Genomic DNA, 71,676 nt, shown 5'->3' on the forward strand with positions numbered 1-71,676 from the left:
ACATTCTTTTTGTGACGAGAAAACATCCCTTCAACTTGAACAGTGTTTTACTGTATATCAGAAGTGTTATTTTAACATCAGAGTAAACCTCGGGATTCAGGTTATCCTACATTAGGGTTATTTAACAACACAAACTCAATAATCAAATGTAAAAATAAAACTCTGCTTAGTTTTCACTGTATGAATTAAATATATAAACTGATTCTTATTAAAGCTAAAAAAGTTATGCATATTGCGATATATACATTTGCGATATTTTGATATATTGTGCAGCCCTGCATGTTGTGTTTGGAAATTGCTCTCTGAAACACTTCTCCTCCATGATGTCAAGCCAACGCGAAATCACCTTGCTTACAATGGACTGAGAAACACCAAACCTTTCAGCAAGATCACCCTGTGTACTATGGCACTGGCTCAACGCATTGTGTTCCCATTTCAGATGTAGGAGGCTTCAGGTTGAGTTGAGATACTGGAGCGTAGTTGTGGTCAGAGACAGATGGATCCTCCCATTGTGTGTCTGCATCACAGGTCTGGGGCATGTGGCTGATCCTCACAGTTGTCCACTGCAACACTGACGCTCGATGATCTATGGAAATAATATAACCATAAACATTTTTACATTAATACGTAAAATAGATAATGAGAATTAATTTATGATGGCACTCATACTTAGAACAGTGTGAAAAAGAGAGATGCATTAAAAAAGAGACAGTATACACACAATTTCCTAACTCTACGTAGGTCAATATCAATATCTGAGTGAGAGATGTAGCTAACCTTAGCTGGTCTCCTTACAGGAATAATGTGAGCTATTGTAAGACTGTAATGTACCATACTATATTGTACTATCGTGAATATTCATTCATTCATTCTTTATTTCAGACCCTTAGGTCCATATCACAAAGTAAACGAAATTTAATAAATATGACATATAGGTGGCCAATGGTAATCATGCAAGATTCGTTGTATTTTGTGAACGGCTCGGATCTTAAATGTATTCATAGAACGGACTTCATCTAACGTTAGGCTAACAAGCACATAGATAGGTAAGTTAGGTAACAACAGTTAGGTAACGTTAAGTTAGCTTACCTGAATCTGACAACCTGTTCAGCACCCGCCGGGACTTCTTTACCAGAACATCGTAGCCGAGCCTTTACTCGGGGTAAGGATCCGTTCATCAGTCTACTCCCCGTCCATAAAATGGTACGAACACACATAAGAGCGCTTGGGTGGGCACTTCAAGTTTAGCGCCTTCCGCCATTGCCTCAGGTGCTCCTCCTCGTCGACACCCAGGTGGTGGTGGGTGTAAATCGTAAAGTACACCACAACACCCCGATCGCTTGACTTTGTGTTCGTAACAACGTTGGTTAAATTGTTCTATCCTCTTAATCCAATTGTTATGGCAGCCCCTAACTGAGCATATAATACTTGACATCTTTTACCGTTACAACTATAGTATTACGTCTAGAAAGCTAGAAACTAGCGTAGGTCCTTTCAGCCGGAAGTTGAAGTCCCTCTCAGCCGGAAGTAAGATGACAAAAGGAACGTAATGGCGTCACCCTTGTTGTCGTGGAAAATAAGGTGTATAGTCTGATGCGGGACACACTGTCTTTCACAGACAGGGCATATACAAGTTTCTCCTGATTGTCTGAAGGCAGCAGGAACAAGCATGGCACACACACTCGTACACACACATGGCACACACAAACTCACACACACACACTCACACACACTCATGGCACTCACACACTCGCACACACACACTCGCACACACACACACACACACGCATGGCCTGCTTTCTCTGATGTCGTTTAGTCAGGTGACGTTCGCTTCTCCTGTCTTTGTAACTCTGGACTTCGGAGTGTGTGATTCGCTGCACTAGTTTCCAGGGATGTGGGCTTCATCACACACTTCTTAAAGCCTTTTAGTCGGTCTTTCAGCCTCTTTTTCTGGCCTCCTGCAAATCGGGAGGCAAGATGTAATTGCCCGAACATTATCTCACGTGGAAGCGACTTGGCGGCATTCTCACAACATGTTACATGACCAAGCCATCTCGATTTGCCTGATAAACAGCAATCTGTGTGTGTAGATGTAAATCAGTATTGCTGAATGCTCTTTTCCTCCGTCTCCCGGATGAAGATGCAGCCTGACTGATCCTGTGTTGAATATCTACAATCACCAGATCAATAACTGCCAGGATATCTGAAGTGTGTCACGGTGGCGAGTGGGGAATCATGAAGAGTAAATCCTGGAGGTTTCTGTAGGGGACCCAATGACCACTGGCAGAGGACTTCTGTTTTCTGGATATTCACATCTAAGCCCGTCCTGCTTTACGCCCTAACAGCCGCTTTGTAACACAAGGTGAGAAGATGTTAAACAAGACAGGTGCAAGAACACAACCCTGCCTTACTCCACTACCGACTGCAAAGTGTGCCGATTCTAGTCCACCCAATGTTACTTTGGCGTCATCCCATCATGAAACTGTAGAAAGACTGTGGTAAACTTTACAGAGCATCCAAAATGCAAACGCACTTTCCATAAGAGGTCACGCAACATTTCTCCTGCAACTCTCTCCACTGTTCTCAGACCTGCTCTGAGTCCACTGTGGGATTCTGCAGGAGATCTTCAGGCATTGACAGGTCGATGGAGCATGACCTTTACCTGCAGCTGAATGAAGTGAGATCCCCCTACTGTTTTCACGGATGGACCTATCACCCTTGTTTTTATATAGTGTGACAAAATTTCCCCTTCCATCATTGGGGAATATCTTCTCGCTGCAACACTAGAGTGATGAACTGACGGATTGCCCTTGTGCCGAGGAACCCTCCTTCCTTCAGGGGCTCAGCAGGAATACAGTCCGGTCCAGGACACACACACACACACACACACACACACACACACACACGTGTAAAACACTTATTTTTTCCCCTTCCATTACTTTTGTATTAGTACAGCAGAGACGCTCACAAAATCAGTTCAATTCACGTTTATTTATCACTTTATTTAATACAGATTCCTTCAAAGTAGCTTAGCAGTAATACATTATAAATACTAATAAATACCCATTAGGCACTTTATTTCCCCTTTTCATAATTTTCTTAATTTTTATTTAAAATAAACTCCTCTCCGAGCTGAAGTGCGATGAGAAAATAGAGAAAACAAAAGCCAACATCACCCGTCTTCTGTTATCAGACAGGTTTCTCCGTCAGTTTGACCAATCAGACACCAGTGGGCGGAGTCACTGTAAATACACACCGGTGGGCGGAGTCACTGTGAATACACACTGGGGGACGGAGTCACTGTGAACACACACCGGTGGGTGGAGTCACTGTAAACACACACCGGTGGACGGAGTCACTGTAAACACACACCGGTGGGCGGAGTCACTGTGAACACACACCGGTGGGTGGAGTCACTGTGAACACACACCGGTGGGCGGAGTCACTGTGAACACACACCGGTGGGCGGAGTCACTGTAAACACACACCGGTGGGCGGAGTCACTGTGAACACACACCGGTGGGCGGAGTCACTATGAACACACACCGGTGGGCGGAGTCACTGTAAACACACACCGGTGGGCGGAGTTACTGTGAACATTTACATTTAGTCATTTTGTGACTACATTTTGTGAACACACAGTCACTGTAAACACACACCGGTGGGCGGAGTCACTGTGAACACACACCGGTGGGTGGAGTCACTGTAAACACACACTGGTGGACGGATTCACTAGGCTTGTTCGACTTCATGCAGCTCTGCGCAGACCGATCGGCGGCTGACTTGAAGCAGTGCATGCCGGTTAGAAATTTTGTCCGACTTGATGCAGCGCCGACGCCACGTGACTGTGACGTGTGCCATCAAAGCACCGCGAGAGCAATTCGAGAGTAGCCGGAGAACTCAGCCAGTGCAGCTTCTCAAGAGCGGCTGCACGAGCTCTGATGACGACACAGCTGTTCCACGATTGGCCGGATTCACCGCATGACTACGATCACGTGTGTTTCGTGTTTATTCGAACACCTTTAGTTCCTCTAAAGCTCACAAATCAGTTTTTTATAACAGTAAACACTCTTTTCATGTAGTTGCGATGTTATACTGTGTCGTGTTTATCAAATTAAAACTGATTAAAAAACGTAGACTCCACTTCATTGATAGTAGCTTATGTTGATCTTTATTCTTGTTCAAACAGACGCTGTATGAAGCAGCACATAAAGTACTGAATGAAAATGTCTCTGAAACATCTGTGTATTATTTGGCAAATATTGCATTTATTTCACTTCAGCTGTGGTAAAGTATGCAAACACCACGCGAGAGGTCACTACGGGAACCAGAAAGTGTCCGACTTCACGTCTCCATTTGCAGCTCCTCCCGCCTTGCACGCGGCTACTCTCGCCGATCGGTCACATCCGGCCGCAGCCGATGTCGAACACACCTACTGTAAACACACACCGGTGGGTGGAGTCACTGTGAACACACACCAGTGGGCGGAGTCACTGTAAACACAAAGCGGTGGGCGGAGTCACTGTAAACACACACCGGTGGGCGGAGTCACTGTAAACACACCACAGTGGGCGAAGTCACTGTAAACACACACCGGTGGGTGGAGTCACTGTGAACACACACCAGTGGGCGGAGTCACTGTAAACACACACCAGTGGGCGGAGTCACTGTAAACACACAGCGGTGGGCGGAGTCACTGTAAACACACACCGGTGGGTGGAGTCACTGTGAACACACACCAGTGGGCGGAGTCACTGTAAACACACAGCGGTGGGCGGAGTCACTGTAAACACACCACAGTGGGCGAAGTCACTGTAAACACACACCGGTGGGTGGAGTCACTGTAAACACACCCAGTGGGCGGAGTCACTGTAAGCTTCTGAGATGGCCAATCATTGTGTTATGTTTTAGGGTGAACGCTATATGAAATCTATACAGACTTGTCATTTATTAATCATTTAAACACCCGACATTCATTACACCCAAACATGCGCTTTTTAAAAAAATAATTATATCGGCTTTGTCACTTTACTTTTAATTTGTTTTTGTTTGTCATGAAAATAACCAATTCTGCCGAACTGTCGTTAGTTTTGGCAGTTATAAAATGAGTACTGATGTTGTGCATGTTTTCATTTATCTTTACTGATTATTAAACACTATACAACATACAACACCAGTGCTGTGCGAGGAAGAGAAAGTGCTGGTTGATATCAATGAGGTTTATAATAGTTTAAGAAACGATCAATCTGCATTCAGTCATCCCAGTGGTGCAGAACATAAATCAAATGTACTTTTTATTTTATACAAAACATATATTTTACAAAATATTTTTTACTCTGAAAATGCTATGAAATCAAAGCCATATGTCTATTCAAGTTTCGTTCGAAATTTGAAGTTGATGTCACAAAAATTCCTATGAGATTTTGTTTTGGCGCTTTACCAAAAATATCCACCGGGTGTCACACACATTCCACTGATGTTATTATGGGTTCTCCTGTCACAAATTTATACATTTCTGTCACAATATCACTTCTTTCAGAAGAACAATTACCAAATATGGAACCCAGAGTCTCAGACCTTTCCATCGATATGCATTTTGTCAAGATTAGGAAAGGTTTTGATTATAAAATAATGCAGTGAGTTTTGTAATATGAAACATGACTCCGCCCACTCGAGGAGCCGCTAAAAGGCATTTAAAGTACCGTTTCACGATATAAAATTTCAGAATCGTTTTCTCAAAATGAATACTGAGGGTTTTAACTTTTGAATGATACCTAATTTATGATTATTAATAAAATATGTGATAGGAAAAAGTGCAATATAAAAAAGAGCACTAAGCGGCACGCTAAGGGTTAAATAGATAGAGCCAGAATTGTGTTGTAAATAAACATACTGGGAAAGTTGAATTATGCAATACCAAAGTTGGACAAATGTGGAGATCCAGTGTCGACAGAACCGAGTTATTAATGACATGAGCAGAGAAAAGTTATCAACAATCCCTGTGAAACTGGAATCCACAAGGGTTTGATGTAAGACAAAGTCATGCAATCGGTTACGAGATAAAGCATTTACTGAACCGCTTTTAAAGAACCCGTTAAAGAAAAATCAAAATTTTTAAATATGCAGTTTTGTTTTTATTAGACCCCATTTGTTCTGCAGTGAGTGTCAGAAAGATCGTGTAACACAGCCAGGCTTCATGTTATCCATGCATGTACATTTGTGGGTCCACAGACATATCAAACAAATTCTATGTTTATCCCAAACATGTCTTGGATGTTTTCCCAGTATAAGCAATGCTCGCTCAGGGATCTGAAGCCGGCGCCTGGAAAACTGCAAAGGGTTAAATATAGATCCACACATTCCAGAAGAATATCTCAGCATACATGATGAGAGAAGCACAGGACATCTCTCACAGCAGATCCTCGTGTGTGTTTACCGGAGGGATTGTTGTGACTCCTTCACACACTTTATAATCTCCTCACGAGTTCTCAGCTGGTCAGAACATCATCATATGTTCACACATAGAACGAGCAAGATTAGCTCAGCAGTGTTTTGTATGTTTGGTAAGTTCTGTTATAAAATATATACGCCATAAAACACATTTCTTTTGTTTTGTATCTCCGTGTTAAATCTTTCCCCGCCATTGACAGAATGTTTCATCTTGTCGTGTTTCCTCTGTTATACGGTAGGGGGCGCTGTTACACATCTTCTGAAAGAGAACAGAATCTCCTGATCAAAACACGCGTGGAGAAGACGCAGAAAAGAGGAATCTCATATGTAAGCAGATGCATGTGTAAAATGACCCGATAATCAACATTAAACAGCATATAAATCAACATTACTGAATGAAATGTCGACCCATGAAGGGTTAACGACTGTAAACCTGTTGATGGATTTGATCTACTCCGAATACTAATATGATCCAGATTTAATCTTTCTCAGCTTTTTACACAATTTTTATTTTTTTTATGAAACTTACCCACATTCAAGAGTTGATTAAACAAGGATGCATGAACATATTTTTTTGTTTTGTTTGTTTGTCTAAAAAATCTAAATAATGGGTTACAGTTTATGAAAATAAATACATTTTCTTGAGTATAATGAAGTTATAGTTCTTTATGTAGAGATAAATACAGAATTTGATTATTTTTGACAGTCATATTTCAGTAAGAGTCATCATGGATCAAACAGAAGTTATATAGGGGAGAGTGGGGTGATTTGTGCCAGGGGGGGGAAGTAGTTCCACCCTTGTTTCTGGAAAACCATATAAGAAATTGGTCATGTGACCACATCATTTTGAAAAGCAATCACTTTTACTCGTCCTCCAAAGAAGAGAGACACATGGCATGAGAGTTGAGCATATTTTAGTGCAAAAAACTGTTTTTTCCCTTTCAAAGTAAAATTTCTATGATTAAGGTTTTTTGATTGTAGTGTCTGAACAATTATAGACAAGTTTGAAAACATTTCACACATGTTTTAGTGCTTTAGTAGGCTACACAATGAGTCTATACAGTTAGCATGATGTTAGCTCTTAACTGCTGGATCATGCTAGTTTTTCAAACTTGTGGGTCCGGGGTGATTTGTGCCAAAGGGCTTGGGTTAAGTTGTGCCAGATCCAGACCACCTAGACCTACATACTCACAGGGTATAATCTTGAGAAGTAAGGAGATGGGCATGCCTCATCATTGTTTGACTTGGGCCTGCCTGCTATTTGTTTAATTTAGCTAACACTGATTTCAGTTTTGAGTTTGCACTATGTTATTAAAGAGAAGTTTTATTCCGTTTTTAAGTGGCCTATGTCACAATAGGATGTTTAGAAATTAGCCTAGTCACTTTATTCTTATATGTTACATAATTGACAAACAGCACTGTCAACAGGCATCTATTGCCAAAGCCTTTTTGCCTGAAATTATTCACAAATATCATATATTGTGTTGCTATGGTGCTCTAAATGGTTGCTAGGGCGTAGCTTGATAGCTTCACAATGATCCTGAGAGACTGATTGGTCGTCTGAGTAAAATGAGCCCGCCCCCTTGTCTCTATGACACTGTGATCCACAGTTATGTTCAATACAAAATCCCTATGCAATTGACCATAGTAGGAAAAACGCATGCTATGGTATTCCAGGGTGACAATATCTAAATAAACCTTAAATGAGTAATTTTGTATTGAATTTATCTTGCTTTCATATAGCATTATGGTTCATAACATTAACATTTTCTGTTTTACTTCAGAAATCACTGGCACAATTTACCCCCATTGTATTCCCCCAAAGGCACAACTTCCCCCGCACCAGGGGCAAGTTGTGCCATGAGACCACTTTTTTTCCAAGAGCTATATTTCTGAAACAATTTATTTCAGATCCAAAGTTATTGTTCTCAGGGATGCACCACATCCTGAAATATATGTACATCCTTAAGTTGAAGGCATTACTGTCATGGCCTCACTTTAAAGTCACTTTGAGTAAAAACTGGCACAACTCACCCCACTCTCCCCTAAGTGTTTAACTTTACACTAATATTGTGAACTTAATAACATTTGTTTATTCACCTCATCTGTTTGTTACAGTTAGAGTAAAGAATATTGAATAATATTTGAAAGGCCATTTAGCAGCTGAATTTTCAAACTTACCGTGTTATTTCTTGTCTTGATAAGATATTGTTATAGATCAGTGAGGTCTTTACTCTTACACAAGTTAAGGTGTGTTCGGGTGATGTGCTTAAACTAGCGTGTTCATCTCTCTCTCTCTCACACACACACACACACACACACACACACACACACACACACACACACACACACCAGCCCTGGTTGCTGAGATTACAAGCGAGAAAAGATTAAGCAAATGAAGTCTGAAGCAGTGGCCCAGAATAACTCTCGTCTCCATCAGGGCTTTTCTGTTCGGCGTATGACAGCGCTTGTGCGAGGCAAAATGTTCACGTTAACTCGCTCAAAATGAGGAACACAGTGAGTATTTTACAACCTCTACGACTGTACATGTAATGTTGCGTATTTTAGACTCGTGAAGTGTTTTCTGGAGCTGTTTTGTCGTCACCGGGTTAATCTTCCACGGGTAAATCTGCATTCAGAGTATTAAGGGACATTAGTTTAGAAATGTTTTGCTTTCTAAACGTTGAAAAAAAAAAGAGGCCGATACCGTTTACTTGTAGTAGTTTAATGAGAGAATGTTCATAGATTCAATCCTTCCGAGTATCAAAATTTATATTGGATTTTTTCCCCCAATGAATATATCTTAATATAGTTTACCTTTTAAAGAATGCCTTTTACACATAAATTAAACAGAAGTTTTGTGTTAGATTGTTGTTTCCTGTTTATAATATAGTGATAATAATGATGTAGTGGTATTAAGTAGATAAACGGGCTGATTATTTGAGCGTGTCTCTGACTGGCCAGTTCTAGTGATGGTTTAATCCAGACCTGTTGAACAGTAAACAACACCTGCCATTAAAGGTGATGTACATTCTCTGATCTGCTGTACGGATCCACAAAAACAGGCTTGAACAACTCAAGTTACAGCTTTATGGTGATTCAAAGAAAATGCAATCACAAAGCTTATTTGTAATGTGGTTGAAAACATAATCCAATATTATCTCCAGTAATGTCCAATATTATAAAAAATCTGCTGAAAATATATGTTGTGTTTGGAAGCTGTAGCAATTAAAGACATAAAATACACTTCCAACTAAGGATCACTGGAAAAACGAACCTCTACCTACATTTTACGCAAAACACACAAAAAAAAAAACACTACCAATACATGCAAATCATTGCAGTTTCCATCTGAAATTAACAACAGAGACAGTAAAACAGCAAGCACTGAATTGTAAGGGCAGATTATTGATTAACTCTTTCCCCGTCATTGACGGATATTTCTGTATTTTCACTGTTATACGGCAGGGGGCGCTATTACACATCTTCTGGAAGAGAACTGAATCTCCTGATCAAAACACATGTGAAGAATATGCAGAAACATGCGATATCACATGTAAGCAGATGCATATGAAAAATAACGCAATCATCAGTTTTAAACGACATATAAATCAAAACCGCGTAATTTTACCGTATGAAATGTCGACCCAGGAAGGGTTAACGACTGTGCAAGCGTTAAGGGTGTTGATGGACTCGATCTCCTCCATCTGTGTTTTGATCATCGTTCTGAATCTGATCTGGATGTAGTCTTTGCCAAAAATGCTTTTTCTCAGCTTTTTGCTGAATGTTGCTTTTTTTTAATGAAACTTGCCCACATTCAAGTGTTGATAAAAAAAGAATGCATGAATGCAGAGGATCTGTTCTTTCTTTTGATATATAATAACAGTATTTTTATAATAACAAAATATTCTGGCCATGAAACCTTTGTGAAAATGATCAAAAACGCTGACGGTGGCTGGCAACTTTTTTTTTTTTAAACGCTGGTGGGAAAAGAGTTAAAAACGCTGATGAGGAAAGAGTTGATAAAGACTTCTTTTCATGTGGTTCCTTGCAAAATACTGCAAAATACATGATTTGTAAACTAATACATTTTGAGGTTTACATCACATAATCAGTTCTATTTGTTTGTCTTTTCTGGCGTAGTAAACTTGCAGCAGTGCAGTCGTGATGTGAAGCGCTCGGGTACGAGTGATGGTACTAAAATGGCATGTTGCTTCAGAAAATGGGTTTTTATCCCACGTTTGTTTTTGTTAACACTATCGGGTTTAGTGTAAGTGGTGCGTTATTTTCAAATTCCATAAAGCATTAAAGGGTTAGTTCACCCAAAAATGAAAATTCTGTCAGTAATTACTCACCCTCATGTTGTTCCAACCATGTAAGTCTTTCGTTCATCTTCGGATCACAAATTAAGATATTTTTTGATGAAATCTGACAGCTTTCTCACTCCTCCATAGGCTTTCAGAGGGACCCCAAACTCGCCGGCCCAGAATAGTTATTAAAAACATTGTTAAAATAGTCCAAGTGACTACAGTGGCTCTACATTAAGTTTATCATGCGACGACAATACTTTTTGTGCGGAAAAACAACAAAAATAACGACTTTATCCAACTATTAGTGTTCCTCAATGTGGGCCTCTGACGAGAGTTCACGGGAGCGCCAGGACGCATGCGCGAGAACTGAGATTACGGCGTTCTTCTTCTTCTTCTACTTGTTACTGGCTGCTCACTCCTTGGGAGTATTACCGCCATCTACTGTACAAGATGACGTCTCGACATTGCCGGAAGCGCAAAACGGTCTGTTTATAAGCAGAGGAAGACACGCGCTGTATGTAAGCTATTGAATTCGACACTTACTGTGATTTAGGTCTCGATGTGATTTAGGTCTCGATGATGTCGAGACGTCATCTTGTACAGTAGATGGCGGTAATACTCCCAAGGAGTGAGCAGCCAGTAACAAGTAGGAGTAGAAGAAGAACGCCGTAATCTCAGTTCTCGCGCATGCGTCCTGGCGCTCCCGTGAACTCTCGTCAGAGGCCCACATTGAAGAACACTAATAGTTGGATAAAGTCGTTATTTTTGTTGTTTTTCCGCACAAAAAGTATTGTCGTCGCATGATAAACTTAATGTAGAGCCACTGTAGTCACTTGGACTATTTTAACGATGTTTTTAATAACTATTCTGGGCCGGCGAGTTTGGGTCCCTCTGAAAGCCTATGGAGGAGTGAGAAAGCTGTCAGATTTCATCAAAAAATATCTTAATTTGTGATCCGAAGATGAACGAAAGACTTACATTGTTGGAACAACATGAGGGTGAGTAATTACTGACAGAATTTTCATTTTTGGGTGAACTAACCCTTTAACCATTAAGCACTACTCAATCCAGAACTGTCGTGATACGTACAACAACCTACATAATAAAACATTCCCAGATACATCTTCAGATAAAACAGATCACGCTTTTAGCGCCACCCACTGGACATTTCACTTTGACAATGTCACAAAACGTAATATCATTTTGCAGAAATGCCACTACAGGTATGTTTTTCTCAATGAGTCTGGATTATACATTTCCCTCAAACTGGTGTCTATAATATTAAAGTCCTCCTGTAGTCAATAATTGTATCCCTTTAAACTCATCTTTGATCACCAAAATGACTTGAAATTTTGAAATCCTTGAAAAAAATGTTGTCTTGCCTTAAAATATCTTGAATGTAACTCGACACCCTTGCCTCATTTAGTATTCGTGATTCAATGAATATGCAAATGAGCCCCACCTCCACTCACTCACTCAGCTCAGAGATCCACTGGTTGACGATCACACGTTGATCTGATTGGTTACAAGGTAGTTTGTGATGTCAGAAACACCAGCGATTTCAAACCGTGTTTTTGAGTCTTTGGTTCACTGCAGTTTTAAGGAGAAAATACTCAGCAATGGTGTTGACTTATGAATTTACACATGGCTTGTCTTAAAGCATATAAAAACACCAGATAGACATATAAACAACATTAAACGCTGGATTTTCACCACAGGGGCAATGCTTTGACTTGGTCAAAAGCATGATTGCATGGTTTGTTACTATTTAATGGCCATAATCATTCTACATTTTTGAGTTCTTTGAGTTAATTTCATGCATTCCTTCATGTAGGATGCGGTTGAATCGTGATGATGATGATGAGTGAAGCTCCGGTTGTGAGGAAGGCTATTCCACCGGCTCATTCCACCGCTAGTGGTCACACTCAGATGACCTCTCGACAGCCATACATCACAGAGAAGACCTCCTCTAAACGCGTGTGCTTCTACAAAAGCGGAGACTCCCAGTTCAGTGGTCTACCTGTGATCATCAACAACCGCACCTTTAAAACCTTCGAGTCTCTCTTGGACAGCTTATCGAAGCGTGTGCCTCTACCGTTTGGAGTTCGCACCATCACAACTCCTCGAGGTCATACGTCGGTTCGGTCCCTTGAACAGTTGCATCATGGCCACTCCTACATTTGTTCTGATCGCAGAACCGTCAAACCCATCGACCTGGAGCGCGCGAGCCGGAAGCCGCCGCCCTGGTACCACGCTCGACCCATTAGCGCCCGGCGATTAGCTTGGTACACGCACAGCCCTGCTCAACACGGAGTCTACAGTGCGAGAAGGAACGAGAGGGTCCTGCTGCATACGCCAAAACAGCTGGTGCTTTTCCGTAACGGAGAGCCAGAAGTGAAACACACACTGACGCTGCAGAGGAGGACGACATACTCATTCGAAGCACTCTTAGATCACATGTCAGAGGTCATGCATTTCCCTGTCCTCAAGTTACACACACCTGAAGGAAGAAGGGTAAGGATTTTGCCACCAGATTGCATTAATTTTTAGTTGCAATATTTTATTTTTCATTCAGTTCGGTAACACTTTACAATAAGGTTCGTTAGTTAATATGAACTAATAATGAACTGCATGTATACAGCATTTATTAATCTTTGTTAATGTTAATTTCAACATTTACTAATACTTTATTAAAATCTTGTTAACATTAGTTAATGCAATTAACAATGAACAGCTGTATTCTTATTAACTAACATTAACAAAGATTGATAATTACAGTAACAAATGGATTGCTCATGTTTAGTTCATTTTAGATAATACATTAATTAATCCCCCCCCATTGAACTGCCACCTTATCGTGGTGGAGGGGTTTGAGTACCCGAACGATCCTGGGAGCTGTGTTGTCCGGGGCTATATGCCCCTGGTAGGGTCTCCCAAGGCAAACAGGTCCTAGGTGACGGGTCAGACTAAGAGCGGTTCATAAGCCCATTATGAAGCAAATAAAAACAAGGACCAAGACGTCACCTGGCATGGCGCAGCAGGGGCCCCACCCTGGAGCCAGACCCGGGGTTGGGGCTCGCATGCGAGCGCCTGGTGGCCTGGCCTCCGCCCATTAGGTCCGGCCGGGCTCAGCCTGGAGGAGTGACGTGGGGCTGCCCTCCCGTGGGCTCACCACCTGCAGGAGGGACCATAGAGGGCCGGTGCATAGTGGATCGGGTGGCAGCCGAAGGCGGGGGCCCCGACGACCCGATCTCTGGACACGGAAACTGGCTTTAGGGACGTGGAACGTCACCTTGCTGGCGGGGAAGGAGCCTGAGATTGTGCGGGAGGTTGAGAGGTACCGAGAGATAGTCGGGATCACCTCCACACACAGCTTGGGCTTTGGAACCACACTCCTTGAGAGAGGCTGGACTCTCTACCACTCTGGAGTTGCCCATGGTGAGAGGCGGCAGGCTGGTGTGGGTTTGCTTATAGCCCCCCAGCTCAGCCGCCATGTGTTGGAGTTCACCCCGTTCGCTTCCCTACACCTTCGGGTCGGGGACAGGTCTCTCACTGTCGTGTGTGCCTACGGGCCAAACGGCAGTGTAGAGTACCCGGCCCTCTTGGAGTCTCTGGGGGGTGTGCTGGAAAGTTCTCCGACTGGGGACTCTGTCGTTCTACTGGGGGACTTCAACGCCCCACGTGGGCAGCGACAGTGACACCTGGAGGGGCGTGATGGGGAGGAATGGCCCCCCTGATCTGAACCCGAGCGGTGTTCTGTTATTGGACTTCTGTGCTAGTTACAGCTTGTCCATAACAAACACCATGTTCAAGCATAAGGGTGTTCATCAGTGCACGTGGCACCAGGACACCCTAGGCCGGAGGTCGATGATCGACTTTGTGGTCGTTTCATCTGACCTCCGGCCGTATGTCTTGGACACTCGGGTGAAGAGAGGGGCGGAGCTGTCAACTGATCACCACCTGGTGCTGAGTTGGATCCGATGGCGGGGGAGGAAGCTGGACAGACTTGGCAGACCCAAACGTACTGTGAGGGTCTGTTGGGAACGTTTGGCCGAGTCCCCTGTCAAAGAGTTCTTCAACTCCCACCTCCGGTGAAGCTTCGACCGGATCCCGAGGGAGTCTGGAGATATTGAGTCCAAGGCATGTTCTCCACCTCCATTGTCGACGCGGCCACTCAGAGCTGTGGCCGTAAGTTCTCCGGTGCCTGTCGAGGCAGGTGCCTCCGGTGCCTGTCTATTAAATAGTATTTAATACTATCGGCCGAATTAACTAAAGTGCCTGGATTTAATAAATAAGAAGTAAATATAGCAGACAATAGATAATCATGACACGGAGGCACCGACGCGTGAACTGGAGCTCGTCTCATAAATGATCCGAAACTCAGCGTATAAGGTAGCCTACTTGCCTCACAGACCTGAGAAATATATCTATAGAAAGATTGAAATGTCTACTTTTAAACAGAACTATTCAAAACGAAAGAAAACAGACTGCTCTCTGCTTATGTAATCAGTATGAAATGTGCATTTCTCTCTGGCGTGTTCACTACTGTGAAGATCGCGAGTCAGCATCATCAACTTCATCTTTGAAGCTGACACTGACACAGAAAACACTTGTTTATTAATAAACAATTAAAATGTCCTTGCCTAAATATTTGACATATTTATAATCATTACTTTTGCCGGTTCTTTGTGACAGCTTTTTAGGTGCTTTATTGGCAGAGGTTGAGTATACAGGCGGCCGAAATGAGCTTTCTCTGCAGGGTGGCTGGGCGCTCGCTTAGAGATAGGGTGAGGAGCTCTGTCACTCGGGAGGAGCTCAGAGTAGAGCCGCTGCTCCTCCACATCGAGAGGGACCAGCTGAGGTGGCTCGGGCATCTGTTCTGGATGCCTCCTGGACGCCTTCCCGGGGAGGTGTCCCGGGCGCGTCCCACCGGGAGGAGACCCCGGGGAAGAACACTGGAGGGTATATGTCTCCCGGCTGGCCTGGGAACGCCTCGGTGTCCCCCCGTAAGAGCTGAAGGAAGTGTCTGGGGAGAGGGAAGTCTGGGCATCTCTGCTTAGACTGCTGCCTCCGCGACCCGGCCCCGGATAAGCGGAAGAAGATGGATGGATGAATGGATGGACATTCATTAATGTTAACTAATGAACCTCATTGTAAAGTGTTAACTTCAGTTCTTTAAATCTATTATTTAAATTGGGTTTTCGATTTAAAGGATTAGTTTACTTCAGAATTAAAATTTCCTGATAATTTACTCTTCCCCACGTCATCCAAGATGTTCATGTCTTTCTGTCTTCAGTGGAAAAGAAATTAAGATTTTTGAGGAAAACATTCCAGGATTTTTCTCCATATAGTGACTTCAATGGGGTCCAACGGGTTGAAGGTCCAAATGTGAGTTTCAGTGCAGTTTCAAAGTCTCGACACGATCCCAGCCGAGGAATAAGAGTCTTATCTAGACAAACCATCAGCTATTTTATAACAAAATAAACATTTACATACTTTTTAACCACAAATGCTGGTCTTGCACTAGCTGTGATGCGCCACGCATTCCGTAATCACGTTGAAAGGTCACGCGTGACGTAGGCGGAAGAACCGACCCAGTGTTTACAAAGCGAATGTGGAAAGACTAAGTCAAATGCCATTTACAAAAAAAATTAAATAACTAAAAGGTAAAACAACGATGTCGGACAATTTTGAAGTTGAAGTTCATGAACTCATGAAGAAAATGAGTTTTTTGCCCTTCCTACATTTTCCGCCTACGTCAGTCAGGTTACCGCCTGACCTATCCAACCTGATTACATAATGTGTGAAGTCATGGATGTGCAAGATGAGCATTTGTGGTTAATTTTTTTGTTTTTTTTGTTTTTAGAAAATGACAATGGTTTGGCTAGATAAGACCCTTATACCTAGGCTGGGATCGTGTAGAGCCTTTAAAGCTGCAATTTGGACCTTCAACCCGTTGGACCCCATTGAAGTCCACTATATTTAATAACATTTATCTTAATTTCTTTTCGACTGAAGAAAGTAAGTCATGAACATCTTGGATGATGTGGGGGAGAGTAAATTATCAGGAAATTTTAATTCTGAAGTGAACTAATCCTTTAATTTGGTCCCTTGACCTGAAAGGATTAAGGGCCCGTCCACACGGAGACGCGTTTCGCTGTATACGTATACATTTTTTATCGTATTGGCGTTTCATCCACACGGATCCGGCGTTTTGGGAGACTGAAACCGCTATTTTTTGAAACCGGGTCCCAAAGTGGATAAATCTGAAAACGTCACCCTTGCGGTTTCGTGTGTACAGCCAATCCGTATATTTTGTGAAACGATGATGTCATCACATCACGTGTCGTCTGTGTCACGCGTAACAGCAACAACAATAATGGCGGACTTACATGATTGTGTTCATGCTGCAGAAGCTACTAAGCCTACTAGCTTTATTACAGCAAAATCTATTGCTTCTATGCAACTGTGGTGAGCAACAAGCGATAATCTTCGTCTTCTTCTTCTTGGTTCGTATACAGCGCGCAAGGTTATGCGCATGCTCAAAGTCTTCTTCTCCGTGTATAGTGTATCTCTGTGGCAGAATTACAGCGCCCCATACTGGTCTGGCATATATACTACACCGTTTTCAGTTGGTTTCAGTGGTTTCGTGTGTACGCAGATATTTCTTGAGACGACGCCGTGTTTACAGATTTTTTTTTTAGAACGAGGAAAAAAAATTATCGGATAGGGAACGCACCGGCTTCGTGTGGACGTGGCCTTAATGTGTTTGTTTTTTTGCACCACTACAGGCATCAAACGGAACTCCAAAAATAACGTTTCTCGACAGGTTTCACAAACACCCCTCCCCTTATTTTCATTAACTTACATTATTACTGTGCCACAATTTAAATGTAAAACAGGACGCGACACCAAGCTACAAAAATACATGCACGCTTTTTTTGACACATCGAAACAAAAAGTAACTATGACTCTATTTCCAGAGTGTTTTATTTGATTAGAGTGGTGACCATGTCAGTTGTGGCTCTGGTGCAAGTAAGCTGGCCCAGTCATAAATAGCATTTATAGACGAGGAAGACCTGCAACCCAGTGATGCTAATCCTCTTTACCATTTCATCCTATTATACTCTACAATCTGGGATAGAACACAGAAGGGAATAAGAGGCATATGGCATTTAGACCACCAAACCAGCTTTATTAATAATGCTAACCTTAAGTGTTCTTCAGAGCATGATTGCTATTTATGGTTATTACTGAAGTACACATTTAATAGAGTAACCTATATATATATTCTCAACACTTGGGCAGGACCCCTTGGGCGGGACTTGTTAACGTTATTTTTCCACGTGCAGGTACTTTCAATGAGAAACCTTTGGTGTCACACACAGATGTGATGGGAATGGCAAATGTATCGTCATGATGACATTATATATTGGGGTATCATTTTGCCATTATGACATATGTTGGGGTGTGATTTTCAATTTAATCAGCCAGCATAATTTTATTTACATTTATTTTATTTAAACCATTTAGAAATGTTTGAGTAGGTAACCCAACCCCTTCCCCCTAAACATACCCATTTGTGTATTAGATAATATAAAACACAGGATATAACCAGCAGATTTGACTAGTCACAATTTATTCAAAAAGTACAAATATTCCAAGTGTTCAGAGGCCAGATGAGTGATTTGTGTGTGAAACAGACCCAAAAACTATCGCCCTCTCCATCCGCCGTGAAGCTCAGATCATGTGCACGTTCAAACGTTCGCTGCGAACCTTAGCTTTATGTCAGCTCTGATTGTGAAATGCCATTGGCTCTCGTGTCCGATAGTTTGGCGGGTGCCGGTGTTTCGCATGCATTCGGCCAAACATTGTATACTTACATCACTGGTACAGTTCCTTTTGTGCCATGTTATGGCGCTTTTCCACTACACAGTACCAGCTCGACTCGGCTTGACTCGGCTCGACTCGACTCGGCTCTGTTTGGTTTTCCACTGTGTAAAATGGAAAAGCGCCATTAGACTCCACTCTGAACTAGGAGCTAATTTAGTCCCCTCAAAAAGGTGTCATGCGGTGCGAACACCAAAAAGTGTGTACTTACAATAATAGTTATAAGAACAATGATGACGTTTCTGCGGTGTGAAAGCCCCTATAGCTGCCACCTCTACCAGCCTGTGTAACAAGCATGATAAGCACATACTATATCTACATACTGTACATCTATACATCTAACCCTGATCAAAACCTGAGAAGCAGACGTTAGCCCTTTATTCAAATTTCTATATAAAATCCACTAAAAACTAGGCCTGAGCTAAAGCCCAAAAGGAAGCCATGCTCCTCGTAGAATGAGTCCTAACACCCATTGGTGAAATCAATCCGCGGACCTCATAGGTGCACAAAATTGCTTTCACCAACTACTGGAATAGCCTTTTGGTAATGGCTACACCCTTGTTTCAATCCCCGAAACAAATAAACAGCTGCTCAAACTCATGCCACTGGCTAGTGCCGTCAATGTAAATCTGCAATGCTCTTACACAACATACACATCCTCTCATCCTCGGCCAAGTCTGTACTCGTTTACTCACCCTTATGTCATTCCAAACCTGTACAACTTTCTTTCTTCTGTGGAACACAAAAGAAGATATTTATTTGTCCATAAAATTAGTCTAATAATGACATCGGACCCCACTGGCTTTTACTGAAGCCACACTCTGCTTGAATTATGAAGTGCACTGTATTCTAGAATGACTACTAACTACACTAATATTTTATCTCCGCTTTGTTGACAAATGATAAAGATGTTTTCACATCATCATAGGTGGACGGGCTTCCTGCATTGATCTTATGCTCTGGGGTATTGGTGGCCGCTGGCCGAGAACCCTTCAAAAAAAGTAACTATGATGTCCAGAAGTCATCTCCACCAAAGTGGCTACCGGCTAAAAGACCGGTTCGGCAGCATCCAATAACCAGTAAGTTTATTCATTCTACTTTTATTCCAGTACAGAGCTCAACTGCTATAATAATGCAAAAGTAACTTTGCAGATATTCAATACTTTAAAACATGTGTCTTATGTGTTACACTGCATGTCAAGATAATCTATTACTGAGACTGTCTTGAAGCAAGTGCTGAGGCATTCATATCTACTGTAATACCTACCGTGACCTACTTGCTTCAATATGGATTATAGCATACATGCTCCATCTCTAATCTGTGTTCCTATTTCTCCTCACTTGCATTGCTTTCCTGGTGTCCTGACTTAATCAAACAACTCTTCATTTGTCAACATATCACCAACATTCTAAAGGAAAAAAGAAATCCCGCAACGCCAAATCTCGTCCCTTCTCCCTATCTTCAGAAAGCTACATTGTGAATCAAATACAAAGCAGTTTGCCTGGAAGTATGTGTGATTTTCCAAGCAACCCAAATGGCTCTGTGGAAGCCGCTCCTGGATATCATCTTGAGTCTGTTTCTGAAACAGAAATAATCACCAGTCTGGATGGTGAGAGAGAGGATGACTCATACATGCCCTGTGATGATGACATTGAGAAATCCTTTCGAGTCAATCAAGATGGAAGTATGACCGTTGAAATGAAGGTACGTCTCACTATTAAAGAGGAGGAAACAATACAGTGGACCACCACAGTCAGTCGTTCCAATGTGTGCAATCAATCTACAGCAGCCACTCTTCCCTGTCCTGACCTGGATGCTAATTTACCTGATAGCTTACCCACTCAAAATGATCCGGCTGCCTTTGAGGTCAGTGAGAGTGAACCCAATGATAGCAGACGGTCCTGCCCTGAGGAAGACTGTAAGGTAAATCAACAGAGTGAGATCAATGGAGGTGCAGCAAGCATGGAATTAGAGTGGCTTTCTTCACCACTTGCTCACAAACAAGGATCCATCGAGAGCATCATAACTGCTAACGATACAGAAATGAATAAGAACTCTTCATACTCTTACATGGAAGATCTAGACAATGGAGAAGTGAAGCAGATCCCTGTTCCCAAGCCTCGATGCACTCTGCCCTCTGATACGAACACCACCACACCGATACAGTCCAGTGACTACAGATCTTCAGAGGTCCTCCAGTTCCAGGACTATCAGAAAAAAACAGTGTTACACATCTGTGAAGAGCAGATTTGTCAAGAGAACTTTTCAGGCAATACGCAACATGGCTATATAGCATCTTCTGACACAGTATCCTCAGATAAAACGTTCCATTACTTTAATGAAGATATGAAATCTGAGACCTTGGCAACTATCAAATGTCAGTCAATTGGGAAAAAAGATAAACCATATGCTTCCACTTACAAAACAAACACCTCCTCAACACAAAGGGCCATGGTGTCAGTAACACCAGTTACTGCATCCTCAGAAGCCTCGGTATCTAGAGGAGTTATTACTGTTGATACAACCACAAAGAGGAAGTCAGTGAGAGTAATAGTGAAAAAGAATCACATATTTAGGTCTGCTTATCCAGAAAGAAAGCAGAGAGATAAAAAAGATGACATACTGAAAGAAATAAAGAAAATAAGAGCTGAAATATTGAGCCAGAAAGGAGCCATAAAACATTTCAGAGCAAAAGCTGTTCAAAAACTTCTGAAAAGGAGAAATAATAGTGGGAATGGACTAAAGCCTCAAACAGAGTGTGTTCAACCGAGTACAGATGACCCAAGCCCACAATGGGTTGAAAAAGAACAAAACAACCTACAAGTGCAAGCTGATAGTTTCACTCTGCCAAAGGAAAACCTGCATAATGCATCACTCAGCAAAGGTACAATGACACAGCAAACATCAGAATATGTTGAACTCTGGCTACAATCTCAACAGATTCCAGCACAGTCCTGTTTAGAAGCTATACCCAAAAACAATACAATGGTAAAAGCATCACTGTTCAATAATCAGTCTTCTAAGACAATACAACCATCAACAAAGGACACATTTGATGAGAAAGGAATCCACGTATATTCGCCAAACACCAAAAAGCCAGCACTTTCAAACAAAGAACAAAGTGATCACTTAACAAAAACAAATGGAAATCAACAAATTTCTGAGCTAATAAGTAAGACCTCCTCGTATGACACAGAAAATACTTTGAGGAGACCAGTTAATATCCAAACAAAGCCTCTAACAGAACTGATAGATCTGCAAGCACAAAAATACTATACAGTTAAAATGGCTGTAAGGCCCGATATGAAGCCAGTACTTGATCAGCTTTGCAATTCCATTCAGTCACTTCGTGAGATCACACAGCAAAAGCAGTCATTATGTTTGAAAACATCCAAATGTCTGCCAGATTTTTCTTCATCCTTGGCATCTACATTTAGCTCTTCCTCCAGGGTACTCCTTGCCTTTCTTTCTATCATGACTTTAAAAGATGGCTTAAGCCATTTAAATACATGTTGTCAGACTGAGGCCAACCTAAGCAGTTCTGAGGCGATTCTCATGCTGCAGTCTCTAAAGGAACTGGCTGTAATAGAGGATGCAGAACATCTAAGGACAAGTCTATCTGACCTCTATAACTCAGCATCTGTTCAGCTGCTTCAGAACTGGAAGGGCTTTCAAGTACTGAGCAATAAAGCAAGGAGTAGCAGTGGGAGTGAGTCCCATCACAGGTCAAGTATAGAGGAGGAAGAACATTCAATCCAAGTGCTGATGGAACATCTAGGTGTTCCTGAGAGGGTTCGAGAGGAGCTGGCAGCCCTCAACCATGCAGATGTAGAGTACATGATTTGCAATCAGATGGAAGACACTGACACAGTAAGTGATTCACTCCCAGAGATGAATATGAGTGGCGTTTCAGAGCACGGCTCTAAAGAGCAGATGGTTAGTTTCTCAGAGTTTGTGCTGGAAGATTATGTGAGCATCTATGTTAATTCAGTTATAGATAGAGCTATAAATGCACACCTCACAGCAGGCTCACAGGCAAGACCTGGTATGGACAATCTTGTGATCACTGATAGATACCAACAAGATTTGAGAAATAAAATATTTTCCAACATTAAGAGAACATTTCAGAGTGATGCAATACCTGACTCAGATATCTGCGAGGATATGTCATCTAGTGAATCTAGCTTTGGGGCAGAAATGTGCAGAGAAATGGGGTTAAAGAGAACAGGATTACAAGGAATGGAGAAAGTAAGACGCAAGCGACAAGAAGAAGAAGAGACTGTCAAGAAACATCAAGAAAAGGAAGAAAGACAATGGGAAACTGATGAGGGAAGAGGTACATGGGAAGAAAGTAGTTCTGAAGTAGAGAAGACATTATTAAAAACAGAAGAGGTCATAGGAAAAGCGGTAAATGATATTGAAAAAGACATAGACACTGTTGAAGAGGAAGGAACTCAATTATCAGAGGAGTCACTTATTACCTGTACAGGAAAACTAAATTTCTCTGTGAAAGAAAAGGTCTGCCAACAGGAGGAGAACGAGAGTGAGATCTTTCCTGAGGAAAGGACTTTCAATGAAGAAGAGAATCTTAGTGTGAAAAGTCCTGGGCCGAAAAATGTAGATGTCTCAACAGAGGAGATATCAGGACATTGGAACAATGAGATTCAGACCATTCAAACTCAAGATCAGGTATACAATAAAACAGAGAGGACTGAGAGGGATGTTGCATTACCTGAGGTGGAAGGTACTTCTCATTTTGTTCATATTGAATCAAATATAGAAGTGCATGAAACACAACATCAAGACTTATGTATGGAAAGTGGGACTTATTCAGAAGAGGAACAAGTGATCCTAGAAGCGCCAGAATGCTACACCATCTACCAGGAGGACTTTGAGGAGATGTCTAATGAAGCCACAGAGTGTGAAGAAAATGAGATTCATTTTAAGGAAGAAATAGCAAGCAGTGTTGCAAAGCTTATCTGCAGTCTGCAAGACCAGGACAAATCAGTTTGTAAGAGACCTTATAATACAGCACAAACATTTGGCGAACAGCTCTTAAACCACGTCAATGAACCAAATCTAGAGTCAGCGGAGATTACCAGAACCACAGATAGGGCATCAATGGATTCAGTCTCATCCTCATTAGCATTCAGCTATGATTCCAAAAACAGTGCTTTGGCAAAAGATTCAGAGGTACACATTGAGACCAACAAAGTGAAATCCATCAGAGACATGTTTCTTGCTAAGAACACTACAGACACACAGCCGAGACAGACACAGCCGAGAAGCCCAAGTTCTGATTCGGCAGAATACCAATTTGAATCTTCTGACAAAAAAGAACACCAATCCTCAGAGGCATCGAGAGAAGAGGAAGATCCATGCAAGTTGTCCATTGCCAAAGGTTATGTAAAAAGGACTATTGAGCGGCTTTATGGACAAGGCTCTAAAGGATCTAGTTCTGATGAGAAGAGATCTTCTTCAGCCCACAAAGTCAACAAAAGAGAAGGCCTTAAAGGTACAAATTCCCCCAGGCTGCCCTCAATCAATGAGGCTCACACAAACGCCATACAGGATTTGTCATACTTTAATGCCACAAGCACAAGAGACGGCTTCAATGAGCCAACACACTGCGTTACTCTGAATGCCAGGGTGGGACCAAATGATGCAGTCCTAATTGATAAGGGTCGCTGGTTATGTTGGGAAAACCAAATGAGTCCAAAATCTTGTCCAGAGAATAAAGACACACCCAAGCATTTAAAGTCAGAGCAGGATTCTGGGAAAGAAGACATTCCATATTCCCTATTTGGCCATTCTGGTATAATCCCTGACAAGGATTCGTCTCTCACAGAACAAGGGGAAAATACTGGGTGCCTAGGGAGAACGTTCACCTACTTTCACCTTCCAAATGCCAATGATTCAGAGATACAGCCAGATGAGGAAAGAACTGACACTCCAGAGGGGAAAACAGAGCCTCCTAAACGTTGGGCTGAACAACACAGCATCGTATCTGTCTTGACACCATCTTCTAACAAGGTGCATCCAATGACAGAAACTACACCTCCAGTAGTTACCCAGCCAACTAAAGGGCAAAGCGCTGAAGTCACAAGACGCTCTGCAGAACCTGATGTACTGGAGATTGTATATATGTTTTGTGGACAACACTGCCCCATACTCTAAACGTGCTTTAGACTGTGAAATAATTTATTTGTACTATATCATCATTAGTCCTCACCTCGACATTGGCAATGGCCACCAACATGAACTCAAACTGAGAAGAACAAATGCTAGACTGGCTTTGGGCAAGCTTTCAGGTTACTTAAAGAATCTGTCAAACAAAGTTTGGTGGGCAGAACTTTGAAAAAGATGTGAATGAGTGAGTCTCTTCATTTTTGAAATCTGTGGGTGATCTTACCTTCGCCATGTTTGTCATTTCCATGATTCAAAGAGAATGTTCCGAGACAGAATGTTTCTCAATCCCACTAGTCTTGGGCTGGGCATCTCTGGCCCTCGAGATCCACTTTCCTGCAGAGTTGTGCTCCAACCCTGATCAAACTCACCTGTCTGTGGGTTTCTAGTAACCCTGAAGGTGTGTTTGATTAGGGTTGGAGCCAAACTCTGCAGGACTGTGGATCTCGAGGGCCAGAGATGCCCAGCCCTGGTCTAGTCTGTCTGTCCCTGATGGAAAGCAGTGGCCGCTGTGCTGGCCGTGGATTAGCATTTCGGGAAGATTGATTCGCACAGAACGAACTACGACGAGCTGAATGGGCGAAGAGACCATTTACAAAGAGCGCTTTTTTTGTTTGTTTTCGAATAAATGCAAGACGCAATGCATTGGAATGGAAAAATGTGCAAGATCTCAAGATGCCTTTTTAAAAGTTGAATTTCTTGGCACACCAATTTTACTCCAGAATAAGACAATTAATGATTAGCATCAACAAGTTTTTATCATGACTCCTCTAGCACATTATGAACACAGATTATGCTCAAAACCCCCTGGGCTAGGGTTAGGGTTAGGGCTAGGGTAACAGCTCTCCAGCCTTCATTCGCATGACGAGCTCTTTCACGAATTGTGCATTCTTGTTTCCTTTTCCATCAACTAGGATGCAAGGAAAGAAAAAGAGAATAGAAAAATCAGCGCATTTGTTTATTGAAATATTCATGATCACTTGAGCGTCGCTTTAAGTGTTATCAAGTGATCTGCCCTTATGCTGTTGAGGTTTGGTTATTTAAGAATTTCATAAGAAATATGAATAAAGCAAGATGCCCTGTTGAAATATGGTTTATTTAAAGGGCATATCTAGTGGAAATACAGCATATTTGCAAATATTGCGTGTCACGCCTCCCCCAACTAAAACATCACAAACACAGCATTTGTCAGGTAAAATTAGACTAATTTCAATAAATGTACATATTAGGAATACTTTCAGCTGTGTTGTTATGTGTCATGAGTAAGCAATTGAATAGCTAACCTTGTCTAGAGTATCTGTACACTGTATCTGCACTGGGCTCATTTCTTGACATGACACGACAACTGTTTGAGTCTGTCCACACCGGACACAAGGTAGACACTATAAACGGGTACATTTCTCTTTCTGGATGGGTGCATGATGGTGTTGTATTGAAGAGCGTTGCATCGCCATGCCTTGTTAGCGTTGACGTGTTCAAGACCTTTTTTTAATCTTTGAAGCTCTAAATGCAGCGAACTTCATCTTGCACTCCTGTAACCAAAACTGAATGTCTTTTTCAATGCAAGGCATCAGTCAGTCCTGGTCCCACAGAAGCTAAACACCCTCTGGCTCCACAGTTCATGCATTTATATGCACAAAGCATAGAACATATTCATGTGATTTCTATTCATCTAACGGTGTATGTTGTGTGACCACGCTGCCTGTGACCACTAAGGGAAAGCTGGAGATATCACATTTATTTTAAACAATTATAAGTTTGTGTTTGTAAATTGTATTTATTTGTAAATGCAAGGCTTTTTAGAAATGTCGAGAAAACGGTAGATTTGTACAAACTTGTGTTGTTATTTTGGTAGCCATTATATCTCATGCACTCTTAAAAATAAAAAGGGGGTTTTCACAGCAAAGCATTAGTAGACTGTTAAGGTTCAGGTTAGTAGAATACGTTGACATGTAGTTGAAAAGTTACTTATACTCAGTAAAATGTCTGAAGTGGACCATCGAAATAAAGTGTCACCACCTTTTATATATATATATAAACCTATAGTGCAAGGTTTTTCATAGAACCATAGATGCCAATTAAGAACCTTTATTTTCAAAAGTCTATTAATGAAATATGAGTGTGAAGAAGCTCAATACAGTAAGACTGTGTTGTGTACGGTACAATACGCACAGAAAACTTGTACTGTTTTGTCAAAATGACACTCCTCAATCAATGGCAGCTGGTGTGTATTAATAATTTTTAAAACAAAATGTAATCATTTGTTCAGTTAAACATATTATTTATTATGTCCTCTTTTTCATGAACTGGGATCTTTCTTTCTCTGCCATAGACTGTAAATCCACTCAGTGGCAGCAGAAGTTTCCATACAAATCTTGACATTAAAAATGTTGAATTATTGATTGAGTCCTGTATCTGTCTTTGTCTGGGATTTTTGTTTTGTTCACATCAGTCTAATTTATACCCACCCATACACGATAACACCAACTAAATTAAATGTGCATAATTATTAATTATTCTTTTAAACAGTTTTTTCTTTATATGCAAGCATTTTAATCAGTGAAGAGGTTGTGTAATATTCACACGTTTTATTTGAGATTAGACGGCATGACTATTTAAAATGGTCTTGTTGAAGGGGAAAAGGGTAATTAGAATATCTAACATTTTAAATAAATGTAAATTAGAATTAGTGGGACAGTTAAGCTTTTTCATTATATCCATATGAATGGCTGAGCTTCAATTAAGGAAAATTAGATGAATCTGGTTAATAAAAAAGTAAAAGTTCACTTAATGGTCAATTTTTATTTTATTTGATGTGTTTTATGTGGATTAGTGTATCAAACAATATAAAGCAATTCAAAATAATTGTTACACAATAATTTTTCCCACTCTCCCATAACAGTAAAGTGGAACAGGATGATAAACACTAGTTGGGACAGATTATAAAGTCATTTACAGAGTGACGACACTAAGGTAAGAAACATATATGGAATTTAGATCCTAATTAAAAGTATAAGGAAAAGTCCATTTTAAATTGTACCACTTCACCATATCCATATCTCAGGTTATGTCTATGACCGTGGAAGGAAATTCATATTTATTTTGGCGTACACATAGGCCTGTATAATAATATCACATCATTTTTCCGAAATTGTGAATTCAGGTCTACAATTTAATACGCATTATAGAGACACTTCATATTTAGTGGTATTAGATGATTTGTTAATTGCATTTAATAGATGACAACTTCAGTGAAACTGCAATTGGTTTGTAAAAGGTGTTTTTCTCCATGTTTTGACCGAGTTGTCGCTGCATTTACACTGTTTGACCAGCAGGGGTCGCCAGCGTGTGGCGCCAAACAGTGAATCATCAGAGCCCGTCTACGGAGAGCCTGCCCACTCCCTATTAAGTCCTATTGTACCGAATTTTGGTTGTAGTTCCACCAGAGTTCCACTGGGGGCGATCGCCCATGAGTGCAGAATGAATGGGAGTCTATGGGGCTAAACGGCTAAATTCGTCTCTTTCATCCGATTGCCGTTGAGAAATCTCAGATTTGATTCTAAGTTTTGCAAGTTCAACATGGGTTATAGGTCGAAAGTTGAATGAACGAGTACTTATGTCCTTTCGATTTCTTACAAGTTGAGTTGTTGTTGCCCATAACACGCTAGCATTCTGCTAATGAATGCTGATTGGTCAGTGAAGGACTGATTACGACCAGAGATACCGCTTGATGGCATCGTGGCATCCGAAGCGGGACCAGAAACAAACAAAACAAAAACTCTTCTAGCACGTGTGTTTACCTGCGTCAGCTGTGTTGTCGATGCCTCGAGTGAAAAGAAAGTGCAGAGCGTGAGTGAGTGAAGGATTGCCGTTATTTAGAAGAATATCAGTAACCAGGCAGTTTTTGGGTCCCATTGACTTCCATAGTAGGAAAAAAATATACTATGGAAGTCAATGGGACCCAAAAACTGTCTGGTTACTGACATTCTTCTAAATATCTTCCTTTCTGTTCAGCAGAAGAAAGAAATTCATACAGGTTTGAAACAACATGAGGGTGATTATATGATGACAGAATTTTCATTTTAAAAGTGAACTTCTCCTTTAAGCAGTATCTCTGGTCGTACGATGTGTATGACGTCATTGACACTTTAAAAGACTTTTTAAAGCAAATAAGTGACTCTAAAAAATCTAACACCCCGCAGTGTGTAATTTCTTTGCATCTCCTTTCGAATACAACATTCAAATTACTAGACAAAAAATTATATCCTGAGAAAAGTGGATTTTGATGTGTATAGCGCCATAGACCTCCATTCATTCGGCACTCGTCCTGTGAGCGCCCTCATGTGGAGCCAGAGTGGAACTGCAACCAGTTCAGAAGCCGGAAGTGTACTGAGAGTGAAACTTCTCGCATTATTAGACATTCTCTGGAATCATTCTGCCAAGCAATTTCAGTTTTTTTTCAAGTTTCGAAACTTCGTTTTTCCTGTCACTAAACTGAACTGAAAACAACACACTAAACAACCATAAAATACACCAGATACTTAACAAGGGAAACACAACCGCTGCGTCACACTTCGCCTATGCTACGCCTTAAAGTACAGTTTTGTGAAGAGTATACTTTTGAATGAGTAGCATAAGATTTGGTACAAACTACATCATAATTGCGTCTTGCTCCCTGTCACCGTTTAAACTGACCTGTCAATCATCTTGTCAAAGTTAAAATCCCCAACGTTCAATTTGATTGAATTTCCTACCGTTTCGGAGAGAAATGCAGCCGTTGTTGTTGATCTGCTAGTCGTGGGTCTTTCGGAGACTCCTCGTGTAATGATGCATTTAATAGTTAAAGACCAGCCGTATATTAATTCAAGTTCAATACTGCTGCAGATAAAATATATTGTAAATAACATTAAATAAATATCCTTTCGTCAGGTTACTGTCACTCAAACCTCTCTACTTTTAACGGTCGTCTCGCAGATCCGCCATGTTTGTAGTTCGAATCGAATCCTCGTCTAACGCGCAATGGGTTGTGGGAAACTTTAGTCGAAATATCAGAGTGCGCATGGATCTGCAACTAAGGATTGACCATATTTGGAATGATCATTTCAACATACCACTATTTGGTACACTAATTCTAATTTTGGATTCTATAGCATGTGAATTGGGACGCAGCAAAAGACTTCAATTCAGACAGGGATGAACGGCAAACACGCAGAAAACGACAAACCGACTACAATCTTAACTGGAAATCGGAACAAAAACAGAACAGAAGTCCCAAGCAGGGATTGTAACATTAGTACATCAGTTTGGGGGATTTATTGTATGGCACCCAAATCTCTTTTACTTTACAGCAGTGGCGTGCGGTCCATATAAGCTCTGCATACCCAAGCCTGATTAGCATTAACACTAAATTACTATAAATTCCCTTGAATGAGGTGTACCATAAAGCTTACATGATATGTTAGTAATATGTAACTCATTTATTTGCAAAACGACAGTAATTTTCTTCAAATCTGCCTCAGTGATAGTTCTGGGTAAGCGGATCCATAGCAGCGTTCGCTCAGTTGTGTCATCACTGTCTGGCTGTGAGTGAGTGGAGGCGGGACTCATTTACATATTCATAGAACCGCAAATACTAAATGAGGTGTAGTTACATTCAAGATATATTAAGCAAATTTAAGGAACAGACAAGTCATTTTGGTGATCAAAGAGGAGTTTTAAGGGATAAAATCATTGACTACAGGAGGTATTTAAATCTTACTAAAGTTTTGAACAATCTTAGATAGCTTGATTAACTCTCATCTGATTCCTTGAACAACCCATTTTCAAGATATGCTGCAATCCCAAAAGCCAAAATCACATCAGAACACGTTTGAACAGCTGGGCCCTGTTGATCACCATTACAGAATCACTAATATAAGTTGGAAAGAGTCAAAAAGAGATTAAAAAAACGTGGAAAAAGATTTAAAACACTTTTATTACACAAATAAAAACCTTAGTAGAAACGTTGAACACACACACAGTGCTCCAGTTCATGATCAGCTGGGCTTCTTCCTCAGAGTCGTGGCTCTCACAGACTTCCTGATGGTGCGGCAGAGACTCCCAGTCGACGGAGGAGTCATGGACTCTTTAATGTTGAGCAGAAGACCACACCGCGGACGAGACCCGACACACACACTCGCCCGAGACGACCCGGCACTCGCACGCTTCACCTCCTCACGCAGACGCTCGATCTCCTGCTCTCGAGCGCTGGCATCGCTCTCCAAACACTCCGCTTTCTGCTCCTGTCAACACACACACACACACAGCTCTCAGGACGAGCGGAAACCTTCCCGTCTCTCGGGTCCAACACGGAAGACTTAAACTGCAGTTCATCCACTGGCCACTAGAGACCGGCTGCAGAATGTTAAAATGCCCAACTTTACAGCAGAATAAAACACGTTTACAGCCTGGTACAAAAAGTGGTGTTGGTCTATATTAGGGCTGCACGATGTGTCGTTTAAGCATCGATATCGCGATGTGCGAATCCACGATAGTCACATCGCAGGATGTGTGATGTAGGCTGATCCGTTATTCATTAACCGTACGGGCCAGCTGCTCCCCGGCCCTTGATGCATGTGATTCGCGGATTAATTGCACATCTTAACCATCATAGAGTGAAAGTTTATCATTTGCATGTGTTTTTAAGTCCTGTCAGTTTAACAGGGCGCATATAAGAACGAGCAGAGAGAGAGCGAGAGAGAGAGAGAGAGAGAGAGAGAGAGAGAGAGAGAGTGAGTGAGTGAGCGAGCGAGCGAGAGCGAGAGCGAGAGCCCCGGCCGCGCGCGCTCACCTTCACAGTCTTCAAACACGAGCGCTGTCTTGCTCTCTCTCCCTCGCGCATATTAATCAAAATCAATTGACACGGTGTCGAAAAAAAAAAAAACTATCCAGTGATGAAATGTTTTCTGTGTTGACTAATCTTGTGCGATATCCTAAACTGCTGAGATAATTACACAACGCGTGCCGTACACGTCCGATTCCCGAACTAATGATTCATTTGAACCGATTCAATTTAATGAATGGTTTAAACAACTGACCTGTCCAACACTGAACTCACGAGACGTCTGAATCGGTGTATAAAAAAAATCTGTAACACTTTACAATAATGTTCTATTTATTAAACTATTTAACTACATTAGTTAACATTTACTATTAGTAAACTGCACTTCTACAACATTGTTCATTTCAACATTTAGGCTATAGCCTTATTGAAATCAAAAGTTGTACAGTATGTGTTAACAGTTAATGCACTGAAGTAACATTACCAAACAATGAACAGCTGTATTTTTATAAACTAAGATAAACAGATTAATAAATACAGATGTATTGCTCATGGTAAGTTCATGTTAGTTATTAGATTCATTAACTAATGTTAACAATTCAAACCATATCCTAAAGTTAAACAAATAACTTTAATTTAAATACTCTGATGTTTAAATAATTTAAAATGAGAATGTAAGTGTGCTTACCCCATATTTGTTTGTAAGAAAAAATTAGATTAGATTTAATTTCATTTCATTTCGCAGAAAAATAAAATATCGCAATGACATTTTTTCCCAATATCGTGCAGCCCTAGTCTATATAGCTAATTTTGTCCATGAAGACTGTGAGGGGGTGAATATTTTTATAACTCATCCGTTTAAATTCTATTAATTTAATCATTTTAAATTATTATTTAAGGGCGTGGCCACTTGAGTGACAGGTGGTTTGCCGCTGATGTCACTACTAGGTTTGTCTGCTGTGTTAGCGTCACTTCACCTCAGCTAATCCGCCTTTTTGCCCGTTTCGGTTTCTCCGGGAGTGACGCGCTGCCAAGATGGCGACGGCCAGCTCCGCCCACTTTGGGTTTCACAAATGCTCTTCAGAAACACGACGAGTGACGTCACACACACTACGCCCATAAGTTTGTACAGTCTATGTCAGCACATAGGTCTATCTAAGTGTTCTAACCTGATTCGAGAGTCTGTTTTGTAGAGTTTGGACCTCCGCAAGTTTCTCCATATAGCTCTCGCCAGCTTCCTGAAGAGTCTCGTTCAACTCGCTGATGCGCCGCTCGAGAGACACGATCAGCTACAACACAAAGCAGGAACTCAGGTTTCTGCAGCAGTTTCAGGATTTCTTCATCTCTGTTGTGCGTTTACCTCTTGCTTCTCCACACACAGATTCTCCACCGCACACTTTTCCTTGTACAGCATCTTATACCTTTCTGCATCTGCACAGTTAATTGAGATCATATACAGAGAATTATTTTTATACTGTACAATCTGTATATTACATCTTTACCCCTAAACAATCGTCACAGAACTTCCTGCAGTTTTACATTTTGAAAAACATCAAGTATGATTTATAAGCAGTTTCCCATTGGGGCCAAAAAAATGGTCAGGATTACACACACACACACACGATACCTGGGTCTATGGACGGCAGGGGGCTTGTCTGCATGGAGTTGTCCTGTTTGAGGGGTTGAGGACCAGAACACCGGCATTTCTGTTCCAACTCAAATACACGTTTCTCAAGCACCTACAAGTAAAATGATAGTGATTAAACCACTGCAAGCAGTCATTAAGAGGCCAAGCAGACAGAAACGAGAACACATGCAAGCATGGCTGGAACATCAGACCAACTGCAACAATGAGCAATTAAAGACCTTAAGATGATTTTAGGCTAAATTACTGAAAAATTATAAATATTCATTAGTAATGATTTAATGGTTTATCACTTTCAACCAATAGGTGGCGCTGTGACCAAATTGATATGGTGTGTTCAGAGTAAAGTGACAATGACAAAGTTTGGTGTCAATATGCCAAAGCATTGTGTGAGTCGTTTGGGCACCATGCCTTAATCTGTGAAGATGCAGAATACAAAAGCGGTTTAGTCCATCAACACGAAATCCATAACTGTGTCGGCATGGTCTGGAGATGATACAATTTCCTTTTTTTGAAAATCGGATAAACGGTCTTGGAGTTTGACAAAGTAGGTTTTTAAAGAATCAAAATGGCGGAAAGTTTGGCACACTACGGCAAATTGGTATATGTTCTCGGTATGACCCAAGGAAACTATTAAGAACAGTTTCTTTACAATAGGCAAAAATCAAAAGCTATTAGCATATTTTGAAACTTCATTATAACATTTGACAAGGTAGCACTGCCGCGAAACGTTTTGATTTGCTTCAGGGCATGGTGACGAACACAGTTTCATAATATTGTTTCGATATTGTAATGAGTTCGTAAAAGATTGCTTTTAAAAGAATACAAAAAGGGTAGATGCCCAAAATGGCCAATATGATTTTGCTTGAGACGCTGCACTGAATCTAGAGACCAGTTTAGTGATTTTTGGCTGAACCGTTCAGAAGTTAAGCAAAAAGAGCATATCTCCTGACCACTAGGTGGCACTGTGCCGAAACTGTGCATGTAACCTCATGTCATGGTTGTCATGACACACACCAAGTTTGGTCAGAATACGCTAAAGCATTGCTGAGATCTAGCCTCGCGTCCATTTTGGCGTGCTCCATTTCAAATTCGTTCGCGCACCATTCAGAAACAGTTCGACAAGTCAACTTGAATTCCATAACTTTGGTGGCATGATCTGGTTCAACTTTCATGAAAATCAGACCAACAGTCTAGGAGTTTGAAAAAGTACTGTTTTAGGAAAATATAAGTGGCGAAAACGTCATGCGAAATCAGAAGATTTTGTTTCTAGGCCTTACATTTCAAAAGTTAACAAACATAAGTGACAATTTGTACAGTTGTTGGCGCTAGAGGGATCAAGTTAGAGACTCCAAAATTGCTGTGGTTAAAGTCAGAGCCGGACAGTAATGGAGTACATTTACTTGAGTACAGTACTTAAGTACAATTTTGAGGGATCTATACTTTACTCGAGTATCATTTTTGGGGAGTACTCATGACTTTACTCAAGTACATTTGAGAGCCAAATATTGTACTCTTTACTCCACTACATTTATATCCATAACAGTGAGTACCCGTTACTTCTAAAAAAAAAAAATAATAAAAAAAAAAGGAAAAAAGAAACATCTCGGAAACCCTCAATTTGTTGTTTCCCTCTCAAATGTGATTGGATTGTGCAGGCGCTACTGATTGGGACAGCCTATCAGCAATCACCTTCAGCTTTCCGCCAAAGTCAACTCCATGGTCAGATTTAGATAAGAGACGAAACCATGGATGAAGACGCAGCAGGTCCATCCCGGGAGTATTTTTTTCCCCAGGATGGTAGGGGAAGACTCATGAATATTCATTAGGGAAGTCATCCCTGATTGGTCTTAACCCCAGTGACTGGTAGGTTTAGGGGTGGGGTTAGGGGTAGGTCAGACCAATCAGGGATGACTTCCCTAATGAATATTCATGAGTCTTCCCCTACCATCCTGGGAAAAAAAATATCGCATCCCGAACCCGTGGCCCCACCTCGCCAGACTATTTCAATTTTCTGAACAAGTTAATGATAGTTTTCGCTTCAAGTGTTTGCTGGGTTTACCAATGTAAGCACTGTGGCAGTAGTAATGCAATATTTAGAAAATTTACTCTTGTACTCTTGATACTCAAGTACTTTTAAAAACAAGTACTTTAGTACTTTTACTTAAGTAGACATCTGACTGTAGTACTTTTACTTGTACTTGAGTGAAATTTAGCAAGGGGTATCTGTACTTTTGCTCAAGTAATGTAGCTGTGTACTCTGTCCGCCTCTGGTTAAAGTTCAGACTGTCCTCTATCGGTGTGCCAAATTTCATAATTTTCCATCAAGCCTTTCTATGGGCTGCCATAGACTTCCAGAGCGGAAGAACACTAGTACCTTTGGTGCTTGGACATCATTATTATCATTATCATTAACAAATAAGATTTGTCAATTAATAAATAACTAGATTGTTACTCTGTCAGAAGTGCACAAGCACTTAATAGAAATCACCCCCCTTCAATGTGAATCGGTGTAATTTTACCTGCGCAAACAAACACAAGCCCACCTCTGCTCAAACATTCCCATCAAGCACTGGGGTTTAGATGTAAAGGTGTGTGTGCCTTAGCTCGCTCTTGCTCTTCACTGTATTCGTCTAACGGGATGTAATCCTCCTCCAGTCTCTCCAGAGCGCACTGGTACGCATGCTCTTTCAACGCCTCTTTATACATCTCAAACGTGCTGTCCATCTTCTCCTCGTAGCTCTCCTTCAGGTCCTCCAGCTGACGACTGAAAACAGGTCAAGTCAACATTTATACAGCGCTTTAACAATATAGATCGTTTCAAAGCAGCTTTACAGTGATAATAGGAGATTACAGTAACAGATTTGGCTTTACAGCAGATCTAGAATAAAGTTATTGTCCAGATAAAGTTAGTTTTGATTGATTGACTTCCGTTGCAAAGATCATTAGTTATTAACTTAGGGGCCGCTAACACACACTGTTCTAACAGAAACGTGTAATGTGTTCTGGACGTTCATCCGCACGACAGTGGAGCTCGAGAACGCAAACCTTGAAACAGGATCCAAGGTGCAAGTATTGAAAAATAAAATAAATTCTCTGCGTAAACTTCAAAAACGCATGTGAAAATGCTGACGGCGTGCACATGCGCATCACGCGTTTAGTCTATAGGTATGCGCGTTTGAATGTGTGCAGGCGTGTAGTCTTTACAAATTGACCTCAAACTATCTGGCCTTAATTCATAATACTGTATGAATGGAAGGTTCCTACGTAAGGTGACGCGCTCGGGTTGGTCACCTGTGCAGCTCCTCCGCCTCCGTGATCTGCTGCAGCATCGCGTCGCCCATCTCCTTCCGGATCTGAATCTCCTGAAGAAGATTCTTCCTGCGCTCGGCCATCAGCTTCGACCGCAAGCTCTCCACCAAGTTCAACAACTCCTGCGAGAGAACGACAAACATGGCAAAGCTTTCCATCTCTGCACTGCAGAAAACGCTTTTCTTACTTGGCATTTTTGTTCTCGGTATGACCCAAGGAAACTAAGACCAGTATCTTTACAATAGGCAAAAAAGAACCGTTCAGAAGTTAAGCAAAAAGAGCATATCTCCTGACCACTAGGTGGCACTGTGCTGAAACTGTGCAGGTGACCTCATGTCATGGTTGTCATAACACACACCAAGTTTGGTCAGAATACGCTAAAGCGTTGCTGAGATCTAGCCTCGCGTCCATTCTGGCGTGCTCCATTTCAAATTCGTTCGCGCACCATTCAGAAACAGTTCGACAAATCAACTTGAATTCCATAACTTTGGTGGCATGATCTGGTTCAACTTTCATGAAAACCGGAGCAACAGTCTAGGAGTTTGAAAAAGTACTGTTTTAGGAAAATTCAAGAGGCGAAAACTGACGTCATGCGGTGCAATCGAGTCATCGTGAAACAAGGAATCAGAAGATTGTTTCTAGGCCTTACATTTCAAAAGTTAACAAACATAAGTGACAATTTGTACAGTTGGTGGCGCTAGAGGGATCAAGTTAGAGACTCCAAAATTGTCTTGTTTTCAGTCCAAATATCTAACATTCTTAAATGATGTCTTTACTAAAGTAGTAAAATGCCATACGATACGTCTTGTTTTCTGGGAATATAAATCAAAAGTGATTGTTTCTTTAAAAAAGCAAAATTATCTGCCAGTGGGGGTAAGAGAAATAATCTTGTTTCTGTTTGCATTAAAATTATTTTTCTTACCACATTGGCAGATAATTTTGCTTTTTTAAAGAAACAAAATCACTTAATATTGATTTATATACTCAGAAAACAAGACATAATATCATATGCATCTTGAAGAATTTTTTGATATTTGGACTGGAAACAAGACAAAAATACCAAGTAAGAAGTTTTTGCAGTGTGAGCACAGAGTTATGTTGAAGTGCTCCAGCACCTCTTGGGGTAATATGGACACGTCGGCCTCGTCTCCGTCCAGCAACTCTTCCTCCGACAGATATTCATCCACAGCCTGGTCATCAATCACTCCGTTTCTCAGCAACGGCTTCCCATCCAGACCCACCAGACGTGGTGCGAGAGACTCGATTGATCTCTGAGGTATGACCTGTATCACCTGACACACACAGACCCCAGATGACACGGGCAATGGGAGAAATGAGGCTTTGAAACTGAATCATTTTGCCAAAGCAATTCAATTGATTCACTGATGGAAGCGTCACACGCTGGCGACCCCTGCTGGTCAAACAGTGTAAATGCAGCGAAAACTCAGTCAAAACATGGAGAAAAACAGCTTTTACAAACCAACTGCAGTTTCACTGAAGCTGTCATCTATTAAATGCAGTTAAATCATCTGATACCACTAAATATGAAGTGTCTCTATAATGTTTTATTTTATTAATTGTAGAGCTTATTGTTTATGAAGAGCTTGGTTAATCAGACCAGTAAGAGACTTAACTACAACTCTTTATGCCATTAAATGTCTACAAATGTATCAAACTGATCTGAGATCAGGTGAAAATCATATATAGACACTGGTTCATGGGTTCACAGAGATCATCGCCCTCTAGCGGCGAATCATTGACATTTGGAAACCGTTATGTTCTATTTTCAATGGAAAGTAGCTAAAGCTAGCTCAAACAGTCGCTAAATGTCGCTAGATGGCGTAATGCGCTAACTGTCGACAGTTTACATCCGTTTTCTCTCCTAGTCCGTGCTCACACACTGTAATTTTAATATAGCCGAATGTCCAATAAAGTGGTTTTTGATTTAGTGACTGACTGTGTTAACCAGCAATCCAAAACATTGCTAGTTGCTTTCAAAAAAAAGATGCTAAATGGGTCTGAGAAGTCGCTAATCTAGGTGACAAAAGTCTGTAAATTGGCAACGCTGGTTATGACATAACGAAGCATCATTTACTGAAATCACATGACTTTGGTAGTTTGATACACACTCTGAATCACTGGCTCCAAATAAATGATTGGAAAAGGTTCAGAAGCTTCGAAATCGACCATCACTAGTTGACGTGGTCAGTTTGCTTAAACAAGCTATGACTGTCCGTAAACTTATGAATCTGTCCTACAAACATAACTATTTAGTAGCCAAATTGGCTGGTGAGTGAAAGTTAAGTTTCAAACCCTGGTTATAATGTCAGTAATCGACCCCAAACCTGCTTGGCCACCGCAGAGAACTTCATCACATGCAGGGTTTCGTCGTAAGTCGAGGCGCACTGGTTGATGTTGACGATCATGCAAGCCCGTCCTCGCCCGCAGAACATGCCCTGGAAGAGCCGGGTCAGCTTGCTCTCGCGAAAGGGCACGTAACTCTTCATCCTTCGAGGATCAGACGCGGTTATGAGAACAGAAGCGTGTAAACTGCGGTTCTCCGTCTGCGATCGCCAGTACCTGTGACTCTGGTTCCTCAGCGCTGCGATACACTTGCCCAGAATCAGCAGGGAATTGTTGATGTTTCCAGCTTCTTTCAGACGCTCCCCAAACGTTTTGGTTTTGTTGCATCTCTCGGAGCCGGCCAAGTCACAAAGTGAAAGACTTTATGAGAGGAAAGAAAGACATTAAAAATTCAGAGAAGCAAATGCTTTGAAAGTGTAAAAGTACAATAAACTTGGATTTTCAAGTTATTTCTACTTAAATTAGTTGAATCTTGTATAACAAATGTTGAAAATTGCTTAAAGTCCCCCTGTGGTGAAAATGTTTGTGTCTATGTGGTGTTCTTAATCTGCTTTAAGACAAAGCATGTGTAAATTCATAAGTCGACTCCATTGCTGAGTATTTCCTCCTTAAAACTGCAGTGAACCAAAGACAGTCTCAAAAACACGCTTTGAAATCGCTGGTGTTTCTGACGTCACAAACTACCTTGTAACCAATCAGATCAACGTGTGATCGTCAACCAGTGGATCTCTGAGCTGAGAGAGTGGAGGCGGGGCTCATTTGCATATTCATAGAACCGCGCATACTAAATGAGGCAAGGGTGTCGAGTTACATTCAAGATATTTTAAGGCATGAAGACTTTTTTCAAGGTAAAAACAAATGTAATTTTGGTGATCAGAGTTAAGGGACAAAATTGACTACAGTGGGACTTTAAATTCAAGTACATTCAAGTCATTTCAACTAAAATTACATTAAACTGACTTTGTATAACTTATCAAAATAAGTTAAGCAATTTTCAACATTTCTTATGCGATATAGCAATGTAAAAATATGTTTTCATAACTTCTTGATCATATGTTTTGCAGTTCACTTACTCCGACAGTCCCTGAACATCTGCTCCGTCGAGGCGGATCAGTTTGATGGTGAAGATACTGTGACTGTAAAACAGACCAGAGGTTTTGCTTTTGCATGGAAATATATATTCAGTACTAATCAGACCCATGGATCAGGATATCAGACCCATGATGACCTTCTGCTGGACGACTGGTTCATCTTGGTCGCGGCTGCGCTTCTGTTCTTATTGCCCACGCGCAACACTTTACTGGCCTCCTCAGCGTTCTGCACATTAACCCATCGCAGATCTACAACGAGACACACACTTCAGAGTCTTTTAACCCTCTGGTGCTCTTCGGTCAGGGTTAGTATTTTATTAGTATTTAGGTATTTTTTCTTCATCGGAATGGTCCGAAACTTGAAGGATTTGGCACTTGCTGTGTGAACAAAACAACAATCATGGACATGATTCGAACAGGTTAAATGGTCCTGTAAACAACAGTCACACTTGTGCTCCTCGCGGTCAAAATTAGCGCATTGAAAATGAATGAGACGAGTTTCCTCTAGTGGAAGCGTTTGGTACTGCAGCCGAACACACTCTCACTGAAAGATCATTTACTGAGATATCAACCTCATTTTTGTTTAGAAACTGTTTTCTCAGTTTTAGAGTAAAACATGTTTTTGAAAATATATATTTCACAAAGAGATTAAGTATATATATAAAAAGTAAATATTTTTGCACATTTTCATAATAAACGTAAAATTCTGTAATTTTTTTACATTCACTTTAAAACTTCAGCAATAATCTGCCAAGTGTCGTCTTGGAAAAGTGATCGAACTTCAGTCTGTCGCTCTAAAGCATTCAAGATTTACCACAGTTTAAGTTGGAAATTAAATTTTCAGGTCTATGCTCAAAGTGAATAAATGGATTATAAATCGTGAAAATATAATTTAGTACCATAAATCCCCTAAAAAAAATACAAAATATAAAATAAATAAAAACATGATTGAACTAAAATAGTACATTAATCGAAACCCCCCCCCCCCCCCCCCAAAAAAAAACGGTCATTTGTGACGACATGCGGAGATCACCAGACGGTTACAGGCACACACACACCCGTACGGACCGTACCTCTGATGTAGGAGCTCCCGGTGCTGTCCTCACACACTCTCAGCGCGGGCCGTCTCCTGGTTCTGCTGGCGGGGCCCGGCTGGAGCAGGTCGTACACGTGTTCGTTGTAGATCTCGTAAAACGCCACCCAGACGCAGTACAGGCCTTCATCAGCCGTGACGTCGGCACTGTCCACTGGGAGACACGCCAGAGATTAAACACGCTAACACACACGTTTAGCCGTCGTAACCGCTTATACCTGTATGGTCATACGAAACACCGGAGAACGACAAACTGTTGACGGAGGAGTTCGAGCTTCTGCTTCGACTGGATCTTGTGGGTTCAGGATCCTGAGGAGAGAGAAGCCACACAGTGATTAAGCTTTAACACGACGAGTTTAAGAACCTGTTCATTAGTGGAGGAACGTTGCAGGATTACAGTGAGAAACATTAACGCAGCATTACAACCGGCGCAATTAAACCTGGCCAGTGTCTTCTAGTTAGCCAAGCATTAAAGAACCATCTTTAATAGAGTATGTCTCAAACTGATGAGAAAACTAGCTTGGATGTTCCTGCAGATTATTTTTAGGTTTCATTTTATAACCATATGTTATGCTGAAATGGGTCATTTTTCATAAACCACATAGGCCTATATTTTGCGACAGTTCATTACAACCTGGATTGGATCAGTAAAAAATGCATTATAATTTCAGATAAATCCAATTGTATAGCTAAAAATGTTGTAGTATGGAAAGCATACAGATCACAAGTATACGTGGGTTTGTAACTTCATATTTATTGATGGGCACGTAGTAAAGAAAAAGGTTAATAGGGCGTTACTGCAATCAAAAAAATATTTTATATATATATATATATATATATATATATATATATATATATATATATATATATATATATATATATATATATATATATATATATATATATATATAAAAATAAAAATATATAAATATATTATATTTCCATAATGAAAAACGTTCCTGGCTAACCAAAAACAAGCATTACAAATGCATGTTTTGGGAAACCAAAAATCGTCCGGTTTTGAAGCTCGCACCTCTTTGAGTAAACTGAAGAGCGCTGCCTTGGAACTCTTCTCCACTTTGACTTGTTCCGAGTCCAGTTTCTGCACATCCGAGCTCAGGAACGGCTTCAGGTCCGCGTGCTCGTACTGGCGGCCCGCCACGTGCCGGAACACCACATCCAGCGCGCGCGGCAGGATCCCCGGGTCCTTCTGGGAACCTTGAACCGGACCGTTTCACAGGCGATGACGTCAAAGAGTACATGCGTCAAGTGGTATGGAAGGCCAAAAGGGCCAAAATGTGCATGTTTACATGAGTTTCACATGTTTTGGCACTTTTGACCTTCCATAAAATGGTGCGTTCAAGTCATGTCGTAAAGATTGCCACCACAATGTCGTAAATGCGAGTGGGGAGCTCGGGATTTTCTTTAAGCCCCGATCTTTACGTGCCCAGTGAGAAACATGGTGGAATACCACAATATTTAAAGGCATTTAGCCGTGATACTGCTAGAATTTACAACGAAGTGAGCCGATTGCCTGCACAGGACATGATAGCATTAATATAACAATATAACAATGTTTACAGTGTCTTCATGAATTAATTAAAAAAAAAAAAGACACTTGATGCACATTCCTTCATTTTCTGGAAGTAGATTAAGAACCTTGCTGTATTTGTGTGTAATTAAGAGAAAGTACTCCATCTTACTCGAAAGTGACATGACCTTGTAAATACAATCTCAGGAGGACTTGAACACATCAGAAGAATGAGTGTTTATTAATGTTCAGTTCACCTTGGATGGTGTATGTTTTCCCAGCATTGGTCACTCCGTAACTGAACACCAATGCGCTTTTGCCATGAAGGAACTCGTGCACCTGTGAGCTGATGGTGCCTTCAAAAAACTCGGTCTGGGAGCACTTCGGCCCAAAGATCTGCATTTCGTTAAAAAACAAAACAAAAAACACCCCTTTAAACCCTCATCCTTCCCTCACGGGTTAAAATGACCCAAAGCCCTAAATTATACTTGGGACATTATTAGTTTTCATTTCATTTACCTTTACCATTTAATGATTAAATCCAGTAATTTAATTTAACCACATTCCTCACTCTTTCAACTTAAATTCAAAATAACTCAATTTCATGCATAACCCTTTTAATTCAGCTCTAAATATCTTACATTGAGTGTCTTTTCCGACCTCTTGTGCGCGAAAAAGTGTGAAGCTCAACTCGTTCACCTGCGCGAAGCTCAACCCGTTCACCTGTGGGAGCTCAACTCGAACTCGTTCACCTGTGCGAAGCTCAACTCGGTCACCTGCGCGAAGCTCAACCCGTTCACCTGTGGGAGCTCAACTCGAACTCGTTCACCTGTGTGATGAAGCTCAACTCGGTGACCTGCGCGAAGCTCAACTCGTTCACCTGTGTGATGAAGCTCAACTCGGTGACCTGCGCGAAGCTCAACTCGGTCACCTGTGTGATGAAGCTCAACTCGGTCACCTGCGCGAAGCTCAACTCGTTCACCTGTGGGAGCTCAACTCGAACTCGTTCACCTGTGTGATGCTCAACTCGGTCACCTGTGTGATGAAGCTCAACTCGGTGACCTGCGCGAAGCTCAACTCGTTCACCTGTGCGAAGCTCAACTCGTTCACCTGTGCGAAGCTCAACTCGGTCACCTGCGCGAAGCTCAACTCGGTCACCTGCGCGAAGCTCAACCCGTTCACCTGTGTGATGAAGCTCAACCCGTTCACCTGTGCGAAGCTCAACTCGGTCACCTGTGTGATGAAGCTCAACTCGTTCACCTGTGCGAAGCTCAACCCGTTCACCTGTGTGATGAAGCTCAACCCGTTCACCTGTGTGATGAAGCTCAACTCGTTCACCTGCGCGAAGCTCAACTCGGTCACCTGCGTGAAGCTCAGCCCGTTCACCTGCGCGAAGCTCAGCCCGTTCACCTGCGCGAAGCTCAGCCCGTTCACCTGCGCGAAGCTCAGCCCGTTCACCTGCGCGAAGCTCAGCCCGTTCACCTGCGCGAAGCTCAGCCCGTTCACCTGCGCGAAGCTCAGCCCGTTCACCTGCGCGAAGCTCAGCCCGTTCACCTGCGCGAAGCTCAGCCCGTTCACCTGCGCGAAGCTCAGCCCGTTCACCTGCGCGAAGCTCAACTCGTTTACCTGCGCGAAGCTCAACCCGTTCACCTGCACGAAGCTCAACCCGTTCACCTGCGCGAAGCTCAACCCGTTCACCTGTGTGATGCTCAACTCGGTCACCTGCGCGAAGCTCAACCCGTTCACCTGCGCGAAGCTCAACCCGTTCACCTGCGCGAAGCTCAACCCGTTCACCTGTGTGATGCTCAACTCGGTCACCTGTGTGATGAAGCTCAACTCGGTCACCTGCGCGAAGCTCAACCCGTTCACCTGCGCGAAGCTCAACCCGTTCACCTGCGCGAAGCTCAACCCGTTCACCTGTGTGATGAAGCTCAACTCGTTCACCTGCGCGAAGCTCAATTCGAACCCGTTCACCTGCGCGATGGAGCTCAACTCGAACTAGTTCACCTGCACGAAGCTCAACTCGTTCACCTGTGCAAAGCTCAACTCGAACTCGTTCACCTGCGCGAAGCTCAACTCGTTCACCTGCGCGATGAAGCTCAACTCAAACTCGTTCACCTGCGCGATGAAGCTCAACTCGTTCACCTGTGTGAAGCTGAACTTGTAGACCTGTTGACCGATTCCCTTCTCGCTGCTCTTCATGCTGGCGGATCCTTTAGGAGCGTGAAGAGAGATGTTCTCCGAATCCTCCAACACAACACAGCCCTGAGAGGAGAGAAAGCGGTGGTTAATTATGAGTTCACTTTTCTAACTTTAGTTAGTGTGCACATGTTTATGCTCAAACAGCAACATTAAAGTTAAGACACTCAAAGTTCAAAGGGAGATATTTTCTTTTACAGAAATCGTTTTTAAGGACTACAACAAACGGCTGGTAGGAACTACAACGAGCTTCTTCACGGTAAGTGACATCACTAACCCTAAAGTTTACATAACCCCGCCCCCAGGAACACGATTTATAGATTATCATGACAGAATATTCGGTAACACTTTAGAATAATGGTCCGTCATTAATAAGTAACTATACAGGATTAATTAGTACTACATTAACACTTCAGCCACTACTATTAATTATTATAGAAACAACCTTAACTAATAATCATTAAGTAATACTAAATTTAGGACTAAGATAGTTACTCAAGTGTTAATCACTATAAGGAATGATGCATTTTATGACTATATTCAGAGTAAAAATTATGGCTGATTATGTCTCAGACACGATAATGTTCTTTATAATTTGTTAGTTGATATTAGTTACTAATTAGTTAAGCTTGTTTCTATATTAGTTAGTAGTAGCTGAAGGGTTAAGGTAATGACTAGACGATAATTAACTCAGCTTCATAAATTCATCAACTAACCATTCAGAAATGTCCTGTTGCTTTTACATGTCACTTCTTTTTGAGTCTCTCCATCATTGTCCGACGTTTATACATGAAAGGCTAAACGTTTTTGAAGTGTTCAGTGTGTGAGGTAATCGGAGCTGCTAAAAAGCTAACACACACACGCACGCGCGCGCTCGCGAAGCTCCGCCCTCTGTGTCAGAAGCAGCAGCTCATTTGCATTTAAAGGGACACACACGAAAACTGCATGTTTTTACTCACCATTAAAAGTGACCATTTAACATGTTATAAACACACATCTGTGGGGTATTTTGAGCTAAAACTTCACATACACACTCTGGGGACATCAGAGACTATATTCTTGTGAAAAGGGCATATAGGACCCCTTTAAAGTCCTACATTTCCGAAACGCAAACATCATCATTGGATTGAGCTTAACCGTACCTGTTCTTCATTGCTTCTCAGCTCTTCTTCACTGAAAGGCCTAACTTTTAAGTAAACTCGAAGCTGCTGTTGCTCAGAGATCTCAGCACTCTCGCTCTGCACACAAACACCACACAGCGCTATAAAGATGGACATTATGTGTTATAAACAGATTTGCAATCTTATAACCTGTGATGTTATGGAGGAAACTCCAGAAAGTTCTGGAAGAGCCGCATGATGAGGTTCACAAGCCGTCGACTCCATCGCCAACACTGTGTCTTCATTCATATCCATAACCGTCGCCAGGATTAAACTGTCGTATAACAGTTATGTTCTTAAAGAAAGCTCAGTTTCACAAACTTGACATCTGTGTGTGTTAGTGGCTTAGAGGAGATTAAACTTTTGAAACCGCTTCAGACATGAAAACGAGCTTTAATAGCTCAGGTGAGATCTTACCCAGAATGCATTAGCCACACCTGCTCATCAATCAGCTCTTAAAGACATTCAGCACACCTGTAAGTTCATTAGGGTGTAGATTCACTTCAAATCACAGGTGCATTCTGGGCTTTCGTGACTAAAAGTTGTCAATATATTTAGCTTTAAATGTGTATAATATAATAAGATGGTAGGGTTTCCTGAACCTAAAATATTGGCAACACTTCACAATAAAGTTCATTGGTTAATGTATTAACTAACATGAACTAACCGTGAGCAATACATTTGTTAGTGTTTATTAATCTTTAATGTTAGTTAATAAAAATAGTTGTTCATTGTTTGTTCATATTAGTTCACGGTGCATTAACTAATGTTAACAAATACAATCTTTGATTTGAATAATGTATTAGTAAATGTTGAAATTAATATTAAGTAAGTTTAATAAATGCTGTAGAAGTATTGTTCATTCTTAGTTCATGTTAACTAAAGTAACAAATGAACCTTATTGTAAAGTGTTACCGAAATATTGATATTCTTATAAATTCACAATTTAGGTTTTGTGAGTGCTGCACATTAATTTAATTAATTCCTCATATTATTAAACGTTCTGCTTTTTAAAGTTTACATGAATATAGCTTCCACATTTAACATTAATGCAGTAACTAACAAAGCACTTGAATTTTACAGCATTAATCTTTAATAAAAACATTCATATTTAGTAAAGCGTGTGTAAACTTGCTTCTGATTATAAATGTGTTAAATATCACAATTAACATTATCCTAGATCAATAAGTGAAGTATTGCTCATTGTTAGTTCATGTTAATATCATGGTTAACTAATATTATTAGACTGTATATATAATTTCACTGGGGAAAGACATTTAGCTTCAGTTATGGTCCTTGAAAAGGTCTTTTAATTTCTTTCACACTGTTTATCTATACTTCTGGGCAGTTTGACCTCTTATTTGTGTTTAACATTAAAAAAAATTTAAAAACTGAAAAAAATAAGTCTTTGCCCATCTTATACATCACTCATTTTTCAGTGTTTCATTGAATCGCAGGTTTAAAACTCATTTCTTCAGCAGAACGATAGTGAATATTGCAACTACTTTCCCTTTTAAGTTTGTTTCAAAGAAAATGATCATTGATCTTCAGTTATGGTGCTTGAAAAGGCCCATATTAACTTCCCTTTCACACATTTATCTTTATGTCACGGTTTACACTTATTTGTTTAGAATCATAAAAACCTGAAAAAACAAATAACTCTGTCAATCTTATACATCAACACTCATTTTTCAGTGTGTTTCATTGAATCGCATGTTTGGAACTACAGTAGTCAACATTTGAAGTGGATCAAAAAGAAAGTTCAAAGTTGTCCTGATACAAGAACGGGTATTGTTCAAAATTCATGTATAACTTTGATGAAAGACTTCAAATGTTGACTACTGTAGTTTCTACTTCAGAACAAGACAAGAATCAGTATTGCAACTTTTCCTTTAAGTTTGTGTTCTAAAGAAGACCAAGACCCATAGATCTTTACGAGTAATGAAGCTGATCGTGTGTGTGTGTGAATAAACAGCAGAGGCCGAGATGCGAGAAGTAGTTTTATTGTTCCGACAGCTCAGGCGTCTGCGATGGTGACCTCGACCTCGACGCCGGGCTCGATGCTGATGCTGGTGATCTGCTTCACGATCTCCGAGGGACTGTGCAGGTCGATGAGGCGCTTGTGGATCCGCATCTGGAACCGGTCCCAGGTCTTGGAGCCTTCGCCGCACGGGGTCTTACGGGTCGTGATGCGCAGGGTCTTAATGAGGAGAGAAGAGCCAGGGGAACACTTTACTCACATAATCAACACCACAGGACAGTTACTGGTGTCCTCACTAACGAGAGAACACGCCTCTCCATGTTAAGAGTTCGTCCTAACCAGTCGCGATTCTATTTTAGAAACGGTTTCTATTTTTCTGTGACGTTGCGCTGGAACAATGGCAATGATGATCTCAGGTGCTGTTTATGTGCTTTATTTAATGTTTAAAGCGTGTAATGTGACTCTGAATATCATTTAGTGCTCCAGCTTTGTAGCTGTAAAAGCAACGATGGATAATTCACCTCAGATCCTGAAATTAAATGGAAAGAAGAACATTCAAACTGTGAACAAACAAGTGTATTCTTTGACAAAGATTGTTTTAGTACTTCAGTAGCCTCTGTATTTTTAATATTTAAATGGTGTAATTTGTGAATTTGATTATGAGGCGACTTATCCATTGTCTTGCGAGTGCCGTCAAGATGACTCTCTGGTGCCGCGAGACTCCGCCCACACACTGTTCTGATTGGCTGACTCCGCCCACACGCTGTTCCGCTGACTCCACCCAAACGCTGTTCTGATTGGCTGACTCCGCCCACACGCTGTTCTGATTGGCTGACTCCGCCCACACGCTGTTCTGATTGGCTGACTCCGCCCACACGCTGTTCTGATTGGTTTACTCCACCCACACACTGTTCCGCTGACTCCGACGGTAGTGGATAAACGAGATATAATTCGTCTAATGGGCGATCTTTGATCTCGTGAATATATAATTCGTTCCCTATCAATCGTTTTGGCTGAGGGCTAAGTTTAGTTTCATATTATAGGCTATTTGTATTTAACTTTACTGTTGTAATGTTAGACTAGAGCGCTGCATTTGGATATTTGACTGAATTGTTTGCTTTATTATTGTATAGCTTCTTGTACCTTTTACTTAAACTTGAGTGGAAACGAGCATTAGTTACTTTTTAGGGAGTAACGCCATATTGTAACTACTTTTAAAAGTAACTTTCCCCACACCGTCACAAGGCATCTGCAGGGTCCCGCACAGATATTAAAACCACGGGCAGGGTAGAGAAAGTCTATGTGACCAATCATAAAGCGACTGTACGAGTTAAACCATAGAGTTCAAACACAGGCCGACAAAAAAAGTTTGATAAAATGATAAGCCTCACATTTCAGCCGTTAAATCATTTTAAAAAGGGGTCAAAATAAGACATTTGCTTCTTTATGATTCCGCTCACAGAAAAGCAGAAATAACGGTTACCCTGGTAAAGCCGGTTTATTAATAACGGTGAATTTTTCTGAAAGGTGGAGAGCAACAGCGGCGCTTCATTAAACCATCGCCTACTGAAGTTTAATAATCACAATCCATGTAACAATTCCTGATTTCGGTCGCAAAATTTAAGACCTTTGTAATGATGATTAACTTTTCTTAGACCATTTAAGACTTTTGTACGTTTTGTGTACATTAAGAACCGCGTAAACGAGAGAACCGCGTGCAGGAGAACGGGTCTCACCTTGGTGGGCATCCGCACGGGGCCCTTGACCTTCAGGCTCTTCTCTTTGGCACCTCGGATCAAATCAGCGCAAACTGCAGAGAAAACATGATTAATGAAGACCCACCCGACACACACACACACACACACACGAGTGTTCAGGGGAAAAGGGCTCAGAATAGCGTATATTATAACTCATGCTGAAGTCGTTCACATGTTGTCCTCCTCATTGCCGTGTTTAGCACAGACAGGTTACGGTAAACACACACACACACACCTTTCTCCAGAGACTTGACGTTACGGCTGGTCAGTGTGATGCGGATCCGGTGGATCGCGACCTCGGCCTCGACCGGGGCTTTACCGGTGTCTTTAAACGCCTGTAAACACACGTGCTGTTATTAAACATCTTTACACACACTCTCACCTATAACACTTATAAACACACACTAAACTGAAGACCTGCACAAATAAAACAAATACTACCTTTATTCAGAATATATACAAGTTCGGGATCAGTAAGATTTTTTCATGTTTTTAAAATAAGTCTCTTCTGCTCATCAAGACTACATTTATTAGATTAAATACAAAGTTATTTGAAATATTTCACAATATTACTAAGTGAATATATTGTAAAGTATAATTTATTCCTGTGATCAAAGCTGAATTCAGCATCATTACTTCAGTCTTCAGTGTCACATGATCCTTCAGAAATCACTCTAATATGATGATCAAGAAACATTTATTATTGAACGGTAATATGTAAAAAAATTTGAATCTTCTAACAATTTATTTGAAATAGAATATTTTGTAACATTATAAATGTCCTTACTATCACTTGATCAATTTAATGAATCATTGCCGAATTAAAGTATTGATTTCTTTAATTTCTTTCCAAAAAATACATTTTGACCCCAAACTTTTGAATGAATGTTTTTTGATCATCAAATCCTCATATTAGTGATTTCTGAAGGATCATGTGACACTGAAGACTGGAGTAATGATGCTAAATTCAACTTTGATCACAGGAATAAATTACACTTTACTATATATTCACATAGAGAACAGTCATCTTAAATTGTAATATTTTATAACTTTACTATTTTTTTATTAACTAATGTTTGTTAATAAACTTGAGTTCAAATGTTTATATGAATGAGACGCTAAATATAATTTTGGCTTTAATAAGATTTAACCAAAATATACAAGCAAGAATAAACCTGTCGTCCTCCGTGATTCCGGAACTTTACAACAAAGCGCCGACGAGCTCGGAAACTCGACTTTACAAGTGGGAAGTTGGACATTAACGATAGCACGTGAAGCTAGCATGTGTACAAATACGTTTGTTTTCTTCTAACCTTAAACTTAAGTTAAACCAAAAACAACATTAAATAGAAAAACAAGCAAAGGCTTGGCATAAAACGGTAAATAAAATAATATTTGACCGCGAATCTCTCAGAAACCACGAGCCCTCAGAAAGATCAACAGCGCCGCGTTTTTACTCCGATGCACAAACACACCTAAACACAAACACAATAGGCGACAAGACACTTATGATATTAGTATAACTTCAAATTACCATGATTATTAATTCCTGACCGACTTATTCGTATCAAAGGCTGAGAAGAACAGCGGTGAGTCAGGAAGAGCAACGGGATCTCAACGCGATCCTTCACAAAAGGGCGGAAAAACGGCCTGCTTGAGCTTTTATACGCAGCATACGGGCACTGCGTGACGTCAGCGCCTCGCCAGCACTTCCGCCGGAACAAGAGCATTTAGCAGGGGTTTTTTTCTTATTATTTTTCGCTGAGTGAGATCACTGAGGATGATGGCCATTATAACGGATAAATGAACATGGCTTCAATACATTTAAATAAAATAAATAAATAAATAAATAATGAAACTGAACACACATTTTAACATTGTAATTCATAAAACAGATTTTTTGTGTGTGTGGGATCACTGCGGATGATGGCCATTATAACGAATAAGTGAACATGGCTTCAGTGAAAAGAAAAACAAAATCTATTTAAAAAATAATGAAACTGAACAGACATTTTAACATTGTAATTCATAAAACTTTTTTTTTTTTTTACATATAATTAATTTAAATTATATTTTTTTTAAATAATGAAACTAAACAGAAATTGTAACATTGTGATTCATAAAACAAAATACACATTGAATGTATTTTTTTCTCAACCTGAATATACTTTCCACACACACACACACACACACACACACACACACACAAAGAAACTCTTGGTAAAGTGAGTCCTTCTCGTGTTTATTGATCATTCAGTACTGTGGACAGTATTAACACTGGACCAAATCTCTCCTCTCCTCACATAGCAGCAAAGGTCGTCTGAACACACACAGAAACACACACACCTCTCATCAGCAACACACACACTTCTCATCAGAAACACACACAGCTGCCAACAGCCTGCCTTCCTTCACACACACCTGACACGGCTAGTCAGCGAATAAATAACGTTCTCTTTGGATGATGTTATCAGTATGAGACTCGTCAGCTGTGGCAGCAGGTTCCCACAACACACACATTCACACACATAGATATATATATTTATATATATATATATGGGATTCTGTCTTAGGCTATACATGTACAACAGTAGTTCGTAAAATACATTAAAGTAAAATATGCATGATTAGCAATAGCAGGCCATTATCACAGAATGGCATTACAGATACATTAAAAAAAACATAATTATGGCTGGAATGCTATTTCATCGATCCATATCATCCATCCTCTAAATGATATATATGCACCATATTACAAATACATTAACAATATGGCTCACATAACCCCAAAACACACACACACACACACACACACACACACACACACTTTAAAACAGTTTGAAATGTTCTGAAAGCGAGGAGAGGGTCTGTCGCAGCACCAGGGCTTTACACTGTCCTTTAGCAGCATTTCCATCAGATTATTGCAGAGCGTCACTCATAAACACTCGGTGTTGTGATTGTACCAATGAACAGGAGAGTTCGTGGCTCCCAATGATAAAGTAATCCTACACACACACGTCCACGATTCAGCAGCAATAAATGAACGCCTTCACTCATTTAGATGACCTCATGGAAGCGGGTCACTAGGCCACAGATCTACACGGTTCCTGAAGCTAGCAGACACTTACAGGTTCAGTCTCGGTCTGTTTTACAATCGCTCCGACACATTTCTTAATGTCTTAGGAGTCATTTTGAACCGCGATGTAAACATGCATCATGTGACATGAACTCTAAACATGTTATACTAAAGAAATCATTGTGTAATGCTGTTATAAAGTGTTTGTTGGGTGAAACCTTTGCTAGTGTTATAGAAGAATGACTTTTTGAGACACGTTTTTGTGCATTTTGGATGTGAAATTTACTGAAAGTTGGTTTGGAGAACTGTGTGAAGAGTGAAATAAAGATCACGTGCCGTAGCGATTGTAAAACGCTGTAAATGCAGTATGTACTTGCTAAAGTGATTTTGCTTGAATTGACCTTTTTTTGGCTGAAGCCTCAGTTTCCGAGACACTGACAGTTTGATATTTTGTGCAATAAAGCAAAACAACAACAACAACAACAATAAAAACAACAAATCAACACTGTATGAAGTGTACCTGTAAAAAATATCACACATGTAGCATTGTGTATGTATGCTTAAAATCTTCTAAAGGCTAATTATGATATCTAAACTAATTTATGACAGTTACTTTCACAAAATAAAGGGCATATTATTTTTTCTGAAAGTGCTATTATGAAACATGCGCCCCAAACGGAGGTTCTCTGAATGTTTAAGCTTTTAACAACCGTCAGCTTCCGACGAACTAAATCAAAAGGACATTTACAGACTCTGTCCACACACACACACACACACACACACACACGTGTCTCTAGCAGTGTTGGGGAAAGTTACTTTTAAAAGTAACGTGTTACAATATTGTATTTCTCCCTAAAAATGAACTAATTGCGTTCCTTATTTACTCTTTATGGTAAGTTATGTGTTACGTTACTTTTGCGTAACTTTTTCTCACCTGGGCTGATGGGCTTGCTGGTTTACTTTTTAATAACAAGCATTTTCACAGCAAAAGTGAATTGAATAAGCATCAGGCTGAAGGAAATGCAAATTCACGATTGTACAGTAGAGGTCAATAAATGGGGGGGAGTAACTTGCATTACTCTATTTGAAACAGTAACTCAGATATTTGTAACTCTGAGGGCCCTATTTTAACGATCTAAGCGCATTGTCTAAAGCGCACGGCACGTGCAGTTTAACGACGGGAAAAATGGTCGGCGCTTCCGGCGCTGGTCTAAAATGGCCGTCTCTATTCTCTTAGTGAATAATGGGTGTGTTTTGGCCATAACGTGCAATAAACCAATCAGAGTCTCGTCTCCCATTCCCTTTAAAAGCCAGTTGCGCTTGAGCCATGATGGATTCGCTGGATTTGCAAGCGGAAAAACCGAACGCTTCTCTAGCGATGAAACGGATCTGCTCGTGCGCGAGATTAAAGCTGTGTGTGTGTGTGAGGTTAAAGCGTGCAAGCACACCAGCTACGGGACAAAGTGAGTGTAATAAGCAGAGTGTGTGTGTGTGTGTGTGTAATAAGCAGAGTGTACGCGCGTTGTGGACCGCCTATAGGCTCACATTAATAACGCGCTCTTTAAATAACAAAAAAAAATATTGCGCTATTGACTTTAGAGCAGGTTTCAGTCGGTCAACGGCTCAGTCTATTTCAGATCCTCAAAATAGCAACGGTCCAACAACGCTCCAGAACACTGGTTCTCAGACCAGCAGCTCAAGGGCCACAGATGAGCGCAAATGCATTTGCTATTTAAACAACGTGGCGCAGGACGTGAAAATGAAAACTGCGTCGGGCTGAAACTAGCTAAACACACTTGCGTCGCGCCTGGCGCCGGGTGTATGATAGGGCCCAGAGAGTTTTAAATTTAAAAGTAATGCGCTACTTTACTCGTTACTTTAAAAAAAGTAATCTGATTACGCAACTCAAGTTACTTGGAAAGCTTTACCCCCAACACTGGTCTCTAGAGCAGTGAATCTCAACCCCCCCCCACACACACACTCATTCTGAGGCATTCCTACTCAACTGCTGCATTCTGGGACAGATCATGTGACCGATCACATCATATCTGTGCGGACTCCCGTTAGTAGCCGACACATTGCGTCACTGGCCATTTGCATAAAGTCGAGTCCCTTGTGTCGCCTCGAATCGCCAACTCTCACTGAAAACGAATGACTTTGCAAAATCGCTGTCAATGCGAAAAAAAACTTCATTTGATTTAGAGACTAAATCTTCAGCTTATGTTCAGAGAGAAGTCAAGGTGACGTCACAGATTGTATTTTGGAGTTTTATAAGCCGAGACAGCAAAAACTGGTTCATCGTTAGCCTTGATCAGTGCAACAGCCAGCATTCGGGTGGATGAGGTTGAATAAAGTAAGAGAGAGTGTGTGTGTGTGTGGGATTCTTCATCCTTCTTTCCCTTTGTTGGTGTGAATTGTGAAGCATTCCTGCGCTGGTGTCCTTTGAGGCCCTTACAACGAGCAGCAGCATGAAGGCAAACAGCCATCAAAAAACAAAAAACATAACGAGATGAGCCTTCCTCTCTATAGCTATGAAGGTTTTGGTTGCCTTTGGCTGTAAATAGTTGTGACATGGTCACTAAAACGCTGGTAGTTCAGTACCCAACAGTTCATGAGCCATACAACAAACAAAGAGATGGAAACAACATTAGATCAATGATCTTTTAGCTTTGATGGAACTTCGACACCGCTAGTGTTAATAATGAGAGGACATTAAAACTATGCACTGTCTCTGTCGGCATTTTGCTAAACGTCACTGCAAACTGAGCTCTGCTTCTTAATATTCAGTTACAGTAAACACCTCTAGAACATAAAACGAGTAATGCATCTGTAATCTCTTGAATGAGCAAACGTGTGATACTGTCCTCAAGACTTTCCTTTAGGAATCCACGATATATCGGCCACCATATCGGTATCGGCCGATATATGTTCATTTTTGATGCTATCGTTATCGGCCCAATAAGAAAATATGACCGATATATTTAAGCCGATAAATAATGGAATTATTTCCTTCAGCTGAGACGCTTCACTGTTCAACATGATGGTTTTGAATTGCTTGAAATATGATTGAAATAGGAAAATACAGTTATGTGCAACATGTGCAGCACAAGTCTGTCATATCGGCTACATACAATTATTATGAGAACATTATAATTGTGTGTTTGGGACGTGGCTTCTAATGGTGAGACTTATGTTTTTGTAATCAGGCTCGCAAAAATTATATAAAAATTTGGATTTAGATTTATCGGCCAATATATCGTTTATCGGCTTTCAAATATGAAGAGTTATCGGTTAACGGTATCAGCCAAAATGTTAATATCGGAGCATCCCTACTTTCCTTTAAAATGCGGTGATTTGTTGGACTGTGCTTGTTCGAACTTGATTAAGAGCTAAGTTGATGTTAAAAAGTGCACTTTGTTGGTTTGTGAATGTATTTGTGCTACTGGAAGGCTTGGTGGAAGCGAGGCAGGGTGGTGGTTGTATTCAGAGATGGTGGGTGTGTGTAACTGGGAGCGAGTGCATTGCTTTGCGAGTGTGAGATTGTGTGAAGAAGGCTAAGAGGCTCCGGTGTGTCTTGTATGGGCGTGGCCAGAAGCCCCTCCTCTTGGTTGTAAGCCACTCCCAAAGTAGGCCCCGCCCCCTGGCTGTAAGGCAGAAAATTAAACAGTGGAGACAGAAAGTCCAGGGACGACGTCGTCTCTCCAGTCACCGTGGCGGAAGCGCTCAGCTTGGGTGTATCTTCAGCCTGTAGCTCGAGGAGATAGCTTTCGAGCTCCGCCCTTAGCGGCGGAGTTGGCGAGTAAGAAGCATGACCAAGTGGATACCTTAGCGTGAGTGGCCCGGATGCTGGTGAGGATTGAGACTCCATTAAATCGACAGGCTCCGCCTTCACCCTAAGCAGCTCATGAGCGTGGCTTTTCTTAACATGGCGGGTAAGATGGTCTTTACGGCCGAATCGCTGAGCGCAATACTGGCACAGAAAGTCCTTGCGTCCCGTATGCACCACCAGGTGGCGTCGCACGTCCTTACGGGTGTAAAAGCGCCGTTCGCAGTGTTCGCACTGATGTCGCTTCTCTTTAGTCGCGGTAGCGCTTTTCCCAGCATGCCCGCGCAGGTGTTCCAGCAGCAGGGGAGTGCTCGGGTACGACTGCAGACACACCTGGCAGGTGAGGTCTCCACGGTGAGCAGCGTGAAGGGCTTGGTGCCTTCGAAAGCCCAGTTTGGTGTTGTAGCTCTTGCCGCATTCCGTGCAGCTGAAAGCCTCCTTGTTGGGGTCGTGTGTGTGGAGGTGGTTCTTCAGGTGATCTTTACGGTGGAACATCTTCTCGCAGTAGCTGCACTTGTGGGTCTTTTCTGGCGAGTGTGTGGCCATGTGCCTATGGACATAAATATGCATTAGTGTACACTGACCATACCAGGAGCTAATCCTTTTGATGACCAAATGTCATATAATAGGGGCTTTCACACCGGGTAGTTCTAGCAACTTAGTTCATCGTTCACCTAACCTAGCCACCAGGGTGGTTCCCCAAGAACTAATGGTTCCTTTAGGAACATTTTCCTGGTTACATTCGCACCGCCAGTAGGAACTCTGTTGTTGTGACCTTTATTTTGACGGCGCTGAGAACGCCAGAGCCTGAGTTCACAGTGCTCACATTCTCTGTGTTCATTAGTTAACGATCTGTCTAACAGTCTTGTCTGATACGTTATCAGATAGAACTGTTATACAAAGAAAGTAGACAGTATTTGAAAAGGTATTAGCGTTTGCCTTGTGATTGATGTCCAGTGTTGCTAGTCAAGCAGAAACACATAATCATGTTTCTCTTGGTCCCCTCAAAGTTGCAATGGATTTTCTCCTCAGCGTAAAGGTTAAGAGGCTCGTCTATCACTATTTTACGTGTTCAAAGAGTTAGTTTCTGGAGTAAATATATAGGCTATAATCTGTGTTTTTAAAAATGGCGGGTGCTGGTCAGTGTATCAGTGTACACTTAAGTCACTGGTAGTTCCTATAGTGCTGGTTTAGACCCAACTCTGAAGTAGGAGCTAAATTAGTTCCTCCAAAAGGAGTTCCTAGAACTAATATCGTTCCTAGTTTCTGTGGTGAGAACACGCCAAAAACCAGGTACTTCAGCCAATAGTTCTAGGAACTATAAAAAGGTTCTTCTGGTGCGAAAGCCACAAATGAAATTCAGTGGAATTTGGAAAATGTGTTAAGATTTTACGAAGAACTCTATGCAAACATACTAGTTTTATATTTTGAAACAGATTTCACAACACCTTAACAGTGAAGACATCGAACAAAGACCTGAATGAAGATAGAACTTGAATACACAAAGGAACAAAAGAGCTAATTAACTGGAGAACAGGTGAAAGGAATCATTAAACAAACATACAGGAAACAAGGTCAAATGACAGGGTACACAGGCAAACAGGAACATAACTTAAACACAATGAAAACTAAATCAAAATAGAGTCAGGAGCAGGAGGAGCCAAGAGCAGGAGAAGCCAAGAGCAGGAGGAGCCAGGAGCAGGAGGAGCCAGGAGCAGGAGGAGCCAGGAGCAGGGGGAGCTAGGAGCAGGAAGAGCCAGGAACAGGAGGAGCCAGGAGCAGTAGCCAGGAGCAGGAGAAGCCAAGAGCAGGAGGAGTCAGGAGCAGGAGGAGCCAGGAGCAGGAAGAGCCAGGAACAGGAGGAGCCAGGAGCAGGAGGAGTCAGGAGCAGGAGGAGTCAGGAGCAGGAGGAGCCAGGAGCAGTAGCCAGGAGCAGGAAGAGCCAGGAGCAGGAAGAGCCAGGAACAGGAGGAGCCAGGAGCAGGAGGAGTCAGGAGCAGGAGGAGCCAGGAGCAGTAGCCAGGAGCAGGAAGAGCCAGGAGCAGGAAGAGCCAGGAACAGGTGGAGCCAGGAGCAGTAGCCAGGAGCAGGAGAAGCCAAGAGCAGGAGCAGGAGGAGCCAGGAGCAGAAGGAGCCATGAGCAGGAAGAACCAGGAGCAGGAGGAGCCAGGAGCAGGAGGAGTCAGGAGCAGGAGAAGTCAAGAGCAGGAGGAGCCAGGAGCAGGAGGAGCCAGGAGCAGAAGGAGCCAGGAGCAGTAGCCAGGAGCAGGAGGAGCCAGGAGCAGGAGGAGCCAGGAGCAGGAGGAGCCAGGGGCAGGAAGAGCCAGGAGCAGGAGTATCTAGGAGCAGGAGTAGCCAGGAATAGGCGGAGCCATGAGAAGGAGGAGCCAGGAGCAGGAGGAGCCAGGAGCAGAAGGAGCCAGGAGCAGGAGTAGCCAGGAGCAGGAGGAGTCAGGAGCAGGAGTAGCCAGGAGCATGAGGAGCCAGAAGCAGGAGTAGCCAGGAGGAGGAGTGGCCAGGAGCAGGAGGAGCTACAAGCAGGAGTAGCCAGGAGGAGGAGTGGCCAGGAGCAGGAGTGGCCAGGAGCAGGAGAAGCCAGGAGCAGGAGGAGCCAGGAGCAGGAGGAGCCAGGAGCAGAGGAGCTAGGAGCAGGAGTAGGGATGGAGGGCTGAGGCATAGCCAGGAATCACGTGATGGAAACAGGGTGACGCCTGACCAAAGTGAAGATGGAGGGACGAAGGAGCCCGGTCGAGACGAGGGAGCATGGAGCCAAAGTGGAACTGAAGGGACGGAGGCCCGAGGTGGAGTCCGGGGCTCAGTGGCTGGAGGCAGAGAGAGGGGTTCCTCACACCAAGATAGAGCTGGGGACTGGAAGGTTTGAGGTGGATCCACACCACCAAATGGACCTGAGCATGAGCCGAGGGACTGACAGAAAACAGCGGTGACAGGTTTTGGGGAACTGGCTAGCTTTCGTTGGAATGATGGTTTCGGGAAACACAGACTCATTGAACTATGCTGATAACGACGGAACTTGCGACCATAGTGGGCTAACGATGCTTTTGGGAAACGCACCCCAGGACGGGACCAGTGTAGAAACAGGAGACTCGGCTAGGTGGAACCAGTGGTGAAGGGAGATTAAGCGGAATAATTTACAGTCAGAGGCCAGTGGCAGCTCAGCATCAGTGGCGGGAGTGTGGGCGGGGCTCCATTCCATGCCCTCGAATACTACAAGAACTACCACAAGAACCACAAGGTGTTGTTGCTGGCTCGCGCACCTGGTCACGTCGTTGGGCTCAGACTCCGGGACGGGGTACGGCTCAGCTTGGTGTATCGGCTCGTTGTCCGAGGCAGGCTCTGGCTCCGTGTCTGTGGTGGGCACAGGTGAAGGCTGACTGGGCTCTGGGGCTGGAATCACGAATGCAGCAAAATTGTCACAAGGACCACTCCCTGGGAGGCCTGCCTTGAACGAGCAAGCGGTCGGGAGAGTGCGTTTGGTGTCCAGGGAGTCTTTCTGCTCCAGGCTCAACAGGGGAACAGCAGGAAGGTCCATGGTGATGGGGGGGGGGGGACAAAAAATGCAGCAAAAATACTGTATTTGGTTCTATGTTTTGTAATGGGCTGTTATATCTAATGAAGACCACGACAGGAATAATCCAAGGAAACAGTGTTTAATTCAAAAATACACAGGAACACTTAGGGAAACTGACTTCACAACACCTTAACACTGAGGACACCGTACAAAGAGCTGAATAAAGACAGGACTTAAATACACAGAAGAACAAAAGAGCTAATTAATTGGAGAACAGGTGAAAGTCCCCCTGTGGTGAAAATCAATCTTTTAATGTTGTTTATGTGTCTATGTGGTGTTTTTAATATGCTTTAAGACAAACCATGTGTAAATTCATAAGTCGACACCATTGCTGACTATTTTCTCCTTAAAACTGCAGTGAACCAAAGACTCAAAAACACGGTCTGAAATCGCTGGTGTTTTTGACGTCAAAAACTACCTTGTAACCAATCAGATCAACGTGTGATCGTCAACGAGTGGATCTCTGAGCTGAGTGAGTGAGTGGAGGCGGGTCTCATTTGCATATTCATAGAAATCAAGCGTAGCGTTAGTTCTGGCAGGTCACGTTAGTCAAGCTCGGATCAGCTGACTCTATCAGCTGATCCACATCTACCTATAGGAATACGACACCTATCACCGTATACATATATATAAGCTCCTTCAGTATTATCAGCAGCTATCGCGTTTCTCAGGAGCAAATTACCCTCCTCCATCCCCAGCTCCTCCTCTCGTCAGTCAGGATTTGGCATTCTGATTCCCCTTGAATCAGAATAAATTCTCAAATTATGTTGTACTTTAAAATCTTGAATTAAATATATTTGCAATCATTCATGTTGGTTCTGTTCCGTTTACCCCAAGGGGGGTTATTGCTGCTCTCCCTGCTCTTATCCATGCTAGGCTGCATGGATGCGCAGGGAGTTGTCGCCCAGAACGGAACCATACCGCCAATCCAAACTGTATGCTAAATGTCAATCGTATTTGATGGTAGTGGTCCTGACAGAACCACGTATACTAAATGAGGCAAGGGTGTCGAGTTACATTCAAGCTATTTTAAGGCATGAAGAATTTTTTTCAAGAAAAACTGTTTAAAGCGACACTAAGGAACTTTTCCTCTTCGGTCGCCCTACAGGTTGGAAGCGGAATTGTCCATTACCGCTGTCATAAATAATTTCGCCGCCCGCAGCCTACTGTCGCACGCACACTCGCTGTTTATCCAGCACCGGCTTTGGAATGAACGATGTCCACAGACAAAGTAGAGTATGTTGCATGATTTCATGAAAGTATGATGTATTTGCGACATCAGAAACGAAGAAAAACTAAATAATGACTATTGTAACACTTGACGTAAAGCAAGTCAAATTTGTAGTTTTCTTATGTCTCATTCGAACTACAGAAACGCGACCCGGTTTGGCAAACTTGCATAGTGTGGTTATAGCAGATAAAGGGCTGCAAAGTGCCTTCCACCCTGTTACGACTTGATGAACCACTGATACGAGTTTGGAAACATTATTTTAAGGTAAAAAATGTTCCTTAGTGTTGCTTTAAATATGTCATTTTGGTGAGTTTTAAGGGAAATGAAATGAAGTGTCAAAAGAAAGGGTATCTACTCGCCTATGTACAAATTCAGAGAGAGTGGGTTCGCATCAGAGACCTATAATGGGCATTAAATTGTTTGTTAGAATACAAGTACCTACCGTAGGAGTTTATACTTGGAGACGAAGGCCTTGGTGCAGTCAGTGTGTGTGCAGCGATACGGCCTTTCCCCCGTGTGGGAGTACGAGTGTACCTTCAGCTTCTCCAAGCTGTTGAAGGCCTTCTCGCACAACTGACAGGAGAAGTTCTTCCTCGCTTTCCCCTCTACTCTCCTCTTCCTCACTCGACAGTGTTCTGCCGCCTCGTTGGGAGATACTGTTGCCATGGCAACCTAGCGACAGCGAGCCATGCGTTGGACACAAGCGATACGTCCCGGCACAGAGAGCGTGTAAAAGCCCAAATCGTCAACACAGCAGAGACGCAAGGCCCTGAGAAATAGATAGCAACAAAAACAAACATTACAAAAGATACTTTAGAGTTTTTACAGCTTTTTCTGAAGCCAAAACCCATATAATAACAATAACTTACCATTTAATATATCCATTAGCTAAAACTAGTAAAGTTTGATGACATAACTTTGAAAAGCTTGAAGTTTGAAGATTTTATTCAGTCAGTAAAATGTTGTTAACATGTTTTAGCAAGTTGCTAACATGTTTTTCCACGACTGATTATCACATCGCTAGCATGATTTAACACATTGCTACCATGTTTCTAGCATGGATTAGCAAATTGCTAGTAGCCTGTTTTTAACATGTTGCTAGCATTAATTGGCACAATCACTGAATAATAACAGTGCCATGCCATTGTAGTATGCAACGTAAACCACTTGTAAGCTGATTTATTTGTAAAGTGTAAATTCTGTGACGACAGTGGTACACTGCATTAATATAAAAATAAACAAAACATGCAATAAATACACACCTAACATTCAAAACTATACAGGATTTGTGTCGTGTAAGAGGGGAAGCTTCTTTCTGCATTGAATGTAGGAAAAACTCAGATCAGGCAAATGCTGTCAGTGGAATATTTTTTATCCAATATTTTAATGTCATTCTTTTAGGGTACGTTTACATGACAACGATGTACTAAAACGTAAACGTTTTTCATTTTAGTTTTCCGCGTACAGACGACAACACTGTCAAGACTATCCTCATTCACACAGATCCGCGAGAACTGTTAAAAACGCTTTTATTCTGCCTCCAGGCCAGTAGATGGCGATGTCACTTTGTAAAGAAACTCTAGAATGAACACGTAACATGCATGCGCATGAAACCCCCCTAAGGGGCCGTTTACACGACATCATTTTCAAGTAAAAACTCTTTATATGTTTACGGCCGTTCATTTGCACGACATCTGCGTTTTGGGGGTCTGAAAACACAAGCTTTTGAAAACTATACGTTATCGTCTCCGTATAAACTACAAAAACGCAAATTTGTGAAGACAGTGACATCATGCGTATTACCAGAGCCCGTCTACGGAGAGCCTTGGCACTTCCTATTAGCCCCATTGTATCGATCTTGGTTGCAGTTCCATTAGAATTCCACTGGAGGTGATCGCGGGCGAGTGCAGACTGAATGGGAGTCTATGGGGCTAGACGGCTAAATGTCTCTTTCACCCGATTGCCGTTGAGAAATCTCAGATTTTATTGTAGGTTTTGCAAGTTCAACATGTGTTATAGGTCGAAAGTTGAATGAACGAGTACTTATTTCTTTTCGATTTCTTACAGGTTGAGTTGTTGTTGCCCATAACACGCTAGCATTCTGCTGACATTTTAAAAGACTTTTTAAACCAAATAAGTGACTCTAAAAAATCTAACACCCAGCAATGTGTAATTTCTTTGCATCTCCTTTCGAATACAACATTCAAATTACTAGACAAAAAATGATATCCTGAGAAAAGTGGATTTTGAGGGTTTTTCGCCATAGACCTCCATTCATTCTGCACTCGCCTGCGAGCGCCCCCGCATGGACAGAGACGTGTTACTGCAGCCAGTCCAGAAACCGGAAGTAAGCAGAGAGTGCCAATTCTCTTCCTATTAGACATTCTCTGGTATTACCTGTTCAGTCTAAAGGCGCGTAGTGTTTATTTACACTGTGACATCGCCACCTACTGGCCTGGCAGCAGAATACAGCGTTTTTAATCGTTTTCATGGATCCGTGTGAACGGAGATCGTTTTGACTCAGTTGTCGTCTGTACAAGAAGAACTTTACGTTTTTAGTACATCGTTGTCGTGTAAGAATCTCAGAATCTAGTAAAACTCTTTAACCTCAGCAGTGTTTCGCTCTGATCGCCACCGGCCTTCTCGTTTACGAAGCCCTGGGTTTGCATTCACTTTATGAATGTATAAAATCACTTTATAAATTTAACTCACAATAGTTTTACACGTTTTTAATGCTATACAAACCCCTCTCTTCACACAATTCATTCCATGTGCGTCTTTACTATTCCAGCTGAATATTGGCAATGAAAAGTCAAAGAGCAAATGCCAAATTTAAAGCTTTAATATTTAATTAAACACCAGCCAGAATAAATGTTTTCTCTCACACTTTTCCTTTATAACTGTTCCATGCTAGATTATTCACTATATATCTAACAACTCTGTAAATATAAACATACATATTAAAAATAATAATAATAAAATAAGTTTAAACCAATTAATGTATTATTGTATGTCTTCTAACACCTAATCAGCTCTTTCATTTCTATGATTCATGAAAATATCTAAAATTACTTAAATGGCATCAAAATTGTAGCATTTAAATTGTGCTAATTAAATGGCTAATATATTCAAGGCAAGGCAAGTTTATATGGCACATTTCATACACTAAGGCAATTCAAAGTGCTTTACAGAAAGAAATTAAAATAATCACAAAATAAAAGCAAGGATAATTAAAACAGTTATAAAATAAATTAAAAGAGATATATGATGCTGTTATAAAATGAATTTAGCTTAAATTACTATTACAGAACAAAATTAAAATACTTTTTCCCAAAATATTATTATATTGTTAAACACATTTCTGGTCTGTAGTACAGTTATGTAAAAATAATAATAATACAAATAAAATATATTTATATACTGTATTGCATTTTAGGTCTCTTTGGGCAACATTACTAATGCCTACAGAGTTTCATCATTTAGTTACACATAATTTTTGATGCATCTCAGTAAGAAATAATCCATACAAGAGAAAGAACTGTAAGAAATTCATTAGCTACCTGATTAAATTGCGATTGAATAGTTTTAAATTATACCAAATAAAACATTTAGTTCTCAGCGCAAATTAAGCACAAAAACAAACAAACAAAAAAACCAAAAACAAACAAACAATCTACTTTGATGAACTATAAGCTTCAAAGTCATATTGCTGCACCAAATCTTATTTGTAAAACAAACACGGAACATGTAGCATACTGTAATTATTATCCAGTCGTTTTACCCTAAAACACGACACAATAAAATATTCAAAACACCTGTAAAATAGCCTTCATATTTATACAGTACATTGTGCTCTATTTTTACCGACTTTTTTATTTTTATGTTACAGTGATTTCATTTCGCAGTCCAACAATCATTTCACCTTTTAGACAACCTACCGACATTAAACCAGCATTACGAGGTGTAAATGTGTGAATATGAGCCTGTTATGATGCTAACTCTCTTTCTGCGACACCAGCTCTGCGCGGGAAACCTCTGACGTGTTCTGTAGTTTGTTGAAGGACTGCGAACTTTCTTCCACTCGCAGCAACAGAAGAAGAACATCCGTAACAACTGCGCGGTAAACCCGGTAAACCCGATGACCCCCTTCAGCTCGGAGCCTTCAACAAGAGCATCCAGGAGGGGGGAAGGAAGGATGGAGGTGCTTATAACCACCGCAGATGAGATGGGAATCATACAATCCGCCATATACTACTATAGAAATACTCATATATGCACGCGCGCGCACACACACACACACACATCAAATAAACATTGAAACGACTGCACATTAAAAATAGACTTTTTCCCGACTTTAACAGTTTCGCACGGAATGCCGCACGAGCGCCATCATCACCATCATCACATGCACGAGCATATGAAACTATTGATTGTGGATATACAGTAAATCTGCGCTGAGATTCTGCAGAAACGCACCACACCCGCGTCCAATAACAACTAATAACTCTGATATTATATATGACTGACCTCCCAGTGTCAATCAAAACTCATTAAATTATTACTCATTATTATGTGCTTTAATGTTTATGATCCACCAATCACATCCTGATCACAGAGGGACTTTCTGTCACAGCAGAATCTCTAGATGAGCTCAGAGCATCTCATAATTAGTTAGTCCTTCACTTCTCCCACCATTTTGGTTGTTTGCGATATTGACAAGCAGCTTCTCTCGCTATAGTGACTCAATGACACCCCTAATATAGTCCATAAACACACTGACCGCGACACACACACTGCGAACTCTGTAAACTGTGTCGAAATTAAACAGCGTGTTTATTAAACACGGAAAGGTCCTTGTATCACAAATCCTGTCAGAATTTTCGCGCGGCGCGCATTTTTTTAGCGTTTAAACACGCGCGTGAGTTCGCCACGCTATCCCGTCGCTATTATTCTCAGGGAAAACAAATCTTCAAAAACTTTTTGCAACTTTTCACAACTACACTCCTCTGTTTATTGACATTCGTCCGCGCGCAAAGTGACTTGACAGAAACAAACACCAGAATAATGTTCGATCTTCTGCATAATTCAGTCTTTCATTGCTGTTCTCTTCAGTTTCGGACTCTGCGCTGATTAACACAAAACTTTTTCCCCCCTCCAGCTCTCCCCTCTCTCATAATTTGAATAACCCCGATATTTTAATTAAAGAACGCCGTAACAATTTTCTTAATATGCGTAAAACTCACCGTAGGAGCGTTAACATCCTTTCTAGGGTGTTTTTCTTGACTTTCAACTATTTCCCGGATTTTTAATAATTTTTTTCTCATATTTTTTGCTAGACGCGGCGGGCCTAAAAATTGTTTGCTTTCCCCTCTTTCCAGCAGCCATTGTGTATATGCGCTGCGATGCAACCAACCCCAGCTCAGGCCACGCCCACCGATACGCCCTCCTCCCTCGCGCTCGTGATTTGTGTAACAAACTGTCATTTTCAGATTTCAGCGCCACTGACTTTCCCCTTCAGAAAATCTAAAATTTAGGACTCGTCGGTGTTTCTGTCAATCGCTGCCACTTCGTTTAAATATATGTTTAATCAATAGGCGGGTAGAACAGTTATCTTCCGAACCCCATTGGATGGAAGAGGTGACAATTCACGCGACTGTTACCGGTGACGCTTTCCGTCCTGCAGTTTGATTGGTCGTCGACGCCTGTCAATCACCTACAAATAGTTAGGTTGCGTTGTGTTGTTGTGACAGACGTTACGTGCGTCTCTGACATGACATGAGGGAAGGTTGAGTGTTCTTGTGCGACAAAAATGTAAGTATTTGCGACGTTAAACTGACTGTTTCCAGTGACAAACGCAGCTTGTGTTTTGCTACAGAGCGTGTTCCTTTATTGTTGTAATTTAGTAGAAGTTATACGTTGCGTTACGCGAAATCGCCGGTGTTCAGTACACTAACGTTAGTTTGAATGACTGAGATTACTGTTTGTTTTGAAGCGATTTAAGGGACGACTAAGTGCTCGCTATGGTTTTTAATTCTGAGGCTGTGTGCGTGGAGACCTAAATTCGTTTTCTTTATTCGTTATGACGTAAAGTATCAATGCCGTTTAAATTGCCGCGTTAATACTTTACGTCATCTCATACTTTTTAATAATGCAAAAATACATTAATTACCGCAATCAATAAATTTGCAATCAAAAAAATAATTAAATAAATATTTGTAAGGTTTAATATGTAGTTTTTCATAATATTTGCGTTGTGGCAAATTATTTTAAATTGTTCGCTAGCACCGGATAAAACTTGATTATGAGTTTCTGAACATCCTTGCGTTTGGTTCCCTTCAGGAAATGTTGAAGACGTGATCTTGAGTGAGTATTTGACCTTCTTTATAGTGGCCACGTTTATCCAGACTCAGGGTTTCCTCTAGGGGTTTGTGAGGGAACTGCAGGAGAATATTAAAACCTAATAATTAATTAAATTGAATGTAAAATTAAAGTAAAGAAATAAAGCGGCACAATTAATATACACATTTCATATGAGATTGTCGTATTTGCATTTCAAATAGAAATCACAGATGTCAAAATAATTGCAATATTATTATTATTATTATTATTATTATTATTATTATTATCTTGTCAATGTCATGCTTCCCTATTTATCAAGAATTTGAAAATAATTTTTTCTTATGCAAAATGGATGCAGTTTTTAACCACTAAAGGGAAATAGTGCACCTTTAAATTTTAAGGCTTGTTTTGTTAAATTTACGGAGAGCTTGTTTAAACTGTAAGACTTTTAACGGCAAATCTTCCTTTTTAATATAAAAAATGTGCATTAAATGTCTACAAATGTATAAAACTGATCTGGGATCAGGTAAAATCATAGACTAGACTAGCTAATAAATGGGAAACTTTATTAACTAATGGGCTAAGTTGAAGTGATCATATTCCTAGTTTTTAGATGTTGATTTTCCACAAAAATGGATGCATTTAATCTGCACGTGTTATTTTTCCTCTTCATATTTGTCAACAACAGTATGTTTTAATGAAAACAGTTTAGCTATCATCATAATCGCGTAGTCGAGTACTAGTTTGACTGATGTATGTTCTCAGACGGACAGAGATCCCGTGTCTGGTGTGATATCCCAGCGAACGCTGATGAAGCTGAAGGATGGCCGGAAGATCAAGCGCACGGAAAGTTCGTAATGAGGACATTAACCCGTGCATCGAGGTCAGTCACACACACACACACACACACACACTCTATCTAAACATCTACACTAGATCTCAATGCTTCTGTCTGAATTAGGGCTGTCGAAAAAGCTCAATTCCAAATATTAAATATTATATATATATATATATATATATATATATATATATATATATATATATATATATATATATATATATATATATTCCTTTCTTAAATATTAGCAAAATTCAAATTATATTGTAATTCTAAAGACGTGTGTATTGCAACATAGTGTCGGCCCAGATCCGGTACACGTCCGGACCGTGTGTAATCCATGTGGGCCGGATGTGTTTCTGTCTGGGCTGCTAATGCTACATTGTGTCTTGTGCTTTACATGCGATCTGCCTTGTGAACGCGCAGGAGAGCGACGGTTCTCAGAGGTGCATGGACGCGTACAGCTACGAGAAGAGCCGGTGTTCTGCGTACTTCACCAGGTACAAGAACTGCCGGAAGTACTGGGTGAGTCTGGCCCGACACTGAGCCTCACTTCCGCCTGTCTCGCGCCGGGTTCACACGACATCACGGTCTTTCTGACGACGAGAGCCAGTGCAGAACACGTCACTTCTGTAGCCTAGCCTAGCCTAGCCTGCTGTCAGTCGCTAGCTCAGCTTATCAACGACAATCGACATCGAGGACCGGGAGTTTTGGTTCCTGCCACTAGGCGCGTTTCCATTACAGATTTGCTCAAAAGATTTTTTTTTTCTTTTTTTTTTTTCTAAACGTCGACAAAAAACTATTGCGAGATGACGGCGTTTCCATTAAACGATGTTATGCGACTAAAACTTCATTTTTTCCTCTCGCGATCAGTAAAATCATTTTAAAAACCATGGCAACGGACGTTGGTGGGTTTCTGTACTATATCCCAGCCGCTGCACTAGCCATTATTATTCATCGAAGGAGACGTGTGTGTGTTTTCAAGCATTAATGGTGAGGAACGACCCTTATTATCCTTGTGAGCGGCTCATATGAGGAGTTTCTGGGTGTTTCTCCCTCATTTCTGCTTCCAGGTCTTGATTGTGGCATTTATTTGAGGTTTAGAATCCATTATTCCTGTAATTATTCTGTCTTGTATGAGTTTAATAAAGAACTCTGTCTCGTATTCTGTCCAAACACACGCGTCGTCTACGTCAGGTGACTGTAAATGCGCAAAAACTGTTTCCATTGCAGATTTGCAAAATATTTCTTTTTCGAATTGCCTGAAAAACCTCCTCATGCGAGCGGAAAAACTTGTTTGCGATAAATGCGAGTTTTTGTGAAATTGACGTGTTTCCATTGGGCGTATTTTCAATTCGCAATTTCAACTTGCGCAATTTGAAGGGTAATGGAAACGCGGCGACTGTCGCCTTTTCCACCTTAGTTGCAATTGACTTTTGGCTTGCTTAGTTGGGGACATTAAATTTAACATTTAATTTAACATTCAACAATATTATTGATCTCCTGCATTGACACCATTATATGAGAACTGAACTGAGCTGGACGATGACATCACGGTTTTCTCCAGAGCGGCCGTATATATAAATGAACTAAATTAATAACTTTTTTACAACAAAATGAATCTAGTCAAAATCACCTAATCTGACTATCGTAACAGACACGAGTGTTGTGGAGTGTGAACCCGGCATGACCAACCAATCCACAGTTCTGTAGAGAAGTGACCATTCTGAAAGAGTTCCCAGCATGCAAGAGTGTAGATTTGGTCTAGATGTGTTTTATATTATTTAAGCATCTGGAACCACATAATTTTGAAGTCAGACTAACTTCACTGAACATCTTCTCATGTTGAACTTGTTTATTTCCTCCTGTTTGAGTTCATCGTCATCTCTGGGAACATCTAAAGCTCCAGCAAACCTTATCACTCTTTTGAAACGCACATTTACTCGCGCTACATTAAACCTGCTGCTCTTCCGCCATCTCTTACAGGAAAAAAAAAAAAGTATGATTTTTTTAATTTATATATCTTTGGAATGGCGTGAGACTTGGTAAAGGTTTAATGGTCCTGAAATAATTGTTGCACTTTAATTTGAACTCCTGGGGCCTCATGTATCAATCTTGCATACGCACAAAAACTTTGCGTACGCCAGCTTTCACGTTCACGGTCGGATGTACTAACAGTGAAATTAACGCGAGAATGTGCGTTCCTCCACGCCAGTTTCATGTCTGGCGTACGTACATTTCTCATTGTTTTGTCCGTTGGCGACTCTTACAGGCAATGAAGTGAAGTTGCAAACATTACACAACGAATTGTTCTACAAGTCTATCGCACCACCAACCGTGGGAAGCATTGCTATTAATTTGCAATTTATAAAATAATTGACATGTATTGTCACACGAGCCTTATGGGAATATTCTATCAATTATGCAATTAAATAAGAACATATAAAAGCATATGCAAATGTGTTGTGCAACCCTTAGTCTATGGAAATGCCAGCTTTGGTTTAATGTCCACCTTTATATCAGACTATTTCTTTTTAAGGTAATTTAGGGTAGACTGTACAGTTGAGACACCTTAAATAACTTGCGTTCGCAGCAAGCACAAGTTGTGATTTTTGCTGTGCACGTGTGTATTAGTCCTCTTTGATCGTGGGAAATTTGAACAACGGACGCATCTCCGATCCGAAGAAATCGGGAAAAGATTTTTTTTCTAAGATATGACGTTCACTTCACCATGCACTCTCCACAATGAATAGCTTATTATCCTTATGTGACTGTTAAACGTAACTGGTATCACCACAAACGTTATTCTGTGCCCTAAAAACGGGCATATTTCATGGTATTGTGTCATGCAAGGTAATTGCAAAATCTAGAGAAATGTGCGAGGTGGCCAGCGGGGGATAGTTGAGACACACATGTACTGTTCCCCCGATACAGCTCTATTAGGAAACACACTGTTTAGTTGTTCAGCGTTATGATAACAGGTTAAA

General features: G+C 41.3%; 5 protein-coding genes across 8 annotated transcripts in view; 2 read left to right on the forward strand and 3 right to left on the reverse strand.

Annotated features, from left to right (window-relative positions):
* Positions 1-8,839: 8,839 nt before the first annotated feature.
* LOC311079381 (uncharacterized protein) lies at positions 8,840-27,237 on the forward strand. Its single transcript, XM_084108754.1, has 4 exons — positions 8,840-8,967; positions 12,595-13,274; positions 19,579-19,729; positions 20,066-27,237. The coding sequence occupies exons 2-4, from the start codon at positions 12,612-12,614 to the stop codon at positions 24,826-24,828; spliced, it is 5,577 nt and encodes a 1,858-aa protein (XP_083964880.1). The 5' UTR covers positions 8,840-8,967; positions 12,595-12,611; the 3' UTR covers positions 24,829-27,237.
* A 3,554-nt stretch (positions 27,238-30,791) lies between these two features.
* Positions 30,792-46,476, reverse strand: LOC311080118 (kinesin-like protein KIF20A). Of its 3 annotated transcripts, XM_084109890.1 has the most exons (18): positions 46,203-46,476; positions 46,035-46,130; positions 44,839-44,958; positions 42,951-43,089; positions 42,196-42,380; positions 41,381-41,471; positions 41,143-41,316; positions 40,207-40,318; positions 40,052-40,114; positions 39,195-39,338; positions 38,960-39,122; positions 37,730-37,906; positions 36,597-36,736; positions 35,904-36,069; positions 33,285-33,396; positions 33,018-33,088; positions 32,827-32,946; positions 30,792-31,118 (listed from the first exon to the last, which is right to left on the reverse strand). In XM_084109890.1, the coding sequence occupies exons 1-18, from the start codon at positions 46,305-46,307 to the stop codon at positions 30,873-30,875; spliced, it is 2,424 nt and encodes an 807-aa protein (XP_083966016.1). In that variant the 5' UTR covers positions 46,308-46,476; the 3' UTR covers positions 30,792-30,872. The 3 variants fall into 3 exon arrangements, with proteins under 3 accessions (XP_083966016.1, XP_083966014.1, XP_083966015.1); XM_084109888.1 differs by having other exon boundaries at positions 38,960-39,338; positions 46,203-46,435; XM_084109889.1 differs by having other exon boundaries at positions 38,960-39,338; positions 46,035-46,294.
* Positions 46,477-48,039: 1,563 nt separating this feature from the next.
* Positions 48,040-51,476, reverse strand: rps20 (ribosomal protein S20). Its single transcript, XM_084108810.1, has 4 exons — positions 51,325-51,476; positions 50,026-50,125; positions 49,770-49,843; positions 48,040-48,252 (listed from the first exon to the last, which is right to left on the reverse strand). The coding sequence occupies exons 1-4, from the start codon at positions 51,325-51,327 to the stop codon at positions 48,070-48,072; spliced, it is 360 nt and encodes a 119-aa protein (XP_083964936.1). The 5' UTR covers positions 51,328-51,476; the 3' UTR covers positions 48,040-48,069.
* A 121-nt stretch (positions 51,477-51,597) lies between these two features.
* On the reverse strand, positions 51,598-66,897 carry plag1 (pleiomorphic adenoma gene 1). The gene is made up of 3 exons (XM_084108777.1): positions 66,756-66,897; positions 61,955-62,281; positions 51,598-57,242 (listed from the first exon to the last, which is right to left on the reverse strand). Exons 2-3 carry the CDS (start codon positions 62,176-62,178, stop codon positions 56,306-56,308), a joined length of 1,161 nt encoding a protein of 386 aa, XP_083964903.1. The 5' UTR covers positions 62,179-62,281; positions 66,756-66,897; the 3' UTR covers positions 51,598-56,305.
* Positions 66,898-67,210: 313 nt separating this feature from the next.
* chchd7 (coiled-coil-helix-coiled-coil-helix domain containing 7) overlaps positions 67,211-71,676 on the forward strand; it is a 6,987-nt gene continuing 2,521 nt past the window's right edge. The window contains exons 1-4 of one of the 2 annotated variants that reach the window (XM_084108815.1): positions 67,243-67,323; positions 67,852-67,875; positions 68,617-68,734; positions 69,116-69,214. In XM_084108815.1, the coding sequence (XP_083964941.1) occupies positions 68,675-68,734; positions 69,116-69,214 (159 nt within the window). In that variant the 5' untranslated portion in view covers positions 67,243-67,323; positions 67,852-67,875; positions 68,617-68,674. Of the gene's footprint in view, positions 67,324-67,851; positions 67,876-68,616; positions 68,735-69,115; positions 69,215-71,676 lie in introns of both variants that reach the window. The other variant, XM_084108814.1, reaches the window with a different exon arrangement.

Source organism: Abramis brama (genome assembly GCF_963993115.1).
Source record: "Abramis brama genome assembly, chromosome: 3".
Classification (NCBI taxonomy): domain Eukaryota; kingdom Metazoa; phylum Chordata; class Actinopteri; order Cypriniformes; family Leuciscidae; genus Abramis; species Abramis brama.

What these genes read in the sequence shown, in the direction of transcription:
- LOC311079381 (XM_084108754.1), top strand. Translation starts at nt 12,612, where the DNA reads ATGATGATGATGAGTGAAGCTCCGGTTGTGAGGAAGGCTATTCCACCG. An exon ending in ACACACCTGAAGGAAGAAGG is followed by an intron (nt 13,275 to 19,578) that starts GTAAGGATTTTG and finishes ACATCATCATAG; the next exon opens with GTGGACGGGCTTCCTGCATT. An exon ending in TCGGCAGCATCCAATAACCA is followed by an intron (nt 19,730 to 20,065) that starts GTAAGTTTATTC and finishes AACATTCTAAAG; the next exon opens with GAAAAAAGAAATCCCGCAAC.
- LOC311080118 (XM_084109888.1), bottom strand. Translation starts at nt 46,307, where the DNA reads ATGGATATGAATGAAGACACAGTGTTGGCGATGGAGTCGACGGCTTGT. An exon ending in AACCAGTCGTCCAGCAGAAG is followed by an intron (nt 40,115 to 40,206) that starts GTCATCATGGGT and finishes TCTGTTTTACAG; the next exon opens with TCACAGTATCTTCACCATCA. An exon ending in AAGAGCAAGAGCGAGCTAAG is followed by an intron (nt 33,397 to 35,903) that starts GCACACACACCT and finishes TTTTACTTGTAG; the next exon opens with GTGCTTGAGAAACGTGTATT.
- rps20 (XM_084108810.1), bottom strand. An exon ending in CGTCAAGTCTCTGGAGAAAG is followed by an intron (nt 49,844 to 50,025) that starts GTGTGTGTGTGT and finishes TTTTCTCTGCAG; the next exon opens with TTTGCGCTGATTTGATCCGA. An exon ending in CCGTGCGGATGCCCACCAAG is followed by an intron (nt 48,253 to 49,769) that starts GTGAGACCCGTT and finishes CTCCTCATTAAG; the next exon opens with ACCCTGCGCATCACGACCCG.
- plag1 (XM_084108777.1), bottom strand. Translation starts at nt 62,178, where the DNA reads ATGGCAACAGTATCTCCCAACGAGGCGGCAGAACACTGTCGAGTGAGG. An exon ending in TCCAAGTATAAACTCCTACG is followed by an intron (nt 57,243 to 61,954) that starts GTAGGTACTTGT and finishes TTATGTCCATAG; the next exon opens with GCACATGGCCACACACTCGC.